General features: G+C 35.7%; 6 protein-coding genes, 1 long non-coding RNA gene and 1 other non-coding gene across 14 annotated transcripts in view; 2 read left to right on the top strand and 6 right to left on the bottom strand.

Moving 5' to 3' along the window:
• The window catches only part of LOC128192097 (uncharacterized), a 7,669-nt gene extending 5,080 nt beyond the window's left edge, over positions 1-2,589 (bottom strand). Inside the window, exon 1 of one of the 2 annotated variants that reach the window (XM_052864548.1) lies at positions 2,418-2,589. In XM_052864548.1, coding sequence (XP_052720508.1) covers positions 2,418-2,530 — 113 coding nt within the window. In that variant the 5' untranslated portion in view covers positions 2,531-2,589. The remainder of the gene's footprint in view (positions 1-2,417) is intronic. The other variant, XM_052864547.1, reaches the window with a different exon arrangement.
• Positions 2,590-14,170: 11,581 nt separating this feature from the next.
• Positions 14,171-20,599, bottom strand: LOC128192095 (uncharacterized). Of its 5 annotated transcripts, none has more exons than XM_052864542.1 (15): positions 20,370-20,599; positions 20,170-20,202; positions 19,881-20,005; positions 18,422-18,482; positions 17,436-17,617; positions 17,056-17,256; positions 16,770-16,961; positions 16,641-16,673; positions 16,415-16,546; positions 16,234-16,311; positions 15,940-16,152; positions 15,613-15,705; positions 15,301-15,384; positions 15,036-15,213; positions 14,171-14,913 (listed from the first exon to the last, which is right to left on the bottom strand). In XM_052864542.1, the coding sequence occupies exons 4-15, from the start codon at positions 18,445-18,447 to the stop codon at positions 14,691-14,693; spliced, it is 1,635 nt and encodes a 544-aa protein (XP_052720502.1). In that variant the 5' UTR covers positions 18,448-18,482; positions 19,881-20,005; positions 20,170-20,202; positions 20,370-20,599; the 3' UTR covers positions 14,171-14,690. The 5 variants fall into 5 exon arrangements, with proteins under 5 accessions (XP_052720502.1, XP_052720503.1, XP_052720505.1 ...); XM_052864543.1 differs by having other exon boundaries at positions 20,352-20,414; XM_052864545.1 differs by lacking the exons at positions 19,881-20,005; positions 20,170-20,202; positions 20,370-20,599 and adding an exon at positions 19,768-19,833.
• Positions 20,600-30,304: 9,705 nt separating this feature from the next.
• LOC128192099 (uncharacterized) lies at positions 30,305-31,712 on the bottom strand. The gene is made up of 3 exons (XR_008244501.1): positions 31,513-31,712; positions 30,857-31,059; positions 30,305-30,761 (listed from the first exon to the last, which is right to left on the bottom strand). It is a non-coding gene; the product is annotated as an uncharacterized LOC128192099 (long non-coding RNA).
• Positions 31,713-35,922: 4,210 nt separating this feature from the next.
• Positions 35,923-42,174, bottom strand: LOC128192098 (uncharacterized). The gene is made up of 6 exons (XM_052864549.1): positions 41,953-42,174; positions 39,205-39,323; positions 38,816-38,979; positions 36,882-37,076; positions 36,757-36,789; positions 35,923-36,573 (listed from the first exon to the last, which is right to left on the bottom strand). The coding sequence occupies exons 1-6, from the start codon at positions 41,977-41,979 to the stop codon at positions 36,344-36,346; spliced, it is 768 nt and encodes a 255-aa protein (XP_052720509.1). The 5' UTR covers positions 41,980-42,174; the 3' UTR covers positions 35,923-36,343.
• Positions 42,175-42,804: 630 nt separating this feature from the next.
• LOC128192096 (dolichyl-phosphate beta-glucosyltransferase-like) lies at positions 42,805-48,102 on the bottom strand. The gene is made up of 9 exons (XM_052864546.1): positions 47,932-48,102; positions 47,100-47,271; positions 46,974-47,020; positions 46,630-46,698; positions 46,082-46,174; positions 45,278-45,451; positions 44,587-44,738; positions 43,426-43,511; positions 42,805-43,060 (listed from the first exon to the last, which is right to left on the bottom strand). The coding sequence occupies exons 1-9, from the start codon at positions 47,989-47,991 to the stop codon at positions 42,945-42,947; spliced, it is 969 nt and encodes a 322-aa protein (XP_052720506.1). The 5' UTR covers positions 47,992-48,102; the 3' UTR covers positions 42,805-42,944.
• Positions 48,103-48,109: 7 nt separating this feature from the next.
• LOC128192092 (PGAP2-interacting protein-like) lies at positions 48,110-55,015 on the top strand. Its single transcript, XM_052864538.1, has 16 exons — positions 48,110-48,248; positions 48,364-48,431; positions 48,659-48,971; positions 49,422-49,576; positions 49,792-49,972; positions 50,450-50,589; positions 50,707-50,943; positions 51,802-51,879; positions 52,016-52,095; positions 52,361-52,466; positions 52,776-52,911; positions 53,123-53,187; positions 53,278-53,419; positions 53,528-53,677; positions 53,868-54,023; positions 54,361-55,015. The coding sequence occupies exons 2-16, from the start codon at positions 48,374-48,376 to the stop codon at positions 54,440-54,442; spliced, it is 2,079 nt and encodes a 692-aa protein (XP_052720498.1). The 5' UTR covers positions 48,110-48,248; positions 48,364-48,373; the 3' UTR covers positions 54,443-55,015.
• Positions 55,016-56,376: 1,361 nt separating this feature from the next.
• On the top strand, positions 56,377-66,215 carry LOC128192491 (testis-expressed protein 26-like). Of its 2 annotated transcripts, XM_052865210.1 has the most exons (9): positions 56,377-56,662; positions 56,761-56,932; positions 57,047-57,073; positions 57,848-57,941; positions 60,677-60,839; positions 61,578-61,728; positions 63,557-63,733; positions 63,995-64,156; positions 65,213-66,215. In XM_052865210.1, the coding sequence occupies exons 1-9, from the start codon at positions 56,582-56,584 to the stop codon at positions 65,656-65,658; spliced, it is 1,473 nt and encodes a 490-aa protein (XP_052721170.1). In that variant the 5' UTR covers positions 56,377-56,581; the 3' UTR covers positions 65,659-66,215. The 2 variants fall into 2 exon arrangements, with proteins under 2 accessions (XP_052721170.1, XP_052721171.1); XM_052865211.1 differs by lacking the exon at positions 57,047-57,073 and having other exon boundaries at positions 56,381-56,662.
• On the bottom strand, positions 60,982-61,063 carry Trnas-uga (transfer RNA serine (anticodon UGA)). The gene has a single exon. It is a non-coding gene; the product is annotated as a tRNA-Ser (tRNA).
• Positions 66,216-71,391: the final 5,176 nt, after the last annotated feature.

The raw sequence follows: 71,391 nt of genomic DNA, 5'->3' as shown, positions 1-71,391 counted from the left end.
TTGCTGTTAATATTTTAATAAGTTATATAATTGAATGGTGAAGAGGAACAAGAACACGTTCGAGGACTACTTTTCAGATGCTCGATGTCGAGACATTGGAGCGTTTGTTTACTTTAACTGTTTGAAAACGGAAAACCTTAATTAATGCATCTATTAAGATTTCACAGTTCTAAAAAGAACACTTGAAAATAGTAATATTACTTTTTCAAAGATTTAAATGAATCATAAATTTTCATGTTATTATGAACAAACACGGTGTTTAAAACATTGGTTGATCCAAAGAGTTCCTATAAATCCAAGATACCGAATGTAGTCCCTTCACTTTTTTGATTTACATGTACATTGAATACACCTTTTGAACATGAATTAAACGGGGATTTTCGGTGAATATATTTATTGCACTACACAGTAATACTGTAACCCACGTAAAATGCTTAAGTCAGTATTCGTTTTATCAGATTTATTAAACTCCGCAAACATATAACAAAATCCCTCAGGTCGGGAGTCGGTGGTACGAGGCCTTGACCGTCGCTCTCCAACTGCCGAGTAATTGAACATGGCAAGCAATTACATATAGAAAACAAAACAGAGTTATAACAATAGTGAATAATAAAATAGTAAGAGTCCGGTTTAAAGTCACTCAACACCAGTGACAGGATGAAAGGTGTCATGTCCAAGAGGAGCAGTTTAGACGGTGATAGTAATGAACACGTTCCCGTGTTCCGAAGAAAAGCACTGTTGTGAAACTTGGTACTCGATCTCCCTCGACCCGTCCTGGAACTGGAAAATGGGTCCGATTCACCGTAACGGTCCCCTTGACTGTTGTATACTGTTAGATGGACCACGGTTATAAGTAAAAGTTATATTTCCTGGTGCGCATCCTCCAGTTGCTTTAAGACCTCATTATTGAATTGAGAGTCTTTAATCCAGAAAAGGGAAGTTCCGCAAAGAGTAAGCGTTTTTCGTGTAAAACCCTGTAATCCCTCTCTGTCACGTTGAATTTTCCTTTTTCGATTTTCTTTTCTCTGTCTGTTATCTGTCTTCTTTGTGACTTCAGTGGCGTGAACGTCACTTCGGCGGTTAATATTCTGTGTTTTTGCACATCTGCGCAAAATGTCCATTGTTTCCACATCTAAATGTCAAAGCAAACCTTGCAATACAATTTCATACGTGATGAGCAAGTCCACATCCTCTACATGCTGGATTCTTTTTATGTTCGAAGTACTGCGCCGCGTACTTACAGGCGTAGTCCACGCTGGTCCATCCGAGCACTGATACGAAACCATTTGAGGGAATTTTCTTGAGACGTTCTTCATGGGATAGTGTATCAAGTTAAAAGTTGATACGCTGGATTTAAACAAACACCAATTGTGACCCACGGAAAATGCATAAGTCGGTATCCGTTTTATAATATTTATTAAAAACTCCGCAAACTTTTAACTATATTCCGTGCGAATAGGGAGTCGGTGGTACGATGGCTTTGACTGCAGAATACTAGTAATTGAACACTGCAAACAATTACGTAGCGTTATAGATCGCAAAACACAGGTTTAACAATAACGAATAGTAGGATAGAGATAATACACCGAAAGAGCTAAAGCCACGAAGCATCAAAATGTGCCCTAATTTAAAGAAGTATTACGTTACTCCTATTACATTCTAGAGTATATGGGGATTTTTAAACAATTTTTCTTTTTTCATGATCAGTATGTCAAGTAGTTTTCTCACACAAGACATTTAAATGTAGCATTGTTTTATAACATTTTAATCTAAATAATTAGGAACTTCACTATCCAACAACCAAGCCCCTGTGAAGATGTCTAATCCAAGGTATCTACATTCGATGCATGATGAACTCATCCTACACTTTAATTCTACACTTTTATTCATGACGTTAATTAGTCAACCTCCATTCTTGATTACCACGTTCTGGAAAGTGCTATCCAATTCTCTTACTAGAGGTCGCGCTTCGCAAACGTTCTATCCATCAAAACTAAAATCGCGAACTCAAGGAATGAATTTCTTTTTCTGTTTTATTCAACATATGCCAAATCGTTACATCTGTCTATACCCTAAGTAAGTTCCAAGTTAATATATTCACTCTTTATTTAATCATTCAATATTATTTCATTGCAAGTATATATTTGATGCTTACTACTACTAACTTGGATCTGACTAGCGTGTCCGCCACCTTACTCGCATTTTTGTTATTTGAGCTTTGATTTCCAAAAAGGAAAGTAGTTTTTAATTAATCTTAATTAAATTTACAATAATTGCTTATCACGTTAAACTCAATTATAGCTTCCGGATATCATATCACGCGTGGTGTAAGCTGTGGCTTTAGTGCATGCATTTTTAGTTTATTGGCAAAATATCTTAATTTGTAAGTATACAAGATTTGCAAAAATTATACTTACAATCGCCCAGTCTCATTCGCTTTCAGCTGGAATCGGTATCCAGCGCAACCAAGCAGCCAAGCTAAAATCAGGAGCGGCCACATGGAGTGAATATGGAGCAATTCAGCGACCATTAAGCAATGGCATCATAATTTGAAAGAACTGGTTTTTGAAACAGGAAGTAAAAACATTGTACTTTATTTGATGTAAGATATATTTTTAGAATAATATATATCGATTTCTCCATTAGCCGAAAACTGCTTTTAAAGGTGTTGAAATTGCGTAATTTATTTGAAATTCCTGTGTGTCCTTGTTTTTGATTTAATCAACTCTCCTATGCAGTTACTCTGACAAACCGAAAGTGAAACAGTGTTTGTACCGAAGCACAAATCATTGCCGCTGACAAGAATTAGTTCTTGAGAATAATTGATAAATCCGAAATAATGTATGCTAAAGCATTGTTTTTCAAGAAAACATATTTATAAATACCTTTAAAATAGTCAGATTTTAAATGGTACAAACAATTTAGATAGTTTTTGTAGTTGTATGTATTCTTACGCCAGAGTTCAATATAGTCTTGTTCAACTCGACACTTGGCTGTCTTCGTAAATCCCCGACAAGCATAGAGTCTCTATTGCTTGTCGGAGATTAATGGCGACAGTCGAGCGTTTGGTTGAACGAGACGAGAGTTCAATACTGCTTGGATCCATAAATTTTCCAGAAATATTTCTATCACTGATACATAGTTTGATTGAATTTATTCTATCTTTAAATATTACTTTTAAACATGATTCATATGGTGTTTTTTTTTTCAAAATTCTTGTGTCAAAAAAGTCGGAAAATTCATATTATAAAAATGTGCGTAATTCAAATACAGATTAGAAACTACCTGTACTTGTCATGCAAAATAACATATCATTGATTTTAAAATAAATAACCATCGTTAAAATCAACTCCCGTCAGTTCTTCGGTACTTTGATTTTTAAAGATCAGAGCTTTAAATATTTCATGATTTGTAAACTTTATTCTGATGATACATATGGTATATATGTTCTAAAACATGTTTACATGTGTACCTCTATATACTAGTACATTTACATTAGGTGATATTGTTACTGGGAAGAAACACGGCAAGAAATTGAAAACCGATAAAGAAGAGGGGAAGAACAGAGAGCACAGACCAGAGGGGTGTCGAGGAACCGTTCTCAGTACGTGAATCACTTAAGGAAGCAAATAAGAATAAGGTCTTTTATGCGCATATCTGTAATCCTAAGGACCCTATCGATCCGAGTCATTTCCCAAAAACCTCCACCCCCCTCTAGAAATCTGTAGGCCTGACCAAACTTGAATAAACGTATATCTTATCATGAAAAAGTTATAAGTATAGAAAGTATTGTTGAAGCTTCTGAAAGATTGCACGGACGGGTTTTCCCAATAAGGATCGACCAAGTACAAGCTAAATCAGCAGATTTCGAAACATCGTCGGAGTATTTATGAAACAAGGTCGATGAGTTTAACAAAAAAAATGTAGTGAAATATTTAGTGTAGTGTCAGCACAGATTAAAAAACAGCAACAGCTTTTAAAATCCATAGATAAGTTGAAAAAACGATTAAATGTGACCACCAGGACCGAAAAGTGAAAGAGTTACGAGACAGAGTGTAAGATTTAAAGTGTCGGTCAATGAATAATCTTGGTTTTTTTCTGCTCTAGAGGAATAGATGAACAAGGACACGTAAGAGAAACTATGAGATTTTATATATTACGAGCTCGAAATCGAGATAAAAACATTGAATTTATTAATGTGCAGCACCGTTTTGATCGTTTCTCTCATAGAAAAAATCGTCCTAGCGTTTAGACTTGGTACGCATTTTTAACAACGTCCACAAACTACAATGGAAGCCGTATAGGATTCACAGGCAGTTTCCGAATAAAATTAAGGAGAAACGTGGTATACTCTATTTAAATATAAAAACATGTAGAAAAGCTGGTCAGAGTACAAAAATAGTGAAGGACAAACTCTTCATAGATGGCAAATTGTTTGAACCCCTTGACCCTTCTGTAATATCAGTGAGTGAGCTTTCCGTTTAATCGAGGAAGATTTGTCGATCACTCAGTGATTATCAGATTTTCAGAACACGAGTTTGTTTAATTTACCACTGGCTATGACTTGATATACCTTAGCGAATGTTGGATAAGGTGAAGCGTTAGAAATCGGCTACCCTAGAAAACAGACCTACCCCAATTGGCCTGGCTTTTCCTCAAATTGGCCTGGTTTACTTTTTGCCTCACATTTGGCTTCGCCCCAAATTTTCGCCTGGCCTTAATTTTGGCCTTGTTTAGAATTTGGTCTCTACAAAAGTGTTTGGTCTCAATTTTATTTTTATAATTTCTTTACAATTTTGATGATTTATTTATTTTTTATTGATTTATATTCAATACAGATGAAACATTCTACTGAATGGCATTTAGTGTCTTATGATGATAGTTCTATTGAAACATACACATGACTACAGGTAGTGCTTGATTCTCGTAGAATTTTATCCAGTCTGTTTTCAAATTATTAAAAAAGAGTTGTTTTTTTCTTAAATAAATCGCAACCTTTGCAGTCTCAGAACAGAGATAAAAAGACCGACTCCTTCGTTATCCACGCACCTCGAAGGGCCCGACCTGGGTGCTTAGAGACAACTCAGAAACTGTCATTCAACGTTCTTATAAAACAGTGGAGGGATAAAGGGACCTTTCTCTCTATCCGTGAACATCTTATGGTCTTGTGTGATGCACTCAGAAATAAAGACGAGTACAAAAAGCACAGCCGTGGCATGGTACTTCAAGATTTAATTCGGCAATATTCTTCATATCAAGTGTTACGTATAGTAAATGAACTCACCAATTAGGATTTCTAAACTACAATGCCATTGTTCTACAATATTAAAGATATAATATTAAAAAAAGGATTGTTCAAACTAACCTAATAGATATATTTTGTATTAATCTTCTTTATATGCTTCTCACCACATCCGTCAGTCTCACATAGTGTAGAATAAATGTCTGTCATTTTGATCTGGCCCAGAGTACATCATCATGCCCCGTTTGTGACCACGCGTGGATTCACTGAAAAATGTCTCCTCCATCAAACTTTCATTTCCAGACTCGCTTCCGTTATGCAGCCTCATTTCAAATCATTTAAAAATGGTCCATAACCTGTAAACTTAGCTTAAACCAAGTACAATGATACATGGCAATGATATGCTTAAAAGTTACATAGGCATCAAAGGAGTTTGTACCAAAAACAACGCAGTCCCTGGACGGTGGTGTTCCATCTCAGGTCTTCACCACACCAAACCCTGTGTATGTTCTTGTTCAGTGCATTGTTTCGGCTACATTGCGGGGTATATATCCACCTCATACACCGTGTTATTAGTCTGAACTGGTCTATAGGTCTCGGTCCACAACCTGTCAAAATCGAACGCATCGTAGATTAAACCGAAAACAAGGACCCAAGGCAATGGTGTGTTAGAAAGGGAAGTCGACTGCATAGGAGTTTTTACCATAAAGACATTGCAGGACCTGGATGCTGGCGTCCCATTTCAGGTCTTCACCATACCAGACGCTTTGTAGGTTCATGTTTAGGATGCCATCCTATACATCTAGGATAGTACTCCTCATACACCGCTCTATTGACCTGTAGGGATGTATCGGATTTTGCCCTTCATGAACGTCCGTCTGACGTTGGCAAAGGTCTACAACCTGTAAAAATGGAACGTATTGTAGAATTAACCATATACATTGTACAAGTATACAAGGCAATGGTGTGTAAAACAGAGGATAGATTTTTTACCATGAAAACATCACAGTCCCTGGATGCTTGCGTTCCATCTTAGGTCTGCAGTACACCGGACCCTGTGTAAGTCCTTGTTCAGGACACCATTCTTTCTACATCTAGAATAATACACCTTATACACCCTGCTATTGACCGGTAGGGGTCTACCGGATTGTTTCCTTCAAGAATGTCTGTCTGATGTTAGTAAAGGCGTAAATATCAGAATAGAATTTTTGCTATTTGTAGCACAAGAAATGTGCCGCTAAAGGATACTCTTAAATCATTAGAATTCGTGATGGCCCAACTTTCGTGGTATTCTTGGGTAGCCCTCACCCACGAATTTACATCCTCGACGAAAACAAATTATAAAAGATTTAGTTTCCCCCACGATGCTGGCATTCAATCTCAGGTCTTCACCACATCGAGCGCTGTGTAGGTCCATGTTTCGGACGTCATCCTGGCTACATCTAGGATACAGTGCTGTTGACTTGTAGGGGTCCACCGGACTTTGTCCTTCAAGAAAGTCCGTCTGATGCTGGCAAAGGACCACAACCTGTAAAGATTATAAATAGACAGATGTGCGATTTGTAGTACAAGAAGTGTGCTGCTTAGTGCTTAAGGATATATGGGACACATTGATTGAGATGCTTAAATTTGGTCAAATCTTTTCTTCTCATTCAATACAGAAGAATTTCCAAATATTTTATCATCAATACAAAGACTTTGCTGTAGAAATCATGTACCTGGTATAATGGCGTCACTAACGTTATCCTTGTTATTGGTTCCTTGCTGTCGTCGGGAATTGGTCGGGCATTGGAACCTCAGAGTTTTGATCTACGCTGTCAGATTGTTGAGTTCTCATGTTTATTGCGTCATTTTGCCCCGTTTTGCATGTGGTACAGTATCGATGTTCTCAATTGTTGCCTGTTAAACATTAAAAAGAGAACATGAATGAGTAGGAACGTTAAACCACCATTGATAAAATTATGTTGAATTTAGCAATGTTCAGATAAATATGTAATATAATGTCAAAAGGCCAACGTACGTGATTTTGCTTACCGGTTGCATTTAGTTTTAAAAAGAGGAGCAGTTGTTGAGCAGAATATGGACAATGGGATTGGATGAAAATGTTAGCATTCAACTTCCAAATACAAATCGCACAGCTGTAAGTTTGTGGCTCTATGCAGTACTTGTATTCTCTTCACAATGCACGTAAACAAAAAGCTGCTAACATTTTTCTAGGGAGCAGATCAAGACAGAAAGTGTCGATACCTATGGAATCTGCATCTAGAGCCGATAATGAGTGAAATATTGCGATTGTTGCAAAAGGCTAACATGAGCATACTTTGTCCAAGACCTTTTACTTGGTTGGGAAGGTCTCCTTAGAGTCGTTAAGGAAATAGGACAAAATTCTGGCAAATTGTTTCGTTGTAAACGCAGAACTCTGCACACTAATATACACGTGCAACCAGTTTCAATTTTTTACGGCAATGAAAATGTTACTTTGTTCATAGGTTTTCATAAATTATAGTGTTGCATATCTTAACTTATATTAGAATCTTATGAATAGACTCCTAATTGACATCACTATATTCTATATAGTAGCTGCAGTATCTTCCATAGTAAAACAAAACTGCACCTTGTGAAGTACCTTGTGAAGGACAAATAGTAAATAAACTAGGGTACTTAAATATTTGCAAAAGTTATACTCATAATTGCCCATTCTCATTCGCTTTCACCTGGAAGCGGCATCCAGCGCAACCATGCACACGAACTAAAAAAACAAAGGACAGAAATGAAACATATTTTCGCGTTTATAAGAAAATATATACATGCACATGATGTTAAAAAAATCTTTCTATACAAAAAGTTTGCCAAACGTGTGTATGTACGTGTACATACAATAAGTTCGTGTGCTTGGTGCGTAATAATGAAGCGTGGGAGATCACAGATAAACAACAGTTAATACCAAAAACCCGGATGTGAAAAAGATAACCATCCTGGTAAGTCGTCTGTTTAAAGAGAAATAACTCATGAAATAATTTAAATTTCTAATGAGGTGAAAAGTGAAGGGGTTCTACTTCTCCGTTTAGTACTACACAGATCGGCGATTAACTCTTGGTCTACAAAGATGAGTTACACCCAGCTTACAAAATAAATCAAGGTATCTTTCGGCTTTGTTAACATTTTAATAAAAAAAAAAAAGGCTAGAGTCGCGATTTTTGCAATGCATGCAACAACAGACTCAAGACCTTCCGTGCTAACCAGGAAATAAAAGGGGCATAAAATGAGTACTTAGAAATCTGAAATCCATATATTTAAGTTAGTGTGGGTAAGGGTTAGGTTGAGCGCAATAGCAAGCGAGTGCTAAAATGCTGTCACGCTATAAGACCCCGTATTTTATTTTATTTTCTGAAAAATAAGATACATCTATTTACTTTTATTTGCAATGCATTATTCTTTGGACTATAGCACAGTTCCTAAAACATAAAATAGGCTGACGGACGATAACCAACTACTAAAGTAGTACATGTACAACACAGTTAAAAGTACAGGTAAATGTTTGTTAAGTGAATACGATAAACTGCATATGATTAATATTTACATTTTGCAGTGTATCTGTGTAGTATAACTCTACAAGTTGATTTTGTAATGAATAGTCCAGAATATTTCATCAATGACTATCTTAAAATTAATCGTACAATTATTGAACATTATATAAATATAAGTAACGAGGAATCATTCTTTGAATATTATGCGGTGATAAAGTATGGTCGCGGTGATGAAATATAATAAACAGGTCGGGCTTTTTTGGATCTGATCACCCCGACCATATTTATGCAAATATACAAAAAAAAACCCCGATTTTTTTAAAATTCATAGGAAAAATTTAAGGAACTGCTTTAAGTGGATTATGTTGTTCTGTACCTACTAAAGCAGTTTACAACAGAATCAAACATAGCATATGATTATCATAAATGGGGGTTCAGCTAAATGGATTTAAAAAAATATGATTGTTACTTAAAAGATTGTGTTCGTTTTTTCCTTCCATGTCCATATTATAATTCTTCCAGAAATTCTTTAATTGAATGAATATGAACGATCATGACATACCAATAAATGTTAATAATGTATTATTAGGCTGCGATTGTATATCTCTCGAAGAAAGGGTTATTTTCCGACCAAGTTAATGATTATATGTATAAAAAAACAGCAACAACAAAAACAAGCAAACAAAAACGCTTAAAGATTCTAGAATGTACATTGGAATATGTAACAATTCGTAACTTAAAAGTATGTTTACCTATTTAACAATTTGTTGTTAATTTGAAATTTGACCAAAATCGTGACCATGCCCCTTTAAGGGTGTCTATGTTTATCAATTTTAGCACGGATAACGGATACTTTGTTCTCTGTATCAAGCATAAAACATAAATTTTTTAAAAATAAATCGTTGAACTTGTATGTCACTAATTGCGTTGAAAAAAATGTAAATTGCTTCATGATCATCGATCAAAGTATAGAAATAAAAGCGATACTGTTGCACATTTTTACGTTCAACAGAATTATTTAACTTTAATACGAATGATACCATCCATACAAAATATGAAGGCCCAAATATGGGATACAGGGTGTTAGCAGCCCCTTAATAGAGATTCCCATCGCAACTGTATTGTACGACATATCCTGTTTCTATCAGGCTAGATAAGCTAAAAGTTAATATGCTCGAGCATTAACACATGTAAATGTGTCTTGTCTTGTTTTATGTTTATTTTTTCTTTTTTGTTTGTTTTTGTTTGTGTTTCTTTGGTGACACAAGTTTTTTACAACTCATCAAATATATGTTTACTTTGTAACATTTTCGTTTTCTTCAATTTATAAGTTTTATTTGAAAATTTGGAAAAAGCAAAAACAAGTACGCAGTAAAAAAAGATCTCACAGTTTTAATACGTATTTGACGTTAAAAAAGGACATACAGTATTGAAACATAAAATGTGTTTGATTAATAAGCTACAGTGTTTGTTCATAACAAAAATTCACTTGCAATAAATTTGATATTTTCCGTGTCAACTAAAATTGTACAAAAAATGAAGAGCGGGAACCAAACATTCTACTACAGAGGCAATTGTCACCCAGAACATTATGCCACATTCAATACAGGTGTAATTAAATTCATTAATGTCCGTATTTAAATGAGAATATGGATGATCCCTGTCAGTCTTCATTTGTGTTATTATTATAAATCACGTGAGTCGCGGAAGTTTTTTTGTATTCAGGCAGAAGCCGATTCCTTTTTCGCAACTGTCATTTGTACAAAATCCCCCTTTGAGTCCCCCTTGGTTGCTACCCCCGGGGGCTCTGTATGATAATTCCTTCAATGGGACATCATCAGGCTCCTCGGTGGGAACGGGTAGTTTCTGTCGGCTACGATAAACAGCATACACAATGAGTGTTATTAAGGCAGCTAAAACAAGCACATCAACCCCAGCACAGATCACTGAAAGAAGCGACACCAAATAAAAATCCCACAGAAGAAATGTTAACTTTGTAGAGATTCAGAGTATCCCTTAGACGTCTATGTAGACTCAACGTCATTTCGTAAACTCTGCAATCACCTCATCAAATCAAACACATCTGTATATAAATATGCACATGCATTCAAGTTGCATAATGTACTTACCAATAATGCAGACAGTAGAACAGAATGGAATATCTGAAAAATGAAACGACGAAGAATTTCTAAAGAGGCAATTTTATAATTAGAGAAATGTGCGTTTTTCGCAAGGCATGTGCGGCGGAGAGTACCTGTGCACCGGAAGTCAGCTGGGTCGACATCCCACCTTAATGTCTCCCAAAAGCGGACATTAGCTGTGTCCCTGTTTAATTCGCTGTTTCTACACTGCGGAGTATACACTTCATACACCGTGCTATTGGTCTGAACTTGTCTACCGGACTTTGTCTTCCAGAAAAGTCCATCTGACATTGGCAAAGGTCCACAGCCTGAAATTGAATACTGATCAAACTCACAGCGGGCACACGACGTCTGCACGCCGTTTTAAACGTGTAGTTATAAACGTCTCATAAATGTTTTATAGTTATCGCTTTTTGTACGTCGATACTAGTTACGGAATTGTTAACTCGCTTGCAGTGAGTGGCGGACCTTTTGACAATGTCCAGTCCAGAAAAGTTTTGGATGATTTTGCTAAAATTAAATACATGAAAGTGCAGAATCAATTTACGGTGTTGCTTTATTAGGGTCTCCGATCAGAGTGTACAATACAATAAGTCACCAGGCACAATTAAAATAATATAACTAACTGCACGGAGCATTACAAAGATGTGTGCTCTAGCTTACACCTAACACTGGTGACCAAAAAAGTGATCAAACACTGTAAACAATACTCACTCTATGCATAAAAAATGTCATGTTTTATATTTTATTTGTTAAAAAATTTTTAATCAGATGGGACAATACCTTAATTGTTTGATGGTTAGGACTATTTTCGAAGGGTTCAATTTTCGACGAGTTAAAAGCTACATGCTGTAAGTAATGACGAGTTGTCTTTCATTGTTCCGTCAGTAATTTTAACCCCACCGTTGATATTTGATTTTAGAGATATCATTAAATTATTTATAATTTTGGGGAAATAATATAACTGTGAATAAGATTGTTTTTAAAAAGAAACTTGAGTGGTAAGATTTAAACATCAACACAACATTTAATATATTTTATAATAAAGTAATAGTTTATTAGCTGAAAACCATATGGTTTTTAGGGATTGTACAAATACATGTAAATGCATAATCAGTGTAGACAATTTTTTGCAGTACATAGACACATCTGCCATTATGTGATATTACCACAAATGAAAAATGTAATAATTACATTATATATATATCATCACATTCAGTATACCAAACATACATTTGCTACCTTGTTGAGCAGTATCTTCTGTGTTAGATTAATTAAATTTGCCATTAAAACTCAAGGTCATGCCTAAATAATATAAGCTATTTACAAGCTCGACCGGTTGTTTATCATAAAACCATCTGTAACTTTCAGGTAGTTTTGATCCTTTTCGGAATACAACATATTTGGTTTTATATAGTGGTTTGAGTGTTATTTCAAATTATGGAGACAAATCGAACGTCACATTCATTTTACACTCAGTCTAATTTGAGGTTCCCTTGACGTTTACGCCTGCATGTTTTTAATGTATGGGCGCGAGCGTCGGATGAGTCTCGTTTCTGATGTCATTTACCCTGGCAGATTTAGGGGGCGGGGGGGGGGAGGGGGTCTGCCCCCTTTTGCTATTAAATTAAAAAAAATAGTAGAAGAATAGAAAAATCAGGTTTTGTTGTTATTCATAGATTTTATAACATGTCAAGTTTACATAGAATAGCTCAAAAAGTGCTTTAAAAACCTCCAAAACTTGGAAGCTTCCGGGAGCTTCGCCCCATGGGCCCCAATCAGGGCTTTACTCCGGGCTCATGGACCCATATAAACTATAGAGCAATATGTCATCCAAATTTAATTTTTTTAAATTATTTGCAGTATAATTCACGAACAATCCGGGAACATATTTTGATTTAGCGATCTAGGAGTTGGGGAAATGGGTTAGAGCGGATGGTGTGGGGTTTGTAAGTATGTTATTTAGCCCAAATTTAAATTGATGCAATATATGATATTTAAAGTATAAACGCATAGAGAGCAAACAAGTAACATGGTAAAAAGAAAAATATTTTGATAAAGACGACTAGTTTTGCCTAAAAATATCATACAATCTCAATTAAACGGATTTTCGGCAAAAAAGAATGACTGCTGCTGTGGAGTTTAAAAAAAGTTAAGAATTACAGAATGAATTTTCTCCAACTCTCTTTTGCGTTGCCTAGTAATGATTTAAAATAACTTTTGGTATATAAGATTAGTGCAGTTGTCAATCTCCTTATCATAATAAAAGGTATAACATTTTATATGTATAAAATATTGGAAAGGATATGAAATTGTGTTAAGTATTCATTTCATTTTTGAAAATGAAATATTGAAAATATACAGTTCTTTTTAGTAAATAATGCCATATTTTAAAGATTTTAAAGCTATTTTTTAAATCAAAATGACAATTACACGAACTTTACTTTTAAATGACTTTTTAAAAAGCATTTAAGTATGTTTCCATACTTTTTAAAGATATCCAGAGCAATAACATTTCTTTTTCATAAACCAGTCTGTACAATTTACAGTGTTTGTAATAAGTCTAAATGTATGTCAAGAAATTCTGTGAATATGCGTACCGAGACACCTTTACATGTTTCAAATTTTTGTTGTTGTTGTTGTTTTTTATTACCCAGAATTGATAGTGAGACATTTTCGTGGAACTCCAACACAATAAACCAAGCGCTACTTATGTCACGAGCAGTAATAGGCTAAATTATGTAACGATATATTATCTGCCAACAGGTGTCTGTTGTCCCCGTTTTATTTGGCCAGTTTCGGTATATAAAAAAGTGGATCATGTAACCAATAAACAGTATATATATGTATTTACTGATGATGTAGATAATTAATGAATGCAGATTATATCCATGACCTAATATTCTACTGCACATTAATGACTCAGCCCAATGAACCCAATTTGTAGTTACTCGTGACCAAACAATAAAAAAATTGCTCTGCATGTATTAAGACTTTACTTTTATCATTTTGAATAGCTCCTACCCTTGAATAGACAAACCTGAAAAACTTACAAATTGAGGAAGCAATTGCACATGATAAAAAAGGGGGTATTTAAAACGGGGTTTTCCCTCAAAATTCAAGGTACCGTATACCACGTAATACCTTACAGAAAATACCTTTGTGCCATAGAGTATAATTGTTAAATGTACTTTCACAAGTATTTGTAGTTGAATGTGATTGGTTCTCCGAGAAACAAAAAGATACGTCAAACAAAGTAATACTGTAGAAGAACAGAAAGAAACCACGTCTGTTTGATTTTATTTAAGTCTAAAGCATTAACTCACATTTAACATTAATGTCAATTAACGTTACACTTCACATTTACAGCGTATTACTGATATGTAGATTCTTATTCATTAGCTGGTAAGCGTATTAACAACAGCACAAAAGTTATATATTATGCAAATCAGTGTTCAAAACATTTGAATCATGCTTTCTGATTGGATGGTATTCTGCTTTCCTATCGGAAGTTCCAAAGATTGTAGAGATGTCAACTGACTGTAGTTGAAAATCTGGTAAACTTCCCTTTGAATGTCAAAATATTTAAAAAAGAGTCAATTATATGAAATAAATCACCGCTCTTTCTGTCTCAGAACAGAGAAATAAGGCCGACTCCTTCCTTATGCGTGGACCCTATTCGTATACCTCGAAGAGCCCGACTGTGGTGCTTGGAGACAACTCAGAAATTGTCATTCAACGTCCCTTAAAAACAGCAGAGGGATACAATGACCCCTCTTACTATCCATGGACATCTTTTGGTCTTGTTTGATGCATTCGGTAATAAAGACGAGTGCAAAAAGTGCAGTCGTGGTGAAAACTGTTGATGCAGTTCATTAGGTCTAAGTTTGGCGGTTGTAGATTCGCTGCGAGTTGGCCTATGGTAATGGCTCGGTACGCTCTCCGGACGTCGTTTAGGATTAGGTAGGCTGGGCCGTTAACAGGATCACCCTCTTTGTACCATCTTTAAACACACAGAAAATTAGCTTGAAAATTATTCTGCTTTATGAATTTGACTATACTTTATAATAAAGTTTATTGGCACAGATATTGAGGAATCAGTATACAAGTTTATAGGACACTTACTCAATACTAGAAAGATAGGCATCCGTCCGTTTAAGGTACATTTTGGCTATTTCCCTCCAACATGCACATTCTCGACCTGAAGCTGAACTATTGAGACAGTAACACAAATACTTCAGGAAGGTATCCCAGATTGGATCTCGATACATGGTGTCTATCTGTAACCCGCAGACTGGTTCATCTGTAGCAAAAACCCTCAAATTACCACAAATTGTTCTGATTAGATGTTTTATGCAGATATTTACCATAAATACCAATTAAAAATTACCTTTGTTATCCTCGGTCAACAAAGAGGCTTCGCTCAAAGATGGACATAACCCAGCCAAACAAGGATTACTTACAGAAGAATGATCTGAAAAACAACCAACACAGAACGCGTTTGTGACAGTCAAAAATAAACGTGAATACAACTTTTAAAAAACACAGGATGAATCTCTGCCATTCAGTCAACTTAAATGTGACTAAATGGCATAACTCTGCCATTCAGTCACCTTTCCAGACCTTTCAGTTAACATTAAGTTGACTGAATGGCAGAGGTTTATCCTGTGAAATCACATAGTAGTGAGTTTTTGGTGCCTACATTCAGTTTGGTCTTCATGCACATCTCCACTAGAGCCTGCACTCGCCAAAAGGTTCAAATCAGACAATTCCAAACCATCCGGTTGCCCGCGGTCTACAAAATTGTAATAAAAGAGGATGAATGAGCTACACCAGGCTCGAACTGGGGACCCTTCATTTTCAAAACCAACGCTCTAGCGACTGAGGGTGAACCCCATAGCTAGTGTTATTAAGAGCGTGTCAGTTTTGAGCCTTTATATACACACTATTACAAAATTTAAATCCCCCCCCAAAAAAAACCCCCAAAACTTATCTAGTTATATTATGCAAAATGTAGCTATTTTCTTACCGACCACTTTAAGATTGAAATGACAGTAACGTTCCTTTGACGAAAAGGCGGTTCTCCAATAATACACCCCGGAGTCCCCAATATCCACACAGGAGATGCAGTGCAGAAAGGGATGCATTTCCACGCCTCGATACGAACCGGGATCCTGTCGCCATATTTGGAGACAATCCGAACCATTCAGTTTCTCTTTGGTGGCAATAAAAACCGTTTCACCTGATAGAAAACAAAATTTGAAATAAAGTCTTTGGGTATTAATCAAGAAGACAATGAATTTGAATTTGCCCCGATTTTTACCTTTCTGCACTGTAAACTGAAAAATCCCGTCGTTATTAGTCCCTGAGCATAATGCCTGAAAAACTCGAATAGTTTCATCTGGAAAAAATGATTGTTAAATTCAAAAGGTAAAGCATGTTTAAGAAAATACGAGTTGATACTGACTGTCCTCTTTGTTCTTGGTGTGTTTTGTTTTACTTACTCGATGTCAAGGACACAAGTTCATATGGATCCCACTCGGGTTCCTTCGGCGGCAAATTTCCACAACAGCGCATGTAAATACACCCGATCAATATGAGTATTCCAACAAATGCTCCCAGCGAACACCCTATTGTTTAAAAGATGATAAAAATAAATGAGAGCGCGTGGTACTTCATGATATAATTGGTTGATATTCTTCAAATCGAGTGTTACGGAAATGAACTCACCAATAAGGCTTTCTACATTACAATACCACTGTTCTACAATGTCAAAGACATAATGTTAAAAAGGGATTGTTCAAACAAACTTAATAGATATAGTTTGTATTTATTTCATCTTCTTTTTTTGCATCTTACCACATTTGTCTGTCTCACATGGTGTAGAATAATTAGTATGCCATTTCGAATCTGGTCCACAGTACATCACTATACTTCGTTTATGACCAGGCGAGCATTTACCAAAATAAGTCTCTCCCACCAAACTTTCATTTCCAGCCTCGCTTCCATTCTGCAGCCTCCACTTCGAACCATTTGGGAAAGGTCCACAACCTGTAAAAATCGAACGTTTCACGAATTAATTCAATACAAGGATACAAGGCAACAGTATGTTAAAAAGGGACTTCGACTGCAGAGGAGTTTGTACCATAAAGACATCGCAGTCCCTGTATGCTGGCGTTCCATCCCAAGTCTTCACCACACCGGATACTCTGTAGGTCTCTGTTAAGGACGCCATTCTGGCTACATATAGGATAGTACACCTCATACACAGTGCTTTTGACCTGTATGAGTCTACCGGACTTTGTCCTCCAAGAAAGCCCGTCTGATGCTGGTAAAGGACCACAACCTGTAAAGATTACAAATAGACTGATGTGCGATTTGTAGCACAAGGAATGTGCCACTTAGTGCTAGAGGATAATTGAACGCGTTGCTTGAGATGCATAAATTTTGGTCAAATCTTTTACGGAAGATTTTCCCGATTTTTTGTATTATTAAAATAAAGACCTTGCTGTAGAGATTTTGTACCTGGTATAATGGCGTCAAAAACGCCCTCCTTACATATTGGTTCTTTACTGCCGTCGGGCATTGAGACTTTGAAGTTTTGATCAATGCACTCGGATTGTTGAGTTCTCATGTTTATGGCGTCATTTTGTCCCGTTTCGCATGTTGTACAGTATCGATGCCCTCCATTGTTGCCTGTATAGACACTGTAAGAAAACAGTAATGAGTAGGCACGTTATTTCATAATTAACCGTCTTACTTTACTTGTATTCTTACAACGAGTATGCTAAATTGGTGATATCATGTCTCGATAAACATTAAGTATAATATCAAAAGGCAAATGTACGTGATTTTGCTTAAACAATAGGACTGCCCTACCGGTTGCATTTAGTGTTAACGTGAGGACCAATTGTTAAGCAGAATATGGACAATGGGAGTGGATGAATAAAATATCATTGAACATTCAAATACAAATCATACAACTGTAAATCTGTGACTTGACACTATATGTAGTACTTAGTCTACTATTCTCTTTATAGTGCACGTAGTCAAAAAGATACAAAAACCTCTCTAACCATCAGACCTAGAACTGTGGATTCTGCAGTTGGAGCAGATAATGAATGCAATACCGCTAATACATTTGTTGCAAAATTCTAGCGTGAGCATACTTTGTGCAACACCTTTTGCTAGGTTGAGAACGGTCTCCTTAGAGTCGTCAAGGAAATAGGACAAAATTTCGGCAAATTTAATTGTTTCCTTGTAAGTGACAAAACTCTACATGCTGATACACATGTAAACCCAATATGCAATTTACGTGCGGCAACGAAAATGTTATTTTTTTCATAGGTTTTCATAAATCATACTGTTGCATATTTAGAAGTATATAAGAATATTATGAACAGATACCTAAATGGCATTACTAAATTCTCTAAAATACCCTGTAAAAGAAATAGAAAATAAACGAAAGGTGCAAAAATAGAAAAAAAAATATTTGCAAAAATTATACTTACAATCGCCCAGTCTCATTCTCTTTCATCTGGAATTGGTATCCAGCGCAACCAAGCACACAAGCTAAAATCAGGAGCAGCCACATGGAGTGAATATTGAGCAAGCAATGGCATATTTAAAAGGAACTGATTTTTAACCAGGATACAAAAAAATGTTGCCTTAATTAAAAAAAACACGGAAGCTTTACCACCCCTGCGAATGTTATTGTCATTTAAATTTTAAATCACGAGGTTTTATTTAGAAAAAATTAATCATTCAATTATCGAAAATTATATAAATATTAGAAATAAGCAATCATTCTTTGAATATTATAAGTTGATCAAATACGGTCGGGCGTGATCAATATATCAATGCCCATAGCGGTATAACTATAATTCTATCATAACCTCTTTAATTGAATATCTGTAAACGACCATGACATTCCAACAGATGTTGATTTTTATATAATAGTGTTGTGTTGTGCATGTAATATGCCTAAATAGTAGTCAGGGTTTGATACATAGTGCACGAGCCGGAGGCATAATAATAATAATCCTTTGATACTATGCGAAAATAGATGAGTATTGAATATGTATAGTGACAACCTGACAGAAGGCATATTAATGTATTATTACGCTACAATTGTCTATCACTTGAAGAAAAAATTTAAAAGTTATTTGTATAACTACAAATAGTCTATTCTCATATCTGTACCTTGATCTCATATGGAAGGAACTAATATAGACTTTTTTGCTTGATGTTCCATCGACGTTAATCGTACAATATAATTTAAGTAATATTATGAATAAAATACATCTTAAACTAAATAGAATGAATTTGAACATTTTATTCATCGAAATAGCTATTTTAAAGTATACTCATATCGTTTCGGTGTCTTTCACGTATATTTACTCACATGTAAGTATACATTTAAAGAAACTGCATTCAACTTGGATTGACATATTTAGCATAGGATGGAAAGGGATACCATTGGGCGCGTTTCAACTGATAGCACAGATGATAAATTACATGATATATCAGATTGAACACAGGACTAAGAATGGATATAGTTTCAAATACATCAACTGCAGCATCACAAAGGATAGACGAATGGAACAGTAGCTCCCAGGTCGTTCATCTGAAATTTTTCACAGACCAGCAGCTATGCTTATGCTTGTTCATACTAAAAATTCTCATGCAAGAAATGATATATTCCGCCAATTGTCATACAGAACATTATGCCACATACAATACAGGTGTAACTAAAAGCATTCATGTCCGTATCTGAATGAAAATTAAGATGTTCTTCGTCTGTATTTATTTGTGTCATTATTTTAAATCATAGGACTCGGGAAATATTAGTATTTACGTAGAAGGGCATTCCTGTTTCGCAACTGTTATTTGTAAAAATTCTCCCTCTAAGTCACCCCTTGTTTCAGGTTGTTGCTCCCCGGGGGTATTGCTGACGGTGAATGTGAATACCTTCAATGGGGCGTCCTCGGGTTCCTCGGTGGGAACGGGTGGATTCTGCCTGCTACGATAAACAGCATACACTATGAGTATCACCACAGCGACTAAAACAAGCCCAACAACTCCAACACAGATTCCTGAAAGAAAAGACACGAAATCTGCTTTTCTAATGTAGGCGACGAATATGAGCATCCCAAACAATGCTCTTTAAAAAAATTATTAAAACTATAAGAGCACTTGTTATTTCATGATGTATTCCAATTATATATTCTCAATCAGAGTATGAGGTAAATGAACTTACCAATAAGGATTTCTAAACTACAATACCACCGCTCTACAATTTCAAGAATATAATGTTAAAGAGGGATTGTTCAAACAAACCTTATAGATGTATTTTGTTTAATGTCATATTCTTTATTTGCTTCTCACCACATTTGATAGATATAGTTTGTATTAATTTCATCTTCTTTTTTTGCATCTTACCACATTTGTCTGTCTCACATGGTGTAGAATAATTAGTATGCCATTTCGAATCTGTTCCACAGTACATCACTTTACTTCGTTTGTGACCAGGCGAGCATTCACTGAAATAAGTCTCCCCCAGCAAACTTTTATTTCCAGCCTTGCTTCCATTCTGCAGCCTCCACTTCGAACCAATTGGGAAAGGTCCACAACCTGTAAAAATCGAACGTTTCACGAATTAATCCAAATACAAGAATTAAAAACTTTCGCTGCAGATGATCGAGGTTATACCATTAAGACATCGCAATCCTTGGATGGTGGCGTTCCATCTCAGGTCTTCACCACATCGAGCGCTCTGTAGGTCCCTGTTAAGGACACTATCCTGACTACTGCTTAGTGCTAAAGGATATATGGGACACGTTACTTGAGATGCATAAATTTTTGTCAAATCTTTATTCAATACCGAAGGATTTCCCGATTTTTTATCATCAATACAAAGACCTTGCTGAAGAGAATATGTACCTGGTATAATGGAATCACTAATGCCCTCCTTGCATATTGGTTCCTTAATGTCGTCGGGCATCGGGACTAGGAAGGTTTGATCAATGCACTCAGATTGTTGTGTTTTTATGTTTATTTCGTCAGTTTGCCCCGTTTCACATAACGTACAGTATCGATGCTCTCCATTTTTGTCTGTATAGATACTGTAAAGGAAACATGAATGAGTAGGCACGTTATAGAACCACTGATTGAATCCCCCTCACCTATTCTTACGAAAATGATGTTGAATTTGGCGATGTCTCGATAAACATGTAATATAATGTCAAAAGGACAACGTTGGATAAAATAAATATCATTCAACATTCAAATACAAATCGCACAGCTGTAAGTCTGTGACCCACATTATATATAGGGTCACAGGTTAATGAGAATACAGGTTAACTGTATTCTAATTACAATGCACGTAAAGAAAAAGCTGCAAACACTTTTCAAACGAGCAGATCTAGATACACAGTGTACAGAAGAAGGGATTCTGGACCTGGGTAAAATATTGCATTTGTTGCAAAATTCAAGCCGGAGCATACGTTATTCAAGACCTTTTTCTAAGTTGGGAAATTCCTCTTGTTTGGAAAGAATTCGGCAATCGGAATTAGACAAATTGTCAGCAAATCATTTGCTTGTAAGTGACAAAAACTACATGCTGATACATACAAGTACGAAATATGCAATTTTCGCGCGGCAATGAAAAATGAATTGTGGCGATAACGAACATTGTCCATAATCGAAAGTCCAAAGGAAGAATACAAAACAGGAGCAGAGCAAACACGGACCTCTACAAAAATTAGTGATAGAATCAGCTGCTATGGAGTAATAAGCATCCTCTGCCGCCGTGTGCTCTTTGTCGTTATCGAAAAAAACGTGAATATTCTTAAGCGATTCGGAGATTCATAATGGCCTAGCAATAGGTATGATAAATGTTAGTCAGCATACGACCTATACCTAGCGGAAGGTTTTATTTGCTGACAAGGTCGTTGTATCGACAATAGAACTTAGAAATTAATACTTTAATCGAGACTCTTGGTAATCTTGTTTCATCATTGTTTGTCAGTGACTTGCCTATATAAAGTGTAGAAAAGTCGTATCTATGGATGCTGTTGAATTGAGAAACATTTTGTGATTTCAAATTTTCTAAAAGTTCTTTGGAATTTTTAAGCCCCTTTCACAATTGGCACACGAGCAAAAGCGACAAAATATTCGTGCGACCGAAAAAATGAATATGGTTCGTAAACTGTTGCCAAAATATTCGCACATGAAAAAGAACTCGTACGAAACTCGCACGATTCAAAGCGACAGATGTGCGAAGTAAACGCATTGAAACTTGCTATATATCTTACGTCTATATGCGACTGCTGTACAATGAACGCGAGTGTTGAAAGATATTGCGATAAGTTCACACGAAAGACCAGATGATCGGACGATTGAACCAACTGTGTGCCAATACGGTAGGATGAGCGGAGCTCGTCCAAACTTGCGTTTCATCGTACAAATGTTAGTACGAGTCATAAAGGGTGTGGCAGTATAAACCGCCCGATTCCGAAGCTCTTCAGTAGAAATATTTGAATGCATGAGAAGATAACACCTAAGAAAATGACAATAGCAACAGTCGAAATCAAAGTCAATTGGGCCTGATATGCTTATACCGATTTATTTTTGTTTATTTCGCTCTTTTTGGTCAGAAAGCAGATTAATACTTGAGGATTTCTAATGTCTCATATTATCTCTCTTTTACCACAATATTATTGGAGCGTATTCAAGACGAGACAAAACCGTTTACGCATATAGAAGCGACAATAACATAGGGCGAAAATAGCCCTGTATTCAGTATAGTGGCAAAGCAAGGAAACTGAAACCGATAAATCTTGCAATGATTGTAAAACGTTGCAAGATTACACAAGACACGTTGAGCAACAGTATCGTGGTCGCAAACACACGCAGAAACAGAAATCTTTAAAAATCGTGCATCCCTCTTGTCAGCACACAAAATGTTGTAAAACATTCGTACCAATGTTCGTGCGTTGCATTGCAATAATTTGGATCGCATTCGGTCGTGTCTGAATAGTGTACATAAGCATGTCCCCAATTTTGAGGAGACTTGATGCGACCACAAAAACGCATGCACCAAAAGCCAGAATTCCTGCAACGTATGCGATATCCCGTGCGAAGCCTTCAAATTTAGATCGCAAAGTGTTGTATAGAGTTGCACAGTACCCTAGAAGTTTCTCCTTTACTGCTGTTAATATTTTAGTAAGTTATATAATTGAATGGTAAAGAGGAACAAGAGCACATTGGATGACTACTTTTCAGATGCTCGATGTCGAGACATTAGAGAGCGTTTTCTGTACTTAAACTGTTTGGAAACGGAAACCCTTAATTAATACATCTATTAAGATTTCACAGTTCTAAACAGAACACTTGAAAATAGAAATATTACTTTTAATGAATCATAAATTTTCACGATATTATGAACAAACACCGTGTTTAAAACATTGGTTGATCCGAAGAGTTCCTATAAATCCAAGATGGCGAATGTAGTCCTTTTACTTTTTATGCCCCCCCCCCCCCCCTTCGAAGAAGGGAGGGCATATTGCTTTGCTGCTGTCTGTCGGTCGGTCGGTCGGTCCATCAACAGTTTCCGTTCATTTTCTTTGCAAAGGATAAACATATTGAAATGAAATTTGGTATACAGGTTTATCATGATAATATCTAGGTCAAGTTCGATATTGGGTACGATCAAGCAATTTTCGACAGAGTTGTGGCCCTTGGACTTAGAAAAATTCGAGTTATTTGCAGTTTCCGCTCATTTTCTTCGCATAGGATAGACATATTGAAATGAAATTTGGTATACTGGTTTATCATAATAATATCTAGGTCAAGTTCAATACTGGGTACGATCGAGCAATTTTCGACAGAGTTATGGCGTTTGGACTAAGAAAAATACGAGTTATTTGCAGTTTCCGCTCATTTTTTTTGCAGAGGATGAGCATATTGAAATTAAATTTAGTATACAGGTTTATCATAATAATATCTAGGTCAAGTTCGATTTTGGGTACGATCGAGCAATTTTCGACAGAGTTATGGCCCTTGGACTTAGAAAATTTCGAGTTATTTGCAGTTTCCGCTCATTTTCTTCGCAGAGGGTGCACATATTAATATGAAATTTGGTATGCAGGTTTACCTAAATAATATCTAGTTCAAATGTGATTTTGGGTATGATAGAGCAATTTCCGACAGAGTTACATGTATTCCCCTTGGACTTAGAAAAATTCCAAATATTTGCAGTTTACGTTCTTTCCAAGGGAGGGGGGCATAAGTGTTTCACAAACATCTCTTGTTAGATTAACATTGAATACATCTTTTTATAATGACTTAAACGGGGATTTTCGGTGAATATATTATTGCACTACACAGAAATACTGTAACCCACGTAAATGCACAAGTCAGTATTCTTTTTATCGGATTTATTAAACTCCGCAAACTTATAACAAAATACCTCAGGTCGGTAGTACGAGGCATTGACCGTCGCTCTCCAACTGCCGAGTAATTAACGAAACAGAGTTATAACAATAGTGACTAACAGAATAGTAAGTGTCCGGTTTAAAGTCACGAAACACCAGTGACAGGGTGAAAGGTGTCATGTCCAAGGGAAGCATTTTAGACGGTGATAGTTGCCTTTTCCTTCTAATGAACGCCATGAACACGTTCCCGTCTCTGCCACGTTGAATTTTCCTTTTCGATTTTCTTTTTCTGTCTGCTATACGTCTTTTTTGTGACTTCAGTGGCGTGAACATTTAAATGTCAAAGCAAACCTTGCAACACTATTTCTTATGGTGTTCCGATGGGGCCACTTCGACCTTCGCACTTTCGCCTTTAGGTCGAGGTGCGAGAGTGCGAAGTTGCGAAGGCGAAAGTGCGAAGGTGCGACGGCAAAGGAGCGAAAGTGCGAAGATGCGACGGCGAAGCGCGAAGATGCGAAGGCGAAAGTGCGAAGTTGCGAAGGCGAAGAAGCGATACTACTATCGCTCCTTCGCCATTGCAACTTCGCACTCTCGCCTTCGCATCTTCGCGCTTTCGCCTTCGCCTTTTTTAATTGTGGAGCTCTCTATCGTTTAAAGACAATTTTAGCTGTATAAAAGGACATATGAGGTAGACGATAAACATTTTAGAATTTATTTTCAACAGCCTGAGCAGATCCATAACTTTTTCTAGGGGGGGGGGTCCGTGACATATTTTAGAGATTTTATTATAAATAATTAATAAAATTACATTTTCCGGGGGGATGAGATCCGGACCCTCTCTCCCCCTTTACTGCATGTGTGAAGTTATTAATATTGGTTTTTCCGGGGGCGGACCCCCTCTCCCCCTCTAGGTCCATACATGAGCAAGGAGCGTCGCATAATGGAAATTAGACTGTTTCTGTGTTTGATCCACGGTAAACAAACAGCTGGTAAGTGACAGGAGTCTGGAAGTGCATATGATACATTCTGGCGGACATTACATTTTATACGGAGTATATAATGATAAGGCATAGCCAGCACTGGTAAACATATATGTCACATATACACATTAAAATATTTATGAATATTCATAGTAAGCACAATGGCCTAGCGCATGCGTACCAATAATATCATGGATTAATCGAAAAACCTTGGCGAGTACGGTGCCTGCATCAAATTCTATGTAATCGACCGAGACTTTCTGAATGCTATCACAAAAGGCGAAGGCGAAAGTGCGAAGTTGCGAAGGCGAAAGTGCGTACTTGCGAAGGCGAAGGAGCGATAGTAGTATCGCTCCTTCGCCTTAGGCACCTTTGCACTTTCGCATTCGCATCTTCGCGCTTCGCCGTCGCATCTTCGCACTTTCGCTCCTTCGCCGTCGCACTCTCGCACTTTCGCCTTCGCAACTTCGCACTCTCGCATCTTCGACCTAAAAGCGAAAGTGAGAAGGTCGAAGTGGCCCCATCAGAACACCATAATTTCTAAACGTGATGAGCAAGTCCACATCTACATGTTGGAATCTTTTTATGTACGAAGTACTGCGCCGGATAACTTACAGGCGTAGTCCACGCTGGTCCATCCGAGCACTGATACGAAACCATTTGGGGGAATTTTCTTGAGATGTTCTTCATGGGTAAAAAGTTGATACGCCGGATTCAAATACCAATTGTAACCAACGTAAAATGCACAAGTCAGTATCCGTTTTATAAGATTTATTAAAAACTCCGCAAACTTTTAACAATATTCCGTGAGTTTGGGAGTCGGTAGTACGAGCGCTTTGACTGCAGAATAATTGAACATTGCAAACAGTTACTTATAGATAACAAAACACAGTTTTAACAATAGATAATAGTAGAATAGTAGATAGAAAGTGTGACTTCAATTTACGGAGATAATACACCGAAAATAACCAATTTTAACCTACATGTAAATAATTAAGAACTTCACTATCCAACAACCGAAGATGCCCGATGGTATTTGCCTGCGATGCAAGATGAACTCGTCCTACACATTTATTCATGACGTTAATTAGTCAACCCGCGTTCTGAGTTACCCCGTTCTGGAAAGTGCTATCCTATTCTCTCACTGGAGGTCGCGCTTCGCAAACGCTCTATCCATCAAAACTAAAATCGCGCACTCAAGAAACGGATTGTCTTATTTCATTTATTCAACATTTGTCAAATCGTATCTTTTTTGATACATTAAGTCAGATCCAAGTTAATTATTAATATAGTCACTCTTTACGTAATCATTCAATATTATTTCATTGCAAGTATTTATTTCGATGCTAGCTACTACTTACTTGGATCCGCCAAAGCGTGTCCACCACCTAACTCTCATTTTTGCTATTTGAGTCTTGTTTATCGAAAAGGAAACTAGTTTTTGAATTAGTTTTAACTAATTTTACAATAATTACTTATCAAATAAAACTCAATTATAGCTTACGGGCATCATATCACACTTGCTGTAAGCTGTGACCCCAGTGCATGCATTTTGTTTAGTTTATAGGCAAATATCTAATTTATAAGTATACAAGATTTGCAAGCAAAATTTATACTTACAATCGCCCATTCTCATTCACTTTCAGCTGGAAGCGGTAGCCAGGGCAACCAAGCACACAAGCTAAAATCAAAAGCAGCCACATGGAGTGAATATTGAGCAATGCAGAGACCAGTCCGCAATGGCATTAAATTTAAAAAAGAACTGGTTTTTGAATCAGGTAGTAAAAACATTGTACTTCATTAATAAACAGGTATTGATGTAAGATATAATTATATATATATATATCGAATTCTCCATAAGATGAAAACAGCTTTTAAAGTGTTGAAATTGCGTAATTCATTTGAGTAATTTGTGTGTCATTTTTTTTTAAAGACCAGAGCTATAAATATATCATGATTTGTAAACTTTATTCTTATGGTATATGGTATAATTGATATGTTTTAAAACATCTTCTGTCTATGCAAAACGTTTGTCAAACATGTTCACATGTATACCTTTATATCCTAGTAGCTGTACATAAGGTGATATTGTTACTGAAACGAAACAAAGCAAGGAATTGGAAATCGTAAAAGAAGAGGGGAAGAACAGAAAGCACGGACTAGAGAGGTGTCGAGGAACCGTCCTCAGTACGTGAATCACTTAAGGAAAAAATCTGTTGGCCTAAGCATGGACAACAAACTTGATCTTATTATGAAAAGTTAGAAGCATTAGATAGTATTGTTGAAGCTATTAAAAGTACAGGTTTCCCAAATTGAGAAGAGGACCGACCTTGTACAAAATAAATCAGCAGATTTCGAAACATCGTCTGAGTATTTATCGAACAAGGTAGACGAGTTTGATCAAAATAATGTAGTGAGATATCTAGGGTAGCATCAGCACAGATAAAAAAAACAGCAACAGCTTGAAAAATCCATAGATAAAGTTGAAAAACGATTAAATGTGACCACCAGGACCGAAAGAGAGTTTAGAGACACAATGTAAGATTTAAAGTGTCAGTCAATGAATAATCTTGTTTTTTTCCTGGTTTTTAAGGACCAGCGAGGACGCGGAAGGGAAACTTCAAAATTTCGTATATTACGAGCTCGAAATCGAGAAAAAACATTGAATTTAATAATGTGTACCGTTTTGGTCAAGGATGGATCGTCATATAGTCGCCCGCTTCTTGTACCATTTTTGGGATGAAGTACATGTTTTAAAAAACGCCCACAAACTACAAGGGAAGCCTTATTGGATTCACGAGCAGTTTCCAAATGAAATCAAGGACAAACGTCGTCTGCTGTATCCAAATACAAAAACATGTAGAAAAGCTGGTCAACGGACTAAAATAGTTAAGGACAAACTCTTCATAGATGGCAAATTGTGTGAACCCCATGGCTCTTCTGTAACTCCCAAATCCGCTAACGACGGCTCTTTGACAAAGAGTGAGCTTTCCGTTTTATCTTTTGTCGATCACTAAGTGATCATCAGATCACGAGTTTGTGTAGTTTACCATTGGCTATGACTTGATATTATATCTAAGTGAATGTTGGCCAAGGTGAAGCGTTAGAAGTCGGCATACCCTAAAAGCTGACCAACCTCAATTGGCCTAGCCTTTTCTCAAAATTGGCCTGGTCTTATTTTTGGCCTAAAATTTGGCTTTCTCCCAAATTTTTGCATGGCCTTAATTTTGGCCTTGTTTTAAATTTGGCATATACAAAAATGTTTTGTGTCAATTTTAATTTTATTTTTTTTTATATTTGGCGATTTGTTAATTTTTTATTGATTTATGTTCAATACACATGAAACATTCCACTAGATGGCGTTTAGTGCCGTATGGTGATAGTTCTATTGAAACATACGAGGGTCAATCAAAAAATACGAAGACAATGTGGCTGTCTATCAAATATTTTTCATGAAAGTCATACTTAACATATTAATCTGTGCACCAACACTTATGTTATTGATATGCAAAGTTTTAGTCCATTTGATGAAACAGTATTTTTGTTATCCCTTTTTTAAAACAACATGTTTTGTCACCACGGCGCAAGGTAACGCTCAAAACATGACGTCAAGGTTAAACACGCACAGTTTATAGATATACCCCATCTTTATATCACGCTTTGTCTCCTGTGCCTTTCTCCTTACACTTTAAAATTGCACTGAACCACTTAACATCTTATTTGCACACATTTCTTCGAGAATCAAAGGTTAGTTCTTCAAAGTTTTCATTTTCTTATCGTGTATCTCTTAGTTTACAGTAAGGATATCCCTGAACGTCGGTTGACGTTACCTCTTTTTGACCAAATATTTAAAAATATTCTGCTCTTTCGGACTGTTTTATATTCAAAATACAATTACCCCCACCCCCACAAAATTTATACAATTAAACACAAACTTGCAAATAAATGTTGACTTATTTTTTGCACCATTGAGCATTTTCACAGCTTGTGTCGTCTTTTTCCTGCGTTAAATCCATTTTGTTTGTACTTCTCGTTGCGCCTTGACGTCCGGCGACGTCGATGTTTTCAGTCAATTCTATAGAGGACTGTCTGTCTTTAGTTACTAACATCTGTTCGACAAAACAATATATCCCGTCATTATTTGGAACATAGAATACCAAGACAAAACTTAATTTGAGATTTCAACATTATTTGGTTTTAGGCCCAATTTATAGAGATATAACTTAATTTGAGATTTGAACATTATTTGGTTTTAAGCCCAATTTATAGAGATATTACTTTCAATATTATAAGGTTTATTGTTGATAAAACATAAATTTTGACCGTGCGCCGTGACATCATTTTTGCAGGATTAGATTCTAAATAATTCTTAGAAATAAAGGAATTTATTAACCTTTTTCTTGCAAATTGTTTGAAACTATTGCTCAATTATGTCTACCAAATTTAGTAATGATATGACGTTAAGTAACATAGCTTTGACAAAAGGCTTTGATTTTGTTGATTGACCCTCATACACATGACTACAGGTATCAGTGATTGATTCTAGTAGAATTTTATTTAGTCTGTTTTAAATATATTCAAAAAAGAGTCAATTTGAAATAAATCGCCATCTTTTCTGTCTCCGAACAGACAAAAAGACCGACCCCCTTCGTTCAGTTTACCTTTAAGAGCTCGACCCGGATGCTTAGAGACAACTCAGGCACTATCATTAAACGTTCTATAAAAACAGTGGAGGGATAAAGTGGCCTCGTTTACTATCCCTGCACATCTTTTGGTGTGATGCACTCAGAAATAAAGACGAGTACCAAAAGCACAGTCGTGGCATTGTACTTCAAATATAATTTGATAATATTCTTCATATCGAGTGTTACGTAAATGAACTCACCAATTAGGAGTTCTAAACTACAATGCCACTGTATTACAATATCAAAGACAACACGTTAGTGAAGAATTGTCAAACAAACCTAATAGATATATTTTGTATTCATCTTCTTTATTTGCTTCTCACCACATCCGTCAGTCTCACATAGTGTAGAATAAATGTCTGCCATTTTGAATCTGGTCCAGAATACATTATCATGCCCCGTTTGTTACCAGGCGTGAATTCACTTAAATATGTCTCCTCCATCAAACTTTCATTTCTAGACTCGCTTCCGTTCTGCTTCCTCCATTTCGAATCATTTAAAAAGGGTCCATAACCTGAAAACTTAGCTTAAACCAAGTACAGGGATACATGGCAATGGTATGCTTAAAAGTTAGGGGTTTGTATCAAAAAACAACGCAGTCCCTGGACGGTGGTGTTCCATCTCAGGTCTTCACCACACCAAACCCTGTGTATGTTTTTGTCCAGTGCATTGTCTCGGCTACATTGTGGGGTATCCACCTCATATACCGTGTTATTAATTTGAACTGGTCTATCGGTCTCGGTCCACAACCTGTCAAAATCGAACGCATCGTAGATTAAACCAAAAACAAGTACCCAAGGCAATGGTGTGTTAGAAAGGGAAGTCGGCTGCAAAGAAGTTTTTACCATAAAGACATTTCAGAACCTGGATGCTCGCGTCCCATCTCAGGTCTTCACCATGCCAGACGCTGTGGATGAAGGTTCCTGTTTAGGATGCCATCCTATACATCTAGGATAGTATGCCTCATACACCGTTCTATTGACCTGTAGGGCTGTATCGGATTTTGCTTTCCATGAATGTTCGTCGGACCTTGGAAAAGGTCCACAGTCTATAAAAATCGAACGTATCATAGATTAAACCATATGCATTCTACAAGTATACAAGGCATAGGTGTGTTGAAAAGAGGATCGATTTTGTACGATAAAGACATCACAGTCCCTGGATGCTGGCGTTCCATTTTAGGTCTTCAGTACACCGGACGCTGGGTAGGTCCTTGTTCAGGACGCCATTCTGACTACATATAGGATAATACACCTCATACACAGTGCTATTGACTGGCAGGGGTCTACCGGACTGATGTTGGTAAAGCCGTTAATATCAGAATAGAATATTTGCTATTTGTAGCACAAGAAATGTGCCGTTAAAGGATACTTTGGAATCATTAGAATTCGTAATGGTTCAACTTTCGTGGTATTCTTGGGTATCCCTCACCCACGAATTTACATCCTCGACGAAAACAAACTATAAAAGATTTAGTTTTCCCCCACGAATAAGCCTGTACCTGGTATAATGGCGTCACTAACGCCCTCCTTTTGTATTGATTCCTTCTTGTCGTCGGATATTAGTCGGGCATTTGAACCTCAAAGTTTGGATCTATGCAGTCAGATTGTTGAGTTCTTGAGTTGTTGAGTGCGTCATTTTGCCCCGTTTTGCATGTGGTACAGTATCGATGTTCTCCATTGTTGCCTGTATAGACACTAAAAAGAGAACATTAAAAAGTAGGAATGTTATACCATCATTGATAGAATCACCCTCACCTATTCTTACGAAAATTATGTTGCTAAATAAATTGCTTAATATTTGCTAAATTAAGGGGCAACAACCATAGCTCGTTTATAGTTTTTATACATGAACATATGTTTTACAAGTGTTCATCTACTACTGCATTAATTGTATCAAATGACTACTTAAAAAAATGGTACAGCTGTAAGTTTGTGACCCTACAATCTCTGAAGTACTAGCATTCTCTTTACAATACACGTAAACAAAACGCTTCAAAACCTTTCAAACGAGCAGATCTAGATACACAGTGTCTAGACGTATGGATTATGCGATTAGAGCAGAGAGTGAGTGAAATATTGCATTTGTTGCACAATTCTAGCGTGAGCATACTTTGTCCAAGACCTTGTACTTGGTCTGGAAGGTCTCCTCAGAGTCGGCAAGGAAATAGGACAATTTTTGGCCAATTGTTTCCTTGTAAACGACAAAACTCTACATGCTGATAAACACGTTTACTCGTACGCAGTTGCAATTTTTGTGCGGCAATGAAAATGTTGCTTTGTTCATAGGTTTTCATAAATCCTAGTGTTGCATATTTAAACGTATATAAGTATATTATGAACAGACACCTAAATGGCAGCACTATATTCTACATAGTAGCTACAGTGCATTCTATAGTAAAAACAAAAACCTACACCTTGTGAAATACCTTGTGAAGGACAAAATAGTAAATAAACGAAGGGTACAAAAATATAAAAATATTTGCAAAAAATATACAATTGCAAATTCCTATTCGTTTTCACCTGGAAGCGGTATCAAGCGCATCCAAGCACACGAGATAAAAAAACAAAAGAAAGAAATGAAACGTAATATAAATGGCGTAAATTAAACTGAACTTAAAAAAACCATGCACATGATGCTCTAAAAAAGTCTTCCTATGTGAAAACATGTGCATATGTATGTCTGTTATAATATACAAGTCCAATAAGTTTGTGTGCTTAATACGCAATAATGAAGCGTTGGAGATCACAACAACAGTTGAAACAAAAACCCGGATGTGAAAAAGATAACCATCCTGGTAAATCGTCTGTTTAAAGAGAAATAACTCATAAAATAATTTGAATTTCTAATGAGGTGAAAGGTGAAGGGGTTCTGCTTCTCCATATAGTAGTAGACAGATCGGCGATTAACCCTTGGCATGCGAAGATGAGTTACACCCAGCTAACAAAATAAATCAAGGTATCTTACGGCTTTGTTAACATTTTAATAAAAAAAACCTGCTAGAGTCGCAATTTTTGCAATGCATGCAACAACAGACCCAAGACCTTCCGTGCTATTCAGGAAATAAAGGGGGCATTAAATGGTTCTTTAGAAATCTGAAAATCATATACAGTGGAGCCTCAGTTATCCGGACGCTTTCGTTCCCAAATCCAATCGTCCGGATAGGTGAAGCGTCCGGATATCTGAAATGTGTCTATTGTTGTCATGAATGATAATGTAATTGTATTCAATGGCTCCCAGTGTTGATACAAGCTTTTTTGCCTTTCATACCATATAGCAACACATACTAGAGTTGTCTGTTGATATGAACGTTTTTAAATATAAAGAACTCTGCTTATATAATTATTTTGTCATTAAATATTAACCGGACAACAATGATAACCGAATCTAGCTAAATTCTTTGTGTCCAAGTGTGATATGTGTGTGATACACTGTTGTTCGCAATTTTTCAATTTTTGAAAGTGATTTGGGAAGTCAGTGTGTTTATACAAGCTACTCATGAGGGTCAAGCATGTTAAAAAAAGGTGTGAAACTTAATTGACAGGGGTAATCTTTTGTACTGAGTAGGGTATCATCAAATTTTACCGTCCGGTTAAATGAAGCAAGATTAGTAGTAAATCAGGTTTTTGTGGTAAAAACAGACCGTCCGGATCCGGAACGCGGAATTCCGGATAAATGAGACAAAATAACGTATAAAAAAGCCTGTTCCTAAATAAAATCGTCCGTAAACTGAAGCGTCCGGTTATCTGGCGTCCGGATATCTGAGGCCCCACTGTATTTTAGTTAGTGTGGGTTAGGGTTAGGTTAAGCGCAATACTGTGGTTTCATTAATATTCAAGGGTATCTATTTTCGTGGATAAAGTGAAAAGCACACTTTCAAGGACACGTAAATTCGTCGCCAAAGACACTATCAATACAAAATGTTAGTAGAAATTGCACTTCAATTAACATTTAATTTCGTGGATGAACTAAACAACAAAATCCACGAAAATTGGTATTCAACGAATATTGATGAAACCACAGTAGTAAGCGAATGCTTAAATGCTGTCACGCTATAAGACCCCGTATTTCATTTTTATTTTCTTAAAAATAAAATACACGTCTTTACTTTTATTTACATATGCACCATGCATTATTCCTTGGACTATAGCACAGTTCTAAAAACATAAAATAGGCTGACGGACGATAACCAACGACAACGACAAACACAGTTAAAAGTACAGGTAAATGTTTGTTAAGTGAATACGATAAACTGCATATGATTGATATTTACATTTTGCAGTGTATCTGTGTATTATAAGTCTACAAATTGATTTTGTAATGAATAGTTCAGAATATTTCATCAATGACTATCTTAATATTACTCATACAATTATTGAAAACTATATAAATCTAAGTTATAAGCAATCATTCTTTGGATGTTATGAGGTTATCAAATACGGTCGCGGTTATCAAATCTAATAAAGCACGTCGGGTTGTTTTGGATCTGATCACCCGGACCATATTTGATCACCTCATAATACTAAAAAACGATTTTTAAATAAAATTCCTGATAGGAAAAGCTTTTGAGGAACTGCTTTAAGTGGATAATGTTGCTCTGTACCTACTAAAGCATTTTACACTAAAACCAATAAAAGCATATTCTTATCCTTAATGGAGGTTCAGCTGAAAGGGTTTAGATATGTGTTATTACTAAAAAGATTTTGTTCGTTTCTTCCTTCAATAGCCATATTATAATTCTGCTGGAAACTCTTCAATTGAATAAATATGAACGGTCATGACACACCAATAAATGTAATTATTGTGTTATTAGGCTACGATTGTTTATCTCTTGAAGAAAGTGTCTCCGATCAAGTTAATAATTTTAGGTAAAAACAAACAAACAAATTAGTTTTTAGAATGTACATTGGAATATGTAACAATTCGTAACTTAAAAGTATGTGTACACATATAATTACTGAGCCTTTTTCCATTAAAAAATTCGATGTTATTATATTATTTTTTTTAATTTTTTTTTTCATACTTTTGGAGTTTTATAGATTAGGTATTTGTCTAGGTCCACAAATATATCATTATTGTATCTTTACCTTACTATCATATTTTATGGGAAGAACTAATGCATCCGGCTATTGGCCTGCTGTTACATCCACGTTCACTGTATATATGTAATTTGTAATATTTATGTAATATCATGAATAAAATGATTCATAAACTAAAATAATTTTGAACATCGTTTTAATGGTAGAATTTAAAAAAAAATACACTAAGTATCATTTTAATGGTAGAATAAAAAAAAATACTCTAAGTATCGTTGGGTCAAATTGAGCACTTGACTAAAACGGATACCGTTTCGAATGCATCAACAATTGCCAAGATGATTATGGGTGTCCATGTTTATCAATTTTAGCACGGATGGTGGATACTGTGTTCCCTGTATCAAGCATAAAACATAATTTAAAAAAAAAGAAATTGTTGAACTTATATGTCACCAATTGTATTGGTAAATTGCTTCATGATCATCGATCTAAGTATAGAAATATAAGCGATATTGCACACTTTTACGTTAAACGGGTTTATTGAACTATGATACGAATGATACCATCCCCACCAAATATGAAGGCCCAAATAAGGGAGACAGAGTGCTAGTCAGCCCCTTAATAGATATTCCCATAGTAACCGAATTGTACGAAATGTCCGGTTTTTTACCAGGCTAGCTAATATAAAAGTCGTTATGCTCGAGCTTTTAAACATGTAAAGTTAATGTTTCTTGTCAAATTGTCGGTGTTTCGGTTTTTCTTTTTGTTTGTTTCTTTTTGTTGTTTTGTTTGTTTGTTTGTTTTTTTTCGTTTTGTTTTGTTTCTTTGGTGAAACAAATTCTTTACAACTCATCATATATATCTACTTTAAAACATTTTTGTTTTCTTCAATTTATAAGTTTTATTTGAAAATTTGGAAAAAGCACAAACAAGTATGCAGTAAAAACAAAGATCTCACAGTTTTAATACGTATTTGACGTTAGAAAAGGACATACATTGTACAGTATTGGAATATAAAAAGTGTTTGATTAATAAGCCACAGTGTTTGTTCATACCAAAAATTCACATGCAAGAAATTTGATATTTTCCGCGTCAACTAAAATTGTATAAAGAATAAAGAGCGGGAACTAAACATTTTACTACAGAGGCAATTGTCATCCAGAACATTATGCCACATTCAATACAGGTGTAATTAAATGCATTTATGTCCGTATCTAAATGAGAATATGGATGTTCCCTGTCAGTCTTCGTTTGTGTCATTATTATAAATCACGTGAGTCGCGGAAGTTTTTGTACTCAGGCAGAAGCCGATTCCTGTTTCGCAACTGTCATTTGTACAAAATCCCCCTTTGTTTCAGGTTGCTGCCCCCCGGGGGTATTGCTGACTTTGTATGTGGATTCCTTCAATGGGGCATCATCAGGCTCCTCGGTGGGGACGGGTGTTTTCCGCCGGCTACGATAAACAGCATACACAATGAGTGTTATTAAGGCAGCTAAAACAAGCGCACCAACCCCAGCACAGATCCCTGAAAGAAGCGACACCAAATAAAAATCCCACAGAAGAAATGTTAACTTTGTAGGGATTCAGAGTATCCCTTCGATTTCTATGTAGACTCAACGCCATTTCATAAACTCTGAAATCACCTAATCAAATCAAACACATCTGTATATATGTATGCACATGCATTCAAGTTGCATAATGTACTTACCAATAATGCAGATAGTAGAACAGAATGGAATATCTGAAAAATGAAACGACGAAGAATTTCTAAAGAGGCAATTTTATAATTAGAGAAACTGCGTTTTTTTGCAAGGCATGTGCGGTGGAGAGTACCTGTGCACCGGAAGTCAGCTGGGTCGACATCCCACCTTAATGTCTCCCAACAGCGGACATTAGCTGTGTCTCTGTTTAATTCGCCGTTTCTACACTGCGGGGTATACACTTCATACACCGTGCTATTGGTCTGAACTTGTCTACCGGACTTCGTCTTCCAGAAAAGTCCATCTGACATTGGCAAAGGTCCACAGCCTGAAAGTTTTACGTACATGCGTTATACGAATTAGAAATTAAGAAGTCATAATGTTTATTATATATCATAATATATTATAATATATATGTTTCGTGTATCGTAGGCATTTTAACTGATATAGTCATAACTATTAGGATAATATATTACATAAACTGGTTTCTTACATTAACTTTGATATCAGTCAGTAGAATGAACAAGAGGCCTATGGGCCACATCGCTCACCTGAGCAACCATAGCCACAATAATACCAGCTTTATGGAGTTATATACAAAATATCTGGACAATGTAGTTGAACATATTTTGTAGAAAAAAAGTTCAATTTTCTCTCTGGATATTCTAATGTTTATCATGAAGCCCCTTTAGTAACAGGGTGATTTTATAGTCGTATTACATACATGTATTGAGAATTGCAGTTCTGAAGGAGATATTTTAAAACAATCGTTAATATATAAGATATAAACCTATAAATCAAACTCTGAACCCCTTGTGATGCAAAGAAATTGCATAGGGCCAAAGACTGAACAGTTTTGAGAATTAACAATTTGTCAAAATGCTTGCATACAAGTAAAACCATATATTAACACACTTAAGGTTTTTTTTAATAATTTAAAATGTTTTCGTTTGTAAAATTGGACCCCAAAATTGGGCCCCACCCTACTCCTGAAAATTTTTGACGAATTTGATTCTACGCTTTTTAAGGTTGCTTTCACTAAATTTACAGCTTTTCTAGCAAATGGTTTTTAGAAGAAAATGTTTAAAGATTTTTATATACATGTACTAGTATATACTCTATGTAAAAATTCGATACCCCCCCCCCCCCCATTGTGACCCAACCCTGTCCCAAGGATATCATGATTTGAACAATTATAATCTATCCTACCTAAGGATGCTTCCATACAAGTTCAGCTCTCTGGTCGGTCGGTTTCTGAGAAGATTTTTAAAGATTTTTCTCACTATATTACTATTTAAAATTGGACACCCATTGTGGTCCCATCCTACCCCCAAGGATCATAATTTGAACAAACTTAAATCTACACTACTTGAGGATGCTTTCACACTAGTTTCAGCTTTTCTGGTCAAACGGTTTTGATAAGAAGATTTACTCTATATTTTCCTATGTAAAAATTGGACCCCCATTGTGGCCCCATCCCACCCCCAAGGATCATAATTTGAACAAACTTAAATCTACACTACTTGAGGATGCTTTCACAATATTTTCAGCTTTTCTGGTCAAACGGTTTTGATAAGAAGATTTACTATATATTTTCCTATGTAAAAATTGGACCCCCATTGTGGCCCCACCCTTTCCCCCAGGATCATGATTTGAACAAACTTGAATAAACCATACCTGAGGATGCTTCAACACAAGTTTCAGCTTTTCTGGTCAAAAAGTTTTTGAAAAATACAAACAAATTTTCAATAATTTTTAATTATCTTTCCTTTAAAGACGGCGTGGCCCTTCATTTTAATAAATATGAATTCCCTTTACCCATTGATACTTTGTGCCAAGTTTGGTTGAAATCGGCCCCGTGGTTCTGAAGAAGAAGTCGAAAATGTAAAAGGGTTACATAGAGACAGACGGTCAGACGGACGGACGCTGGGCAAAAAGTGATCAGAAACGCTCATTTGAGCTTCAGCTCAGGTGAGCTAAAACTCTGATTGTATGATGTTACTTTATTAGAAATTTCAGGTGTGAAATTATCAATTTTACATAAAATTAGCAGGTACATGTGTTTACCTGGAATGACCCCGCCCGTTGCGCTCTCCTTGCACATCGGTGTTTGTCCACCTCCTGGCATTTGAAGGTTATTATTTTTTATACACTCAGGATTGGATTCTTTATCATACATTCCAGGTGCACAAACAGTGCAATACATCTGCATTCCATCATGTCCATAAACACTTGATAGTAGATCAAAATAGCATTACAATACTTTCATTAATCAGACATGTAAAATGAAATTGAACAACGATGACCCTCAATTATACATTCGAGCGGTCTTGTGGATTCGCTCAAAATACTAGAGTGTGTGTTCAAATTGAGTTTGCTAAGCATGGATTACTAGTACATGTAGTTTGATCCTGCCATGAAAACACGAGCAATGTTGGATCAATGAAAACACTTACAACCGCTTTGTTTCGTTGGCCTCAAACGTAAAATTGTTTGCTGAGGTTGTTGCCACCATTAATACTAAAAACAACCATAGGTACAAAGTAGATTGATCCATCATCAAAATCGTCTTTTCCTAAGATAGATAAAAGATAAAGACTCTTTACTGGGTAAGGTTATGGAATAAAGAGGTTTTTTTTGCCAATACACGATGGTATATTCGATAATATTGACATTAAAAATGTTGTATTACGTTGGCACGATATTGAGTTAACATCGGATTACGTTGGCACGATATTGAGTTAACATCGGATTACATTAGTGCGATATCGAGTTAACATCGGATTACATTAGCGCGATATCGAGTTAACATCGGATTACATTAGCGCGATATCGTGTTAACATCGTACACCTCCACACTGTTTACATCATTAAATTCTTAGGGTTTTTTTAAACCATCGTTTACATCGTATACATCGCAAATGGTCAACAATATTGAATCGACATCGTCACATCGTGAACCTCCCATCGTGTTGACATTATCGTGCATCGTCTCTGCATCGTGCACATCTTATCTCATTTATATTGTTTACATTTAATTAGTCGGCTTCGCAATGTTGAACGCATCGAGTTGAGATCATATCCACATCGTAAATCATACCGATGGTTTTTAGAAGTATGAAGTGGACATTGAAATGTAGACGATAATATTAATATTATTGATACAATTATTGTAATAATTTAATTCTGGTTGTAACGCGCTTTCTGACTGACTAAAAATTATTTTATATCCTGTAAAGAATGTTGTCTACGTCATAGTAAGACTAACGTCAAAAACGTATCAATACGCCTCAATTTACGTTTGAATTTTGTACAATATTACGTCATTTTAAAGGTTAAATGGTCGTTTTTATCTACAATGAAGAGTAAAAAAATTAAATTATCAGCAATGAATTCAATATTTATTTGTTTTATACGATATAAAATGGTTTGAAACAGTTTACGCATTTTTATAAACAGCTTCGCGGTTTATAAAGCGTAAACTGCCCAAACCATTTTATATCGTATAAAACAAATAAATATTGAATTCATTCCTTAAAGCAATATGAGCTACATTTTTCATGTTGATTTTTATTTTACTAAAATGTTCTTTCCTACTGAAATGACAAAAAAATCATGGTTTTTAAATTTCTGTTAGCCATATTTTTGTGGAAAAGGCCGTTAAGAAGCCTTATTTGGAGCAAAATTGAATTATTGTAGTCCTCTTTAAAAATTGATTTGCTTTATATTCCTTAGAAGAGATATATTTTCTTTGACAAAAATTAATGATTTTTTCAAAGCTTATTTATCATAAAAGTTTAAGTTATATGCAGACTTATCATACTAGCATGTTTTTGCAGCAAAATAAAATTCTAAAAAATACAGCCCATATGGCTTTAATTAAGTAAATTCGACATGAACTATAATGAAAGTAGTCTGCTCAGCTCGGTGAAATATTGGCTCTTTATATGTATTAATATAGATCATCTGGTTATATATTTTTTACAAACTAAATAAGTCTTTCTCTCCATTAAAATAAAGTTTATAGACTTATTTTGTAAGTTAATGTATCAAGATGAGTGATGTGGATGAGCCATCGCTGAGCTACGTCAGGACTACCGGTGTTATTATATAGGGGTAAACAACTGTACTAATCGAGTCGAAGTCTTTAGTATGCGCGATCTGACCTTTACGATAACCCATATTAATGTTATGTGTTCAGCGGGAGACTTTGATCAAAGGAAGCAATTGAGATTATGTAACTAAGGATGGGTTTTGTTCACCGGAGTTTGACCAGAGACCTTTATAACATTTTTTTTTTAGCGCAATAGTCATGAAGGTGGGACATTTACGTATTTGATTGTGTTTTGATTGAAGAAAAGAGCTAGTCCGGAGAAGCTAAAATAAAACCATATACAAATTGAAGTTTTATGTTGGTTTTTTTTTTTTTTTTTTGGGGGGGGGGGGGGGGGGGTTGGCCTCGTACAAAGTGTGTCCCATCAAACTACATATTTGAAGGCTTTTAATTGTTACACTCTGGACGATTTGAGCCGCTTTTCCAGATTCTCCGATCGATCGATATAAAGAGATGTTATCCCATATGATGACTGCGTACTCAAGAAGTTCTTGGGACATAGAACACGTAAAGTACATGTAGAGATCTTCGATTGGTTCTCTTAGTAGGTGGAGTCCCTATGACGCTTTGACAAAGAATACTTTAGTTCATATGATTATTCAAGTTGCCATATTCGATAAGATTGATAAAGGTCCTAGATTTTATAAGAAAGGATTTCAATTGAATGATATTATATAATGAATAGTTATAAATCAAGTATACTTTGGGTTCGGAGGCAGTGGAGATTACTACCCATTGGTGGTCCATCAATGATTCTTGTTAAATAATGTCAATACACGTATGAAAAATACGTAAATCTTGGTGAAAAATAATCTTGCGTGTATAACGTCGGTGCTATCGTGCCTCCGGTTTTGTTGACCATTGCACGTTTGTTCGACTGCACACGTGCTGAGCGGCAAAGCCGCCATATTGTAACCACCCATAGCCCGTGACGTCTCTAAATGAGTTTAAAACGTAATTAAACAATTCAAGCAATAATGGTGCATTTTCATAAGTATTAATTACACGTTTATTTAGCATTGATTTTTATAAATATTGCTGAAAATGAAAGAAATTAGCAAATATTCGTAAATTAAATCAGCCTGCTTACCTGTAAAATGACAAGGTATTCTTGCATTCAATTTCCTGTTGAACCAGATTATAACTTCCTTTTTTCGTCGCGGCACTTCAGCGTATGATTACAAATCGATGTTACATAACACGCATGTCGTGTGAATTTCAGTGAAAAAAAATGATTTTTTATTTTTTGCAAATAATGAGTTAGTTTGGATTTTAATCAGTTCAAAATTCATTATAATGAAATGCAATTAAAGTACATGTAAACGAGATATTAGTACATTTTTTTTAAAGGAACCAGTGTTTAGCTAAGCATGGCGAGCGTGTATCAAGTTTTCGTGCGTGTCCTTTTTATATAATTTTAGTAATTCTGCATTCCACTTTTATCAAATTTCCCATGCATTTTCATTCTCCACGCATGAATGCTTTAGCGGCTTCACAATAGATTTGTAATACGTGCTGGTAGCAGGCGGCAATTTGATCCGGGGAGGGGTTCAGAATGCCGCTAGTACAATGGACACGCAGACCGGGTTAGCCATTTGTGAAAAGCTAGTAGCTTGCATTTAAACAAAACAAATTGTATTGAAGATTGTTTTTTGTTTCTTACTTAAAATATGCATATGAGCGAAAACAAATGTTTAAAATTTTATTGTTTAATAGTTCATGTTTTATTATTCTTTATGCAAAAAATACTTCCCAACACGCAGTAAGTGACCCTGGGTTAGCTTCCTTGTATCTATACAACCAGAATGTGCGTCAACACATTGCTCTCTTTTACTCTTAAGCTACGAAACTGAAACTAATTTATGTTCATTTGTCAATCTCTTATATGTCATTGCAACAAGGTGAGGCACTCTTGAACTCAAAATAAAAGTAAGAAATTGAAAATAAGCCATACATATTTATTGCATCTATATAGTACATGTAGTAGAAACAATTAGCTCACACTCTGCTACAACGGTGAATAATGACTAAATGAAAGCCCCTCTCATACAAAATGGTCTCAATCTATGCTATATAAATCAATCATTCTAATTTGGATTTTTCAGTGATCTTCCAAGCACCTAAAAAGTACCGCAGTCGTATTAAAATAATGTCTTTTCCCATCTGTATCCATGAAAATACTGGCACCATTTTTGAACCTGAGAAAAAAATTAGTAAAACAATAAATTAAACAAATTACAAAAAAACATAGAAAAATTAATTTATATTTAAATACCACCTAAATCTCAAATTGACTGCGACTATTTAAAGTATAATTATATCATCAAGTTTTAGTATCTAAAACATGGATTCCCTCCAATACAATGAGTGGTGGTTATACTGAGGTGAGTTAGAGGTCCCAGTTTCTTTATGCATTTTACCCTCAATATCTTAAAATCAAGATGTAAACTCAAAGGTTTTGACCAAACTGAGTTTGTGATAACAAGGTTTCACTGTATGTCCATTGCAACTGATCCAATTCAAAAGCAATACATTGGTTTGGATATTGATAAATTCCCCTTACCTTCAATTTCAGTCCAGTTTATGGCCACCTCTCCTACTGGAATGTTAAAATACTGAGCCAGGAATAGCATGTCTACATCAAAGGCCCTGGAAACATATTAAAATACCACTGTCAAATAATGAACTTGGCAACTACTGACACTTCAAGCCATTTCATCAATACTTTTTGTGAGTTGATAAGGTCACTTGTCAAGTACCCAACTAATTTTGTTTAGACATATTATTTAAAGAGACACAACTCTAACATCACACTGATAAATCTACAGATATGTTAAGGCTAATTGATTCAAAAATGTTCCGTATTTTCAAGTAATGATGTTTCTTAGTAGTTTTTTTTGGGTTTATAACATAAAGTTACCACAGCCAACAAATCAAATTTCAACTGATATCTACTACATGTACTTGCAATTGTATGCCATTTCTAATTGATATCAAAATCTCAAGGGGCTTATACACCATGTAGTTGTTTAGAACCCTTGTTCCTTCTTTTAATTGAGTACAATGTATACAAATGAATTCTACATCGATAAATATTCTCTTATTTGCAGCATTTCTTTAAAATATATTCCCTTGAAAATGAGAGTCTAGATGAGAGGTGGGAACAAAGCAATAGCTATTTGTTTTATTTCCAAATAGAGTACCCAAGAAAGTGACAAATGTATCATCATTATTCTCTATTGACTTAAAGGTGTCTTTACTATTTAACAGTAGCTCAACTACCCAGTAACCAACAGGGTATCTCCAAATGAAGATAATCATCACCAGAGTGCACAAAAATACATAGGTACTAACTGGCACTCTTCTTTTCCCTACTCTTTACACTAAGTAAAATATTGCCATTTTGTAAGCACTGACTGACTTTGAAACCCCAAATCATAGCAAATAGTGGATAAAAATACTGCAAGGGAAATGAAAAGCAAAATACACTGGATACAAATTTTTTATAGGTTTTAAGAATAAAGCCAATAATAATGATTCTTCAATTTATCTATCAAAATAAATATTTAACTAAGTGACGAGTCGACAAGTGTTATTGTCAACAAAAATGAAGTAAAAAAAGTCTCTCGACGAAAAGTCAAGCATATTTAGAACTAAGAATCATAAATTAAAAGGTTAACAAAATATATATGATCCCTCTTCAAATCATTAAAACCAAGCTTACCATCTCTCTACATGCAGGTTAGAGAACAAAAGAACAGCTGCCTCCCTAGTGAGAAGTTTAAATCCACATTGTGTGTCCTTGATTCCTCGAACACAGAGAAACCACACCACAAAGTGGAATCCTTTCATCAATATAGTCCTAAAGAAAGACCTCTGAAAATATTGATAGAAAAAAATAAAGTCATGAAAATGAAGACATAATGGAATTTCTATGAAATATGTAGAGAAAATATGAGTCAATGGATGACTTTAATAGATATTTAAAACGTAGAGAAAATAAATTTCATCAAAAATAAGGGAGATAATAAACACTGTCAATTCTAGACAACTGTTTTTATTCCAAAGGGTTTATTGGCACCACAGAATATTCTTTGATAGGTAAAATGAACGGTCAACAAATATGGTCATTAACATGTACATTTTGTAATTATAATGCTGACATACACTGTACAGGTAAGCTTGTTTTCAGCTCTGACAGAGCCTTGGTTATCAAGAATCTTTTATGCATTTCTTTGCAGATGCCTAGCTATTAAAAATGGGAGATGTTCCTTTATCATAATCCAAAGACATACAGTATCTTGTTTGTATAGCTTGAGATAGCTGTTAATATGAGTTTGCCTTTCAATTTGTCTGTATGTTAATGGCATCTGAGCAGTTTACAAGTATTTACCTGAGCTATTGACCAACATTACCTGAGCAATGGACTCTTCCTCCAGGTGAGCCCGAGACCCACAGACCACAGCTCTATTGCTACTGTCCTTTTTCATGTTTTTCATTTCATTCTCAAGTTTAGTAAAATCACTGAATTTACTTGCACCATCAGCATCTGCAAACAGCAGGTAATGACCTCGAGCAGAAAACATCCCCTGTTGTAATATTTTAAATATTAAAAATTTAATTCTGAATAAGAATTACCTTTCAAATAATATTTTAGAAAGAGAAAAATGTGAACTATAATCTATATCTTCACAATCCAATTTAGAAGGGCATAGAGGATTAAAAACCATTGGCTAGCAAAGATGTTACCATAATAAACCAGCATAAAAGAAAATTTTTAAAGTTTTTTGTATAGATTGGAGATGAGCAGAATGGATTTCAATCATTTTTAAACAATATCAATTACAACTCAACTGGGTAAATAATATATAATTTTGTAAAACTTTTAAACATCATTGAAAAATTTCTTTTTTAGATTTCAATCTCTTTACTGTTATATATAAAATGAAAAACAGACAACATATTTGGGATTGTTTCAAACAATACTTCATTACCATATTAATAACCATAACCATACAGATTATTATCTTTATACACATAACTAAAAATAGTTTCATGAATCATGCCAAATAAAATGAAATTTTGATTTATTTCAACATCTTATCAAAGCTTTGATTATTTTTAAAGATACTGTGAATACAAACTTTTTAACAAATGAAATGTTGAGAGGTATATTATTTTACCCTACCATCTGAATGACAACCTTAGTTAATACTCACCAGTCTAATGGCCCCTCCTTTCCCTCGATTTTTTGCGAGAGTTAAAACTCTAATCTTGTCAGATCCATATTTATTACAATAACTTTGGGCAGTCTAAAAGAAATGAAGACAATCTCAGATCATCTGGTCATTGAAAAATATGAATCAATAGCAATCTACTGTGTAATGTAATTTTGGGGAAATTTTCCTAAATACTGGTATCATTTTAAATAAGGAATAAGGAATCATTCTTTGAGTATTATGAGGTGATAATTTTGGTTGGGGCGTGATCAAATCCAATAAAGGCCAAAGGGCTTTATGATAGATTTGATCACACCCCGACCGAAATTATCACCTCATAATATTCAAAGAATGATTCCTTATTACTTATATTCATATAATTTTAAGCCATCCTACGATTAAATATTTAAATATAAATAAGCAAACCCCGCTGGCGCCTCAATTTGGCGTCATTTGTATTATGTGTTATATAGTACAAAATCGATACGTAGTGTTATCACAGGCAAAGACACTGGAAAATGTAAATATAGAGTAATATATGTTAGTACCTGTGTGGTTTTATCTTTGCTACCATCATCAACAACAATGACTTCGTATGTAAATGATTTTAATTTTTTCTACAAGGAAAAAGTCCTAAACATCAAAATAGATAAAATGTTATAAATACATGTATATACATATAAATACATAAATAAAATAAAAGTTATAAAATATATACGGTATATATTCAAAAACAAAATGTTTACTACAGTTAAAGCTGTGACTGTTAACTCCATCCTTCACCAGTGTCTAGTAAAGGAAGATCTCTTATGAAAATTAGCTCTTTAACTTTACCTTTGATGTATTAAAATTACGGTATATTACTTTTTATACTATATTTCATCTTACTAACCTTTCTCTCCTCTAAATGTTCTAAAGCTTCATCCATCATCATTGGCACTACAAAAAAATTAAAGTTATAGTCTTCAATGAATAAAAAAATATAAATGAATGAATGAATGAATGAATGAATATTTACATCTTTCTTCCTCGTTGTAGGCGGGTACTATCACAGACAGCTCTACACTGGCAGGGTCATTGATTGACGGAAATAAACATTTCTCTTGCTTCTCATTCAAGAAATATTTCTCACTATCATACCGTCCCAAGTCTGGATAAGGCTTAGTTGACATGGCAACAATGATCAAAGCCTGCAACATCAAAGATTACTTTAAATAACTTTACATGTACCTAGTAAATGCATAAATGGGAAGATGCTTTTAAAGCTTAATTGGGCTTGCAAAATTTTTCAATCATCTGCAAAATATCACAGCAGTCTCACATGTCTGATAGATGTGATTGCTTTTCTAGGCATCAAAGTAGAAGTAAATAAAACCCAGTTATCCTTGAGAACTGAGCACTAAGCATAAATGTCGCAGGAGAAATGAGCATATAAAGGTTGACAATTTATAAATCTGGACTGGGAATCAAACCTAAGACCTCTGCAACTCTAGTCAGAAACTCTACAACTGTATTTAAATTTGCCTAATTAACTAACAGGCTTATTTGATGTGAAACAAACTTGTTGTTCATATATATCTTAATCAAATTAACCAATGATTAACACCCCCCCCCCCAAATGCACATTAGCATTAATTTTGCATGATATGCATCTGTAAAATGCAATTGATAGGTTACTTCTCTTTTTCATAATGATAATTAAAAAATACGTGTTATTTCAAAAAGATGATTTATCATAAAAAGTTACTGCAGGGGGAGGCAGTTGCAGTTGTAACATATGCAAAAAGCACAGTGACTGATTTAACTTAAAAAAAATTTAAAACGTTCTTTAATGCAGGATTATTACTTACAATAACAGCAATAAAAATTGCCACGCCCACAAGGGACAGCAGCATCGACAACAAGTCCATCACAGTTGCAAAAGCTTGTCAACTTTGCTATTTCATCATGCTGTCGATGCAGAGCCAACACAACACACAAGTTTACCCGGAAGTGGTTGGATAAATCCTGGTTTTTAAAATGTTTCGAAACAGCTTTTACTCGGAATGAAAAAAAAATATAAATGATCGGTAAAAACTCACAAATGTGTATACATTTTCCTTCTTTAAGCATTTTATTTGACAAATAGGAAGATATAAGGTTGCAGATATCAACTTTTGATAAAATGGTACATAAACAATCCGGATACCATAAATCCGTCCGTTTTTCAAGCGTCAGAAAGATAATGTTTACATTTCTACTTTGGTAAAAATTCCTTGTGGATTAATGCATTATTTAAATAGGTAAAGAACCATGGAGGAACGAAGCCAGTTAATACCGCTGAGAGATCTTATCCGAGAAACTGTAAATGGTAGGTTACATATAGTGCCATTTCTGCTTCAATGCATAATCTTTGATATCAAGTTTAAATTTTGCGAGGAAATGCGGAATATGCCGGTATATCATTCATTCATGAATATGATGATCGATTTGCTTAGCATTGTTGTACGATATCCTCGTGTCTTGAAATAACAGAGTTATTATTAAACAATTTTTGGTATGTCGAATAGATAAGTGTCTATGTTGTGATTTTTGTAGGGTACGTATTTTGGTCCCTGTTTCAAGGCTTGGGCCCAATGATATGGTTTTATCCATTGAATGAGCTCGACATTTCTGGATATGAAGCATTTGCTGCAACATGGTTTAGTCCTATTCTGTTTGCAATTCCCGGTGTGATGTCACTGGTTCAGAATAGATGGGTCCTAGGACTGCTTCGATTGCTGATGGTCGGGTCACTAGCTTCCTTTCAGGCTCCCACCACATTAAGTAGACTGATGATCCTAGCCGGAGGAGCTGGAGTTTCTATGTTAGTTCTGGCAGCCACTCTGTGGAGTCCTGATGTTAAAATTAGGTGAGTGATTTACCATAAATCTTTGGATAATATGTAGGCCCAACATCTTGAGTTAGCAGCCATCTTGGTGTCAAAATTATGCATGAAGGTGTTTTAAACTACTTTGAAGAAAACTTAGTTTGAAGTAAAATAATTTTTTAACCTTTTTGTTCTTCACCAAAGTACACTGAAGAGTGGGGAATCTTTATCATGCCAATGCCTACTTATTTACCAAAGTCTCCTGCAGCGCACACTTACTTCATAATATATTACATGTATTTGAAAAACTGCCAGGTGGACAGAAACCTTACCCACTGACCACATTCTTTAGGTGGTTAGCATGTAAAAAGAATATGCGTGTACATGTGTAAGACTAAGAATTAAAAATGTTTTTAACTGTCATAGAATTTGTAAATTATTTGTATGAGTATACAAAGCCAAGAAACAAACATTGTTTTTGTTTTGAATCAGGTCATCCACATTCTGGGGCCTCTTTCTGGGTCTGTTATCATTGGTTACCAGCAGGGTGTGGTTTGTCTCCTTCATGCCCACATGGTGGAGTAACCAGACTAACTCGGCCATCATTACGCTTGCTGCTATTGCCACGATAGACCAAATTCTCTCAGGTATTCTGAATTTATGTAGAATTGATAAATTTTTAAAAGAATATATTACAGTCACCTCAATGAAAGTGTTCTTTAAAAAAAACTCTCCCATTGTAGTAAAGTTTTTTTTTTTGGTATTGAAGCTGAAGTTCAAAGTGTTTGATATACATATATCATGGGATTGTTATTACTCATTTATTTTAAAAGTATTTTTTTAAATTTTCTAATTGATGCAGGTGCTGATGTCATAAACAGCAGAGACAAGGTGAAGCCAGACCAACCGTACTGGTTCCCGACAGCTGTTGGGCTGGGAAGTCTCATCTACCTTACACACTGGTGCTTTGGGGAGGTTTCCTTGGTAACAAGATGGGTTATTACCGGCTTTCCTGACCATGGACCCACACCATATTATGGAGGGTATTGTAGTTTTATATACCGTAATTTAACACTGTTTTTTAATTCATAGTTTGCTTCCAGTTCTAAGAGACCTCAAATATGTTAAAGAATTGCCTCTTTACTTTGACCAGTCACAAAATGTTTCTTGTCAAACGTCTTTGTAGGCTGAGTGGTCAATAAATTAACCATCAGATCTGCCTCATCATTTTACATATGATTTTTTTTAAACTATAAACTACTATATAGTAAAGAAAAATTCCTTAAAAAAATGTGTAAAAATGGTCATGACCATCAAGCACTCTTAATTGCTAATAAAATGAATGTAACAGTTCAAAAGTAGAACGATGACAAGATATACAAAGTCATTCCATAGTGTTCCGTTTGTATTGGTAATGCTACAATGTAACATGTGTACTGTTCATTAAAATATTTATCTTGTTACTACCAAACTAAATTTAAAAGAAATGTTGTTTCATTGTAATTTTTTTCAATTTTTAGGGTTGGAGTATTCTTGTGTCTTATTTGTGGATTTTACATGTCAGGATGTCGTCATGTAGCTCAGAGTAAAATCTGGTGGTTGATTGGTGCACTGTCTTTGGCTGGGCTCTACTATTTACCCACGTATCAGGGATACACAGGTCAGCTGAAATAATGCAAATAATTAACTTATAAAATACATGTAGTACTATAATCCATAAAAAATTATACCGTATCTTAAAAATTGTATGTTTCACTCTTTGCTGTACATTATTCAGGAGGTCTTGTATTAGCTGTATACACCATGTCTATCTGGCCGGAAATGGCCGACAGAGTCAGCAGATGTCCTCCAGCAAGGTCACTGTTAGTTGCCATAGTAACCTATCTGGTGGAGATCTTTTTCTTTGTGTGGACGGTAGCCTACAACTTTGTGCCGGGTGGAGTTTACACAAGGGAACACACTGACTTTCTGATGGCTGCTGTCATGTTAGGCATTTTTGTTGGACTTTTTGTTGGTAAGAGGCACTAATGCTATAGTCTGTCCCAAGATATTTTTGCCGCATATTTTCTTAAATTATTCAATATTTATAAATACCTCTTGGTTCCGACGATGTTCATTCAATAGTATGAAAAAATCCCAAGATTTCCCCTTTGAAACGCCCCCTCTAGCTTGTCGGGTATCAGTACACGGCTAAAGATAAAAAGTCTACGAGGTTTTCCCATTGCCAAGGAGATGAAGACGCCCGGATGATAACGTTGAAAAATTGCGCGAGGTGTCCCGAGTACTTCCGAATGGAGAAAAGATGTCAACATTCCCCATTATAAATCTCCGTAGGAAATCTGTTTTGGTTCCTGTGAATTTTTACGAGGGAAAAATGATAATGTGTGAATGAAGTTATCTTGGGAATTTTCCCTTTCATCGATTTTAATTGCACTTCAGTCACAGGTATGTGTATTTTTATTAAAAATCGTTCAAATATACAGCATAAATATCTTGGGACAGACTATAGTACTTGTACCAGCATGTTATCTTGCTTCATCATATGTCTTATAAATCTATGTTTTATGTAGTTTCTCTCTATGAATGATGTCCTTAAGAAAAAAATTATTTTCTGAAGGTCATGTATTGTTAACCAACTTTAACTAGCATGCAAAATACTCTGTAAGGTTCATGGAAACAATATACCGGTATATTGCCACAAATAAGATCTTTATTGCATTAGTTTATCATTAGTAAACTGCTCAAAAAAGTTGTCCTAAATAAAAGTTTGTTTACAGTTTACCAATAAACAAAAATTGAAAGACAACCTTCTTACTACATGTGTATATTTTGCAATTAATTAAATTTATTGAATTTGATTTCTGATTTTCAGGTAAATCGTTTGACCAGAGTTTCACCGCTCTACCTGTAATAGAAAAGAAAAGGATTTCGTTGTCCAAGGTCCACCTTTGTAAGTTTATATAAATATAATGACAGTTATTATGTACAATATATGTACCAGTTTGTCTCTGATGTTAATTAGACCCACATTTTCCCATCGTTTCATGGATTTACAACAAACTCTTTGGTTTTTTTTTGTTTGGCAGTATTGGGTCTCATCCTATGCTCAGGCCTGGCAGGGTTTGCTACACGATACAGACAGCAGGAGTTCTCTCCTCCTTCCCAGGTATTTATATAATGAGCAAAATAAAAATAGTTCAATTACACCAGAACATCCTCAGTAAGGTGATAAGATATGAAGCAGTTAGATTTACTCTGTGTGCAGCATGAGTGTTTATATTTTACATCAGGGCCCACAACTGTGAAAAGTAACCCAAGAGGTTAAATATCTTTAAGCCGGAATAATCCAATTAGAATTAGATCGTTTGATCTACTCATTAACGTAATGGGTTCTCATTTCATCAAATCACATACTCTGTGTCCTATTGTAGGCCGAGCCTGGTGAATTTTCTGCCATGATTTGGACCTATCACTTTGGTTATGACAACAGAGGCTGGCCAAGTCTGGAGCGCTCGGCTAAACTCATCAATGAAACAGGTAGTTATCCACCTGTATCATGTTATATGTGTATCAGATTTCATCTCTGTTGTAACCCCATACAAATCTAGCATTCAGTTCCATAGTTAGAAAGGTGAGCAGCAAAAAATTCATGACAACCATTTCATCATCTGAAAAAAATGGTTCTTTAAAATTTTCTTTCAGTGCAATTTTTTGTTGTGTGCTCATCCTGGTACTGGTAGTTTATCTGTTAGATTGGGAAATACATGTAGGTCAAAAACATTGTTATTAATGGGTCTAATGGATGCAGGCTACTTGACATGCACTTTGCTGATTTTTTTGTTGCAGGAGCAGATTTTGTGACCCTCTTGGAGAGTGATGCCTCCAAACCATTCCTTGGGAACAATGACCTTGGGATGTGGTTAGGAGAGAAGCTGGGGATGTATGTGGACTTTGGACCTGCCACCAAGACACACACATGGGGGTCAGTACATTACCAGTGATAAGTACTTTTATGAAAGATAGCTTTCTAGCAAAGTGGAGACAGTTTGCTCCACTTTTCTTTTCCAGTAAAGAGACGAGTGAATTGTCCCACTTGGTTATCAAAAGTAAATCAGAGAATTTTACAATACATTGAAGAGGAGAAATAACCAACACAATAAACTTTTATCAAAATATTGGATTTCTTTTCACAGGAACTTGATTTTGTCCAAATATCCAATAGTCAAGTCAACTCATCATCTACTTCCTTCACCACATGGTAAGTAAAAAACAGTTTACAGTGAATAAGTTCTTTCTGTAAAATGTCATTGTTTTTAAGATGATATCTTTAAATCTCTCAATTCCACAGGTGAGCTAGCTCCAGCCATTACTGCGACAGTGGACGTGGGAGGCAGACATGTTGACTTTGTGGTGACACACATGGGGAATGACCGCGACATCCTAGACCGAAAACTACAGGCCAAATTCCTGGCAAACGAACTAAAACAGAGGTCAGTACTTAGCTCAGTATTATTTTTATGTCTTGGTAAAGTTAAGATCAAGACTTAAATATGAATTATCATGTGGACTTTATTTGTGCATTATAACCTTTTTTTTAGCAAGAATCCAGTGGTTTTCCTTGGCTATGTGACCTCAGCACCTGGTAGTCGTGACTACCATGAACTTCTGACAAATGGCAATGTCAAGGACATTGATGAAACAGACAGAGACAGATGGTGTGAATACATCATGTACAGGGGTCTCCAAAAGTAGGTGCTTGACATGCATTAAACAATTGGAGGTTTTCACTCAGCTGTTGTACAACTTTCCACCAACCCTTATTTTGCTCAAAATCTATAATACTGTTGAGCCTGATCAGTAATGTTAAAATTATAATATATACCTATAAATTTGTAAGTTTGACATGCAATTAAAAATGTTTTGATTATTGATCACAAGGCTTGGCTATGCTCGCATTACACATGGTGGCCTGAGTGACACGGAGGTCCAAATAGCTAAGTTCCACATTCCAGACAATCCGGATAACTACAAAGACAATACCAGGCTAACCACAGACCCCTCCAAAGTGGACAGCCATGTTCACTTCAATAAAAGGTGAAATTACATTAAGGATGACACATCCTCTGTCAAGAGATGTAACTCTCACTGAGATAAAAAAAAAACTATCATTGCTATTGTTAATTGTTATTGTTAATTAAAGTGAGATTTCTGATGAATGTCACTCTAAATGTATGATTAAATTGTGTTTTGCAGATGTAACTTAGATTTTTGGAAAAACCATTTTGGTGCAAAGTAAAGTTTTAATAAAAGGGTGATGAACTGTATAATGATCTGTATTACTGTACACATTTTATACATGAAGAGATGAGTATTATAAAAAAAAGTTATGTTTTACAATGTCATTGTGGATGGTCTGTCCATTCTTTTTCAGGTTTGGATCCTTTCACCGTGGTCATGGTTATTTCTCTGACCACAAATTCCATATGAGCACTCCCAAATACTTCCTGCCATAGTGTCAGCCATAGCTTGCCATTCCAGACTCCATCTTTGTCAATCAGCCACTGACAGAGCTAAAGATAGCATGTGCTTCTTTAATGTGATCAAATTCTGAGATCCTACTTAAAGATTTCTGGCCAAAGTGGATTATAGCTTTTCAACTTCCAAAATCTCTTTGCATGTGTTTCTATGCAAAATAACCTTTTACTTTATAAATGAGAGTGAGAGAGGGAGAAAAAGAGAGGAAAGAAGGGAAGGGAGAGAGATAGCTAATGATATGATACTCAAGAGTCAATTGCTTCAATTTTGTCCATGGGAATAGGTGTTTTGTAACATACATACATGTATACATGAAACTTCAGTGAAGTGAGGAAGAATGTCATCACTACCAAATCACTATTTAATCTTGAGATATTGTTTTCATTTTTATGCTGAAAGTACAGATGGATGAGTGATTTTAAAATGACAATTCATTCCATGATATGCGTTTTGTTTCAGATATTTTGTAAGCTGTTATGTCTTTTGTTTCTTTTTATATTTTCATGCAAAAGAAAAAAAAGGATGAAAAAAAAAATTAATATGTTTATAAGGCATTGCTTTCTGTTGTTCTTGAAATCGGGATACTGTAATTGGTAAATGTTGTAGATAATTGGATAGAAGGGGGATAGGATATAACAATGTGGGGGGGGGGGGGGGGAGAGCCTGACAGACATGTTACCTACAAACTCGCTGTTTTGATGTCTTTCTACACAACAGAACCACATCAAACGGGTGTTTTAGAGTCGAAACACCGTCCACTTAGTTTCAATTTTTGATGGATTTTGTTAAGGTAAAATCTCCCCTGAGTACAACCTTGAATAATTAAAGTCTTTATCTTTTAACATACACTTTGTTTCCGTGAGTTTACACCGCGGAGGCTGGTGAATTTCCGCGTCACTGCGCGACATCCATTGGAGCATTCTTGCGTGTCTTAAAGCATCCAGTTTTGGATTGTAATTGATTATTTTATATCTTATTAACGATGAATGCTTAGAAACGCATTAATAAATCATGGTGTGTTGTTACCTTCCCAACCACTGCAGTCGGAATTGTCCCGTGTTACGGTGAGTTCAGCATATTGCTTGTTTCAGGGGATTGGGGTTTAATTAATTTTACTGAAATATTGCTTTCTGATTTTTTTTCGGGTGGGGGGATTGGGTGGAATTTACCAAATATTATTTCTTTGTTGTGGAGATGAACTTAATCCTAAGAAATATTATAGTTTTCTCGTTTCTAACATAAAAAAAACTGTTAAAGACTGTTAAAACCTATCAACAAAATTTATATGCTGTTGTATATTGCGTTATTTTGTATGTGTTTGAGGACAAATTGGTGAACAATTTTGTAAGTTAATAATACGGTGTCTGAACATTTATGTTGGCTTTTCTCGTATGAAGGTATAAGAGAGAGTACGCGTTTCGTTTTCAAACAATGTTTTGATTTATTTTGTAATGAGTTACAGTGTTTGTCTTTTTTCCACTTGCAAATTTAAAGGCGGCTAAAATCCAAGCGTTTTTGAATTAAAAAAAAAAATCTCTCTGTTTAAAAACCTTTTTCACTCTTTGATTTGTCATGGAATTAGCCGTATTTCTGTGGATTAACTAAATGAACTGCCGGACCTCATATGTCAGACTGATAAATTGCCCTTTGTTTGTTTTGATCTTGAAGTGTTTAAAGTCGATATGACAATGTTTGGTTGTTCGCAATATAATTCACTCCAATCTAAGTGGATTACACAGAGAATGTGATCGATAAACGAAGATCAAATAAGTAAATCGTCTTTTCTTTTATTGATTTTCCTTTCAATTTTTTCCTTTCTAAATTATCCAAGTCTTGGTCTCTACTGTCAATAAAATGACCGGACAAGTATTTATCAAACCTTCGCATTTAAACTTCATGAAAAATGAAATTTAAATGATCTTTTATTCCTGGAGAAAAGACAAGGTTCCGCACCACGTAATGAATCGTCAAGAAACCATCCAATATAAATAGCAGAGCGTTCAGTTAGACAGCGGTATTGGTAATGTTTAAATCGACTCGCTTGACAACGGGACTGCGGGCTTTAACGACAGCAAATCATATGGTTCATTTGTAAAATTCCTGTTTACAATGTGAAAATGGCGACTCTGGCATATTATCGTAAACCAGTGAATAATATTCCAACACCCAAATTGGAATATGTTAACACAGAAACAAGGGTAAGTCTCAATAGTTTGTCTCTACCCCAGGGCTGGAAGAGGGGGGGGGGGGGGGGGGGCTGGTGCACGTAATTTAATGGCGGGTCTCTATTCCTCAGATCGGAGACGAACTCGTTGTTCCAGGTCTCCAGAAGGATCTCCAGGCGTTCTATGAGAAGACCGATTCGGAGGCAGACCGTGCTAAAGCTCTACAACTCCTAGCCTCCTTACAGTTTGGTCCGGAGAGCGACCCTCCACCCCCGCGCCCCGCCACCGCCTTCCCAGCTTACGGTAAGTTTCTCTCTCTCTCTCTCTCTCTCTCTCTCTCTCTCTTTCTCTCTCTCTCTCTTGTTTGACTACCCATGGTTTTTAATCCACCTCTGATGTAGCAAGACTTTGTTTCAGACTCTGATAACGAGAACGAATATGAAGGTAACAATCATTAGTACAGATTAACAGGCAGTTTGATCATGCCTTTTGACCCGGTGTGTACTGCATGAAAGTAAAGGCAGATTACTTACTAACTTAGCTTTTAATTTGACGTGCAAACTTAACTAATGTGCCGGATTAATAAAGCGCATGTGTAAGCATTTATATGAGTAAATATGTTTTTGCATTTGATAAACGGCTGTTTGTATTTAGAATTAATCTACCCACAGAATATTCATTGCGGCGTGTATCGGAGAACTAACACTGGGGATAAATAATGACAATGCGATAGTTTGTACACAAAGTAATAAAGTTTCTCTTAGAATTCCTTATCAGCAATTTATCGCTCATTCCTGTGTATACATTAAAATGTTTGACTAATGTTTGGTTTTTATATTTGACTTTTTCCAATGAAAATTTGTTCAATTTTCTTTTTACCCACTAAAATAACCCCATATTAAGTGCATACCTGAGAGAAAAACCCCACTTTCTCCTCCTAACGGATACTATAGTAAATTGCCCACTGCTACGCAACGCCAGTTTACAACCCAACCATTAACAGAAATAAACGGTAAACAAATCAAGTTAAATGTCAAGTCAATATTCCCTTTTCTTCAGTTGTGGAAAGAATATAGAGTGTCTTGGATCACATTTACCTTTCCGTGACGTGTAGAAAAAGACCAAGACGCGGATCACTTATTATGACGTCATAAACCTTATTGTGATGTCATGAAAATGCATTGGTGTCATGATAATGGCAAGTATTTTTGTTTTTAGGAAGAAAGGATAATTTTTACACAATGGACCCGTATCAAACGTCGTACACCAGAGATTATCCAATAAAAGAACCTAAGGAAACCACCGCACACAGGTAAGTTGTTTACAATGTATTTCACTGAGTTCTGTAAAAGATGAGGCTACATATATTGATTATGAGGCCTTGGTACATTAGCGTAATTTTTTTTTATTTAACTTTATAAATCATTATATTTAGATTTCATAAACAGAGTTTACGTTACTTTTTACCAGAGTTTTAAGATTGAGCTTGAAATAAAACTATTTGCAATATAGATGTGATGCATTAAGTTTTTTTGTGTTATTTTTTTTCATTTGGAAATTACTTAGTATACTAGTAACTTCTAACTAAGATGGCGAGTATATTCTTTTATCTCGATTTTACTTATTTATAACAGATGCACACTTAGTGACTGCTTTTCTAGGGTTAATTCATGCGATGGAGAAATAAAAATTTAGTAAAGAATGGGGAAAACCCCCAATATTGAATAAATATTTCAATGATCGTAAAATTAGAATAATGACTAAATAATATTTGTCAATTGGATATTTTACAGTGAATCCTAATTCTAAGATTTATTTATTCTTAGCATGCTACGATGAGTTTTACAAATAAAATTTAAAAACAATTAGATTATAAACTAAATAGGAGAAACTAGAAGTGATTTTATAAATTGGCACAGCGGTTGTATTAGTGTCGTTCAAATTGAGCAAGTAATGGTTTCATACAATTGAAGTTTGAATTTAGTGAAACATGAAACAATAATGAGAAAAGTAACACATCTTTGACCCCCGCTCCCCCCCCCCCCCTTCGTCCAGAAGAACACGCCAAAAACAAACCCACGCAATTCGTTCCAAAAGTAAGACCTGGGTGTCCCTAGGTCCGGTACTTCACTCCCCTTTTTAAAAAAACCCATATTTCACTCATATCCCCCTTTATTGTTGATCGGATCAGCTTTTTCATATTGACCTCCTCCCCACAATGAATTTTTTCCTCATCTTTTAGCCCCCCCCCCCCCCCCCCCCACTTATTTCGTGTCATCATTACAGTTGCAGATATTGTCAGACATCTCTCATATAAATAATGTTCATGTTTCTTGTAGGTTCACCTTTTGCCAAAATTATTTAGATTGACTTTTGCCTTCGATACGTTTCCCCCATTATGCTCTTAATTCACGCTGTAAATTCTTAGCATGCTACGATGAGTTTTACAAATAAAAATGAAAGAAAAAATGGGGAGGGGTGAAAACAAAGAAAAAATTATATGAACGAACATATCCATTATCTTCAGATTTTGACAGAGATAATGTCATCTTGTCCATAATATACTCAGCATTTTACCTCTTAATACTAAAACAATTTTTTCAGTAGTATTTGATTAAAAGATTGTTATGTTTGCAATGACGTAACAGCGGCGGCCATCAAATATTTACACAAATCTCGGACTCCTGTGCTAGGTATGGGGTGGTATAATGTATACTTACTCGAACAAATATCGAGAACTCTCCAATTTCAATTTCGAGGTTGTACGTAAATAAAGGACAAAATTAAACGCAAAGACGCAGAGAATTTTGCAACTAAGTCATCCTATATTGTAAACTGGAAAAAAAAGTTGAATGATATGGCATGTCGACACAGTCGTGACTTATACGTATAATGTATAAAATCAGACGCTTAACTCACCATGCAACAAACCTTAAGATAATTGACAAAAAAAAACAACAAAACGAATTCTAGTGTACATCCTCTGTCAGCAAAATTGTATTTCTGACGGCAGGCGATGTAGCGATATAACTGTTAGAATTCACACATCGACTGATATTTAGTAAAGTTGGGTCAAAACTAAACCATATTTGTGAGAACTTGTTCCTGTAAAGTATGTCTAATAAAAATAAAAACAGATAACTTTGGAATTATTAACATGATTTTAAATAAATTTCTTTTTCTGACCATCAATTTCGTCCTAAGAGAAGTGCTGCGACAATTCAGAATGTTCTATCGATAAAATTACACGAACGATGTATACTAGTGTATTTGCAATTTCTATAGAGAAAAAAAATCAATGCCCTTTGTACCACAATCTATTCAGGGGGGTGGGGGGGGGGTGGTGGGGGGGGGGGGTTACAAATTTCTTCTCATATTTTCCTAAAAATTTTATAGGTATTTATTTCATTAACTATTATTCTTTTTGCAAAATCTGAAAAAAAATTGAAAACGAAAACGTAGTTTGATTTATGAAACAGAGCGAGATAAATAAGATACTCAAATTTATAGTGATTTATTCGGAGTAGGGCGGGGGCTTTAATCTTATAACCAATGATTTAATTTGAACATGTATTTGTTGTACAAAAATACAAGTGGGATTAGGCACAAGTTCCATAACTTAGACCATCCGCTCCCAATACAAAGATATAATACAATAGATGTGTACACAACATAGATAAAGGTCAGTGGATAAAATGGCAGTTTACATATAAATGCAATTGACATGTATATAATTAACAATGGTATACTGTGTAGTAGTTTTAATACCACTTAAATCTTTCAGAGTTTTTAATATAATCATAAACCAATGTAAATAAATGTTTGTTTTCATTGTCTCTTATTGCACTGTCACCCCAGAGTAAAACATGAGTATTGACAATGTTTAGATTTACAATATGAAAAATTTCATTGGATAGGGCATTTCTAGCATCTTTATATTTATTACATGTGAAAAAGTAAGTATCCTTGAGCTAACCACCCGAGCTTATAACCAATAGAATGGTTTCATGCCATTAATATGATCTGGTCTTTTATTATCACAAACAGACCATCGAGTTCCCAAGGGTTCACAGCCTCGCATCCTTTGGAGGGTCCTATTGGGGACACCCACTACACGGAGGAGTTCTTTGAGAAACCTAATAGACCGGCCACGCCCATCAGAAGCGGAACAGCTTCAGGGTCAAGGAGTAACAAACCACACCCTCTTGAAGTAGGTTATAGATTTTGAATACTAGTATATTTGAATTGAAATTTTCACGGAATAAAAAAACATATTTTACTTGTATCAATATCATAAATTTTATTATTTTAATAATTTGGGGGGAAATTAATGATTTCAAGAAAAAATTTACCGCTGCGAGCAGGGTTCGAACCTGCGCGGGGAGACCCCATTGGATTTCAAGTCCAACGCCTTAACCACTCGGCCATCACAGCTTGTGTAACACACACGCATATAAGTAATAAACCAATTATATACATAGTATATATATTCCAGTATTTACCTGTACAGGTAGCATTTAATTTATCTTAACAAATAATGAATACCACTTTAACAATTCTTTATTCATACATTTATTTATTAACATCAGAATACAAAACAAACTTAACTGAAGCGCGTATAAAATTAATATTTTTATAATACATAGATGTGAAATTTTCACTTTAAATTTCTCATTTATTTTGTGAATTCTGATACAGTTATTTATTTCTAATCAGTTTGAGCAAGAGATTGAATGCTCGAAATACCTGCCAACGTAGATTTAAAATTAAACCCAGACTATAATTATTAAAGGTCCCTTTCGATGCAATCCAAATATCTCTTTACGAGATAGATTTCCACTCTTACTGAGCAACGGTTCGTTATTTTGACATATGTGAGTTTGTTTTACTGCTTTTAATCCTGAAGATAAGGGTCTCCTTAATACACGATGTGTATTCTCTCTTTCAGTCATTCCTTGTTTGGCGGTTTCCATCGAAAGCTAAGCCGGAACAAGAATCCAGTCCGTGGTCGGAACAGGTGACGGACGAGATGATTAACCAGGTCCACAAGCGGCTGTGTCAGTCCACCTACCAGAGCGATTACCTGGGGATTCCGCAGGGTAAGACTGCTAGCACTAAGTCAATTTGTTAATTGTTATAAAGAAAGATATGCTGCTCATAGTTCATCCACAAAATCGCAGGATTATATGTATCTATTCTACAGAAGTTCGGACATGTCGAATTAATGATCGTCGATTTTCGTTCAATTGCTTTTGATTTGTTTTAAATCTGTTTAATAAATGTATATTACTGTTATCGTTGTAAACTTATCATCATCGGTCGACATGCGCGGATCCAGAAAATTTTTCCAGGGGGGGTCCGAAGGATAATTGTGTTTGCCGAGGCATATTTTCGCGATAATTTTACTATGTAAATTTAATAAATTTTCATTTTCCGGGGGGGGGGGGGTCGGGACTCCCCCGACCCCCCCCCCCCCTCTAGATCCGCGCATGGGTCGATATTAAATACAAAGAAATTAATCACACCGTATTAAATAATCGATGTCAACACATGTTTGACGCGTTGTAACAGATGGGAGGCCGAGACATAGATCAAAAGTGAATACATGAGATGGTTTAGAATAATGTTAGGTACCACTTTTCACTAAAGGAATGTGTTTCATTGAAAAAGAAATACATCGTATCATTTATTTGTCGATGTCGGATTTGCCATTTGTTAAGATTTAAGATATTTCACGATAACGCATGAAATATTTATATAAAGAAATTTGAAACAATAGACTTGTAAATTGATGGTTTCTTTTACGGGGTTGATTACGATTGTATCGAGACATAATATGGATTATCATTTACATTATTTAAATATTAATGATATCAAAACTTTTGTTAAAATTTCTGCAAATTTTTAAGGACTGGTCGGTCGTGGCAATTTTTCTAATTTGAAAAAAAGAGTTTTTATTTTAAGAAATAGGAAATCATTCTTCGCGTACTCTGAGGCGATCAAATACGGTCGAAGGGCTTTATGATAGATTTGATCACGTAAGACCGTATTTTATCATCTCATAATAATCTATTCGAAGAATGATTCCTGTACTACTTATATTCATATAATTTCCAGTAATTGTACGATTAAATATTAAAAATAGTCATTAATGAAATGTATTGGACCATACGTTACAAAATCGATTCGTAGAAATATAACAAAGACAATTGGAAACTGTAAGTATAAAATACATTAAAAGAATAAACATGAATTTCAGAGCTTAAAATTGCATTTTACTTAAATAATGAATATAGCTAGAAAACTTATATTTAGAACTTGAAAGTTGATCTGCTGATCACTTGGCTTAATTAAATAAAAAAAATAAATTGTATTTTAAATGAAGTGATCTTTCATCCATACCGAAATCCTTAAGTTTCACAGTCCACAAAAAATAAAATAAAACCTAATTTAAACGTTTAATTATAACGCAATATGCAGTGTATTTTTTTTTTATTATGGGAAAATATACAATTTGAAGGAATTGAATTAAAAGCTGCAAAATCATATGCTAGTGTACATGTACCTATAAAGACGTCACACATACAATTTAATTTTCCTAAAAATTATTGTAGAAAAGATAATTGTAGGTCTATCATTCAACAACATTTTTCAATATTTGTACATCATAATCCACTCTTTCTTTCTTTTTTATTTGGTTTAAAGTGATTCCAATGCTTTTAATTACACTCGTCAGTTCCCCGTATGCTTCACACAACTATTGATAGATGCTGGATTATTTGTACATCTTGATAGTAATTTCAACGAATCAAAAATTATTTTTTGACGTCAATTTGAAATAACGTTGTGTAGCTTTTGTAGCTCATGTCGTATCATTGCGATATAAAGTAGACATATTATAGAAGAGTTATCTTTCTTTGAATACAGGGTTCCAAGTGAAGCGAGCGTTTACCTTGCCTCCAGACTGGAAGGCTAACGTACCGTACACCCTTGACAGTGTCGCCAGGTACTCATACCAGAAACCCAACCCCCAGGAGGAGCTCCAGGTCCCCATCACCAGATACGGCAGTAATAGGAAAAAGCCAGTCGCCGCAACAGGAACCAGTAAGTCGTCATTCGTCAATATATCTTGTATATAAAGTATGCATCGATATTGAAAGCAGTGCCAAAAAAATAATGATAAAGTCCAAACGTTTACATTATACCCCCTCCCCCTTCCAAAAAAGAAAAAGAAAAAAAAACCAAAACCTCCAGAAAACAAAGAAGAAAAACAAAGAAGATGAAAATGAAATATCGCATTTGTTTGATACAGATAATGTCATGACCTTTATTAAATATTTTAAAATCTCCGTTCTTTATTTCAAGTTCCTACCGCCTCCTCACGGTTCTATCACATCAAAGGACGGACCACGTACGACCGGCACTACAACGACAACGCCGAGAATGTGGTCCAACAGGTGCGAGAAGTAGGCCACAAACTGGAGCAGGAGGCCCTGCAGAAGTACATGGAGAAAGCGGAGGGTCAAGGTCAGTATCCTAGCAACGCTACTGTGTGGGAACAGCAAGAGCCAGCACACTCTGACTTCATGCATGAAGAAACGATTTTCAGCCATTGTTACTTGGATATAATATGCTACATATATTCATCAGTATTCCCATTTTAACGCGATTTTTGTTCACTGGTATTTTTTAATTTGGAGGTTATCATGAATTTACAGAAGCCCAATTGAAAAGATATGTTTATGCCTTTATTTTTGTGAACAAGGAAACGATTTAAAAAAAAAATAGACTTGAAAATGATTAGTTATCGTGTGTGAGGGAATGCCTTTATACAAATGTAGCTACGTCTCTTTGGTCAGTAGCAATTATGGAGATTTTTTAGACTCTATATAAAATTATGTATTTCTCTTTACTAATACCATATTGAAATAGACACAATGGAAACGAAATGATATGACCGAATGATCGTCGGAGGGGAGGGGGTGGGGCTATGGGGAGAGGAAACTAAATCAAGGCCATATCTATTAAAAATGATAACGTGAATGATGATACATGTTGACACAAACGTTTTCTTTCGATCGTTCATGGCTGAAAATTGTTTCACGTTCAGTTTTGTACAATAGCACGATATGGTGCACTGCATGTCTTTGCGCATGATGCTGCAACTGGTAGCCACCGTAAAATCATCGACATCTTAGTGTAGCAGTAGCGTACACCGTTTGCGGTTTTTTGTTTTACTAGTGCGGTGACGTCATGTTCATATATTGCCATAAAAGGCTATGCTGGAATTTCAATTCATTATCATAATTTTCACGCTGCAGGATGTAAATGAGACTGAAATATTTAACCGAGCTATTCTGATCTAAATTAATGTCAGTGACCAAGACACGAATTCATTTTACCAATAAGGAACGTACATACTATTATAGTATGGTATGTAATAGCCTATGTACACGTGTCCTTTGTGTTGCGTCATATATTGGACAACGAAATACAAGTTGTTTTGATGTTACATTGCTAGCGTTTTGCTAAAACTTTAGTTGTGTGATTGTGTGTATTTTGCTTTCATTCCTTTGATTTCAGAAAAGGAAACGGCTAACCGCCTTCTGAACGCGTATCAGAGGGGTGATGGCCTCTCGCCCCGCCCCCCGGCACGCATGTCTGCACGCTCTGAGGTCCCTCCTGTCAGCACACCTTCTTCATTTAAATCTCGGCCCCGCACTCCAAGTTCTGCGCGCTCGGAAACCAAACCTCCGCCACATCCATTTTATCAACAGAAGAATATACAAGTCAACAAACCACGTGGGAAGTACCCGGATCTGAGGCATTCGTCACGATCTACACCATCAGCAACGCCAGTGACGTCATTTAAGTACACGAAACGAGAATCTACCTCGTCTAGTGGCATCAAAACCCCTCCCCAAGTGACAGATTTTGATATAAATGTAGCATTACACGCGCTCCAGAATCCAGATACGCCCAAATCGTTACCAATCAACTGTTTTTCTCCGGGATACAACTTGTCCTAGGATTTGCACAGCACTCTGAACTGTCCTTTCATTTTTGCACTTAAATGTTAATATTTGTACACCTCATTAGAGATTGATATTATCTCGGCTTATTTGAGGTCGGTTTAATTTGCATTTTGCTTTAATTGTTTGTTTAATCAACGCTATGGCATTTAGTTGTGCATAAAATTGTGAGTATGTATACAAGAGCTACAAGCATGGCCGGTTGTTAGTTTTAATAATTTGGTGCCAATATTTTTCTGTGATAAAATATTCATTTTTATGAAAAACAGATTTTATGTTTATTTGAAATGAAGTTCTCACTATATAATAAATCTTTATTTTAATTGTTTGGTTTCATTCATGATATTTGCTGAAATGGTGTTCGATTTCCTTTGTAAATATGTTACATCATAAAAGTCGATCCTTTTACAGAGAGAATAAGAAACGTTAGTTCCGACGTTCCACGGTTAGAAAGATCCCGAACATCATTTCCTCGGCTTAGTATGACACATCGGAATGCATCGGCACTCAAGCGTGTGACAACGTGGTCTGGACCAGACCACATATCCGCTTAGTTATTCCAAATTTGTTCTGCCTTCTATAAATTTCCTTTCGTCGTTTATCCAGAAGGTGTATATTGCATTTGGACATTGTTTTAAAGCGGTCAGAAACAAGTTATTATATGCTTATAGAAAAACTAGTCAACTTCTATCTTTGATGTATTTGTCAGTCACACAAAATAAAGCGAGGTGATATTCTGTAGTTCCATGTATTTGTATATAGGTCCGGGTTTGTTTTTCAGTTTTACTTGCCCAGTGTTGATACTGCTCAACCAATACAACTTAATTCAGAATACTTAACAAAATACGCACTGAACTAATGACATCGTATATTTTTTTGTGGAAGAACTATTGTTTCGGGAAAATACTTGTACGCAAATCACGTGAATAAATCTATTAGAAATCAATTGGTCAACGTCTTTTAATTTACTGTATGTATAGTTTTAGTAATTAGTTCTGAATAAAAGAAGAAGAACCAAGGCGGTAGCAGAGAAAAGGCGATACTTATCTCCGTCTGAAGTTTTGATATTGCTAGATTCGTACAATTTTTTTAGCCGAAAACACTGGTGATCAAATCCTCCGAGTACTATTATGTACAGTTGAGTACATGTAAATAAGTAGCATAACATGAAGTCCTTTCTATGTATCCTACACGGTGGCATTCCAGGATACAAACATTTCTGGGTTCTTCATCCGTTAATACTAGAACTGTACACCCACATATTGTCATACTGTGGGACAAAAAGAACTGTACACCCACATATTGTCATACTGTGGGACAAAAAGGAACTGTGATTCTCCCTCTTGTAAGCTATTCACGCCGCCATCGTTTCAATTTCAGCGCGAAAACAACCTCTGGTAGGTCCAGGTCCGAAAACAAACAACCAACTCATCGTGCGAATAAATGGTACATCACAAACATTCCGGCAGTAATTATTTTTGCCCGACTTACAACAATACTATCTGTAAGGCCCCTCGCTCACTCTCTACCTTTGGAGTCACATAACGTTGACCATGCGGATTTACTCGGAAGCGACCTTATCCTAAAGAAATTCCAGATGTGCATGTGCTTTTCCTTGATAAGCCGCGTTGCATCAAAGCGTTTGCGAGATAAAGGAAGAAAGGGAGAGAGGCGCTTGTTGCTTCTAGCCGTCTTGGGTTACTGCTGGTGCCTTATTTGTAGCCTATGACGTAGGCCAACAATTCTCAAAAATTATCATGGCGGAAAGGTGTATCTTATGTTTTTTCCGAATGTGCAATAATTTATTTCGAAATCGATACTAGTTTTTTTTAAAAGAACTTTTTCCATTTTTATTTGAAAAGGATTCGATATGTGAATTTTTACTTTTTACACAAAAAAAATGCTTTCCTGTTTGCATCGCCATGGTGAATAAGCTGCGGGAAATGTCTACAATGCAGCAATATGAGGGATTCTCACCATTCTGAGAACCATAAGTTTGATTGTTCGACGAAGAACTTCTTTGCTTTATGGAGTATTTGTTGTTAATTCTGTGATGTTAATAAAAACCGTTTCCAATGGGATTTATGCGGCCGGACACCTGCAGCTTCACCCACTGTAGTGACAGTAAGTATTTAAGTATATACATCTACATGCTACAGCGGCTGACGTCTGCAAGCCACTTTACTTCTTTAATTGAATAAAATGCAAAGTGTGACTAGAATGTTGAATATGCTATTAAATGAAAAGGACTTAGCACTGACCCAACTGTTCAACACACATGCAAAGGAGACGGCTCTGATGACGCAAACACTGTAGTGAAACAGAAGCTTCAGTCGCTACAAAAGATGACAGTAATGGCAACAGATATGCGGAAGTTGAAATGGCGGTGGCATTCCAAGCGATACTGGGATGTCTATGCTACAAGGGAGAGAATATCCAAGGAAATGGGGGTTTTGGACTTGAGTTAAACGAAGTTGGTATCCTTACGACGAAATAAATGGAACTATGGATCTGCTTGTTTAAATCACTTCATTCAGACAGTTGCTCAAAACTACTGAATTTAATTGTAACTCTTTAGTAATAACCATCTAATAATCTCTCTCTCTCTCTCTCTCTCTCTCTCTCTCTCTCTCTCTCTCTCTCTCTCTCTCTCTCTCTTGCATTCGTGCCAACACTTCGCCTTGACTGTAAGCAAACTTTCGATGACTCATCATATGTCTGTAGTTCTGTAAAACCAATATAGAAAACCTGCATTCCACCGCCCCAACATTTTTCCTCATAGTAGAAAAGGTGGGTTGTCAAAGATTTCAAACTCTGTCTTCTACTATTCTCCTTCTTGTCCTTTTACAATTGTGTTCAAATGTTTCTTTAGCTATGTAATTTGCTCTTCACATCACACGTGAATCAAACGGAGTTTTATATGCTTATTGCTGCTGTGCAGTATTATCAGATTCAGAGGGAGTTTTTGCTCCACAAAATCCTGAAATTCCTCTTGGCGTTTGCCCCTTTGTCAATCATTATGTCAGTGACGGGTGTGTACCTGTAAGCAAATTAACAGCGTAACCAATCGTACTTAAGGCCATTTTGGCTGATCAGCAGATATTTCGATATATTACCTCTACAACTATCGCCATAGATAAAGCAAAGACAATATACATGTACTCCGAGAATGGAAGATAAATTTAGGCACAGAGTGAATTCGAAGCGACCATTGCCCCGTTTTTGTAAATGTCCACGGAACCATATGCACGATGGAAATATGTGTTGTATTATTCCCCAAATTCCTGACATTTGCCACAGATAACAATCTCTACTACTCACTTGATAGTAAATTCTTGCGCGTGAACCAAGCGCTAACTAGAAGCTGGTCTCCCCTTGTCTGTTGCTGTGGAGTCGTTATTACGCCAATAAATTGATAGGCAATTATCCTCTCCTCTATGATGGATCATAAAATCTTCGGGGTGTAAATTCTTATAATTCATATAATGTATTCTACCTATTTATTTCTATTCAAGTTATAGAAACAAGAATTACTGCGATAGGATATGCGGCGCAAATATTTAAAAGATTTTCAACTGCATTTGCTGTTCTTTTTTAATGCAATATAAATCAAAGGACTTGAGACATTGCATTGTTTATGAACAGAAACAAAGTGGCTTTAAAACCAGTATAAGTTTAAAGGCAAAGTAAGAAATAAGAAAAGAAAGATCATTTTGGCACAATATTCCGAATTCACGTGATCTGCTAGAAAGATTTAGTCGGTTTGATGACGCAGGTGTTGCTATGGTTATTTTGTAGTAATTAGTCGAGAGTGCAAGAATAATTGTAAGTTTTGCTCATGGATTATCGTCCTGTGTAACATTTATTTACAGCAGCTTAAAGCACGCGCAAATCGAGATAATCCACAGGAAAGGTTTAATAGCCGATAGCGTGCAATATGCACACGTACAAGTATCTACAAATAAAAAGGAGGCAATATCCCACTGTAACACCTGTCGGTGGGAGAAATCTGTGTACAAAAAAGATTCTATTGTTTACACACTTTATTTATTTTACAGCAAATGCCGCTGTTAAATATAGCATCAGATCTTTTCCAGCGAGACCCGTATGACGTCATTGGTTTCTGATGCTTACAAACCGCCGGTACGAGCCTTCATTGGAGAGGGTTGTTAGGTGGACGGGATCCTTATTGTTTACTGTATCAAAAGACAAAAAATGGGGCTTGTGTTTGAGTGTAATTTTTTTTTACATCTATTAGAGGAAAAGACTATGGCGGATCTCTCTCTCTCTCTCTCTCTCTCTCTCTCTCTCTCTCTCTCTCTCTCTCTCTCGTTTAAGAATGAACAAATACTGCCTTACAAGTCGTCCCATTTTACAATTTGATGTGCAACTCAAACAGATTGCTTCTAGTAGCTCAAAAAGTCACAATTTTCCATTGATACATGCATAAAGCTTTATGTAAAGTTAATCACCTTTTGACAAAAATTCAGAATTCTTTGAAATCCGTACATGCCTCGCGCTCGCAATTTTCCATAAACTCCCAATTAGATACGGATAATTTCAGCATTGTAATTTATTTTAGTATTTGCATTCTTTGACAATAAAAAAGATGAATGAATTACGCAGTATTACTGGATTGTCGGCATATGGATCAGTGAGCCAAGCTTCACCAGTCCTTGAAACTACAAGCCTGCTCAGATGATCCGAGTAATGGACCCTAATCTTTGGGTTTCATTCACTGCCACCTTTTGAAGAATGCGTAAAACAGATTTTATATCTGAAATTTAGTCATCTTAGATTTTGAAAAACGTTAAAACGAGTGACGCAGAAAGCGTTTTATCTGGCAATGTTCATTCATAAATATCGGTTAATAATGGGCCTTTTGTATGATTGATCACAGGGCCTGCATTGATGCTGTGCAATTATTTGATGCACCTAGTCAAATGGTATCTCGGCAGACACGCTTGATGCACACGATCGGGTGATTAGATTCCTTATTCTTGCTTAATACAAGGTGCTTGTAAAAGCTTTCCTGGTTCACATCTCTCCAAATTCTTGAACTGTGGGGAAAGTGCTCGAAGTTTAAAAGGTAAAAGGGAGTTGAAACGAATTCAAATGCATCAAAACGTAGATGAGAATTTTAAAACTATTGTCAGCAGAATTATGTAATTTTGACCTTAAATTAATTAATTTTTCTGTTTTTTCGCAGCTATAATATATCATAAACATGTCATGAGCCTGTCAAACGGGCCGTTCTAGCGGGTTCTCTCTGCATATCCACACTGATTGCCATTAAAAGAACAAAACGCAGCGTTCATGTGTAAACTTAATTAAAATATGTTTTATGGTTTGTCTAAAATATGCAGCAATTAAGGGGGAACATTAATCGTAGCTCGTGCTACTGGTCGCAGTTCATCATACTGCTGCAAACCACTACGTACCGGTGTGCTCTCCGGACTTATGACGTCACTGACCTCCACGTGACACGGTCAGTGCGCACTTGTGTAACCCACCCCCATCTCCCTACCTCCGGGTTGCAGATGTTATCGGGTGGTGACGTTCTTTGCCGATTGAATTGTTTGTCCCATTAAACCGGGAATTGGAAAGGCCGTTGACACCTGGCCTCTTACCTATGTAGAATAGGTCTCATTGTGAATGTATGTTTCAATCTTGAATAGGCTTGGAATCAAGAATTTTAATGTAATGAATTCTATTTTTGAAACATGACTT

The sequence above is a fragment of the Crassostrea angulata genome, chromosome 7, assembly GCF_025612915.1.
Source record: "Crassostrea angulata isolate pt1a10 chromosome 7, ASM2561291v2, whole genome shotgun sequence".
Classification (NCBI taxonomy): Eukaryota; Metazoa; Mollusca; class Bivalvia; order Ostreida; family Ostreidae; genus Magallana; species Magallana angulata.
This window is presented reverse-complemented; position numbering and strand designations above follow the sequence as displayed.

Excerpts from the sequence above, each read along its gene's own strand:
- LOC128192095 (XM_052864540.1), bottom strand. The coding sequence starts at position 18,504 with ATGTGGCTGCTCCTGATTTTAGCTTGTGTGCTTGGTTGCGCTGGATAC. Across the intron at positions 16,674-16,769 it reads ATGTGAGACAGACAAATGTG|AACAGTGGTATTGTAATGTA; the intron begins GTAAGATGCAAA and ends TTGACATTGTAG. Across the intron at positions 15,706-15,939 it reads TTTCAATCTTAAAGTGGTCG|ACCGCGGGCAACCGGATGGT; the intron begins GTAAGAAAATAG and ends ACAATTTTGTAG.
- LOC128192098 (XM_052864549.1), bottom strand. The coding sequence starts at position 41,979 with ATGCAAGAATACCTTGTCATTTTACAG. Across the intron at positions 38,980-39,204 it reads GCCAACGAAACAAAGCGGTT|TGTTTATGGACATGATGGAA; the intron begins GTAAGTGTTTTC and ends TCTACTATCAAG. Across the intron at positions 37,077-38,815 it reads AACGGGCGGGGTCATTCCAG|GCTGTGGACCTTTGCCAATG; the intron begins GTAAACACATGT and ends TAAAACTTTCAG.
- LOC128192092 (XM_052864538.1), top strand. The coding sequence starts at position 48,374 with ATGGAGGAACGAAGCCAGTTAATACCGCTGAGAGATCTTATCCGAGAA. Across the intron at positions 49,577-49,791 it reads GATAGACCAAATTCTCTCAG|GTGCTGATGTCATAAACAGC; the intron begins GTATTCTGAATT and ends TAATTGATGCAG. Across the intron at positions 53,188-53,277 it reads TCTACTTCCTTCACCACATG|GTGAGCTAGCTCCAGCCATT; the intron begins GTAAGTAAAAAA and ends TCAATTCCACAG.
- LOC128192096 (XM_052864546.1), bottom strand. The coding sequence starts at position 47,991 with ATGGACTTGTTGTCGATGCTGCTGTCCCTTGTGGGCGTGGCAATTTTT. Across the intron at positions 45,452-46,081 it reads AAGGAGGGGCCATTAGACTG|GGGATGTTTTCTGCTCGAGG; the intron begins GTGAGTATTAAC and ends ATATTACAACAG. Across the intron at positions 43,512-44,586 it reads AACCTGCATGTAGAGAGATG|GGCCTTTGATGTAGACATGC; the intron begins GTAAGCTTGGTT and ends ATATGTTTCCAG.
- LOC128192491 (XM_052865210.1), top strand. The coding sequence starts at position 56,582 with ATGGCGACTCTGGCATATTATCGTAAACCAGTGAATAATATTCCAACA. Across the intron at positions 57,074-57,847 it reads TAACGAGAACGAATATGAAG|GAAGAAAGGATAATTTTTAC; the intron begins GTAACAATCATT and ends TTTTGTTTTTAG. Across the intron at positions 64,157-65,212 it reads GGAGAAAGCGGAGGGTCAAG|AAAAGGAAACGGCTAACCGC; the intron begins GTCAGTATCCTA and ends CTTTGATTTCAG.